Source organism: Camelus bactrianus, chromosome 11, assembly GCF_048773025.1.
Source record: "Camelus bactrianus isolate YW-2024 breed Bactrian camel chromosome 11, ASM4877302v1, whole genome shotgun sequence".
Lineage (NCBI taxonomy): Eukaryota > Metazoa > Chordata > Mammalia > Artiodactyla > Camelidae > Camelus > Camelus bactrianus.
In genome coordinates, this window is record NC_133549.1 from 27,860,103 (window position 1) to 27,932,191 (window position 72,089).

Genomic DNA, 72,089 nt, shown 5'->3' on the forward strand with positions numbered 1-72,089 from the left:
GTCAGACATCTCCCTGGCTGTTGTCTGGTTCCAGTTACCCATGAAACACCTTCTCTCTTCCCTCCTTCCCGAAATTTATCATTTTAAATGCTGCTCCGTATAGTTAAAAGATAAGCGTCTGATGAGATAAAGTTTCGAGCAGCTGAAAAGGAGGTTCAGTGAATGAGAGCTGTTCACAAGACTGTGCAAATTGTCTAAGTGACACTTTAGAGTTTAGCGGAATCTGTGAGAGTTTTATCTTGAATTTCTATCAGGCCACATTCAGCAGGAGCTGGTTCCCTGGAAACAGGAATTTAAAAAAAAAGAAAAAAAAAAAAAAAGAAAAAAAAATCTGGGCTGTGTCTCTATCCTTCCTGGATATACAATGGCAGTTTCGACCCATTTGAGCTGCCTTCCTGAACAGCGGCACTGATTGTCTTCGAGTGTGGGTTAATGGATGTAGGTCTAGAGATAAAGGAAATAAACCCTCTAAGATTTTGTCTGATTTTTTAAAAGGCATCTCACCTTCCTAAGTGGTGTGTCTTCTTTGTCCTGGATTTCTGCGAGGGAGAGGACCGCCCTGTGGTGGTGACTGTGGCTTGGACCCAGGGCCAGGGCCAGGCTCAGGTCACTTTCAGAGTGAAATCAGTTGTTGCTTTAGTAACAGAAGGGACACACACACACACACACACACACAGACACTCTCTCCAGGGAAGAATTTGCTGTCCTTGTTCTCTGTCCCATTAGATCCTGTCTCCCATCCATCCCAGCTGCCCCTGTGCGTGTCTCCAGCACTTGTGTCTTGCCTCGTGGCAGAGAGCACTGCTCTGAAAGCTGACAAATTGTTTATTGCAGGATCTTGTTTCCCCAGCACCATCCAGTGACACTGCGCATCCCTAAAACCTAAAGCCAGAGGTATAAGCTATTGATCCCACACTACCTCCTGCCTTGTTAGAACTCTCAGAGTCATCTCAGCTGCGAGACAAGGTCTCTGTGTTCAGGAGTTGAGGGAGTGGGACTCCTTTGCAAATCATCTGCCCCCTGTACTGGGAAGGTTGGGGTTCCATGAAGGGCTTAGCTACACCAGTGGCCTGTTTTGAGAACAGTGACACCCCCTCCCCTCTCTGACCACTGTAAGACCTCACTCTTTTCTCTTTGATTTTTCAAGTTCTGTTGAATGTGTCCCAGAGGAAGCCTCATTCAGTCCTTCGAAAGGAAATGACCATAAACGTAGAAATTTAACATTTATGTGCTAAAACAGACAAACAATGTGAACTGCCATTCTACTTTTAAAGATGCACTCTTTGGAAATCTGACAGTGTTCCCATTTCTCTATGAGAAAACAACATTCTTGAAGAGGTTAACATTGTCCATCTCAAGCAGTTCCTGGCTAGAGGGGAGGGTGGGGGCCCAGAGGCTGGGGTGGAGATGGGGAAATCAGACAGCAGCCCAAAAAGCAAAGCTGATCAGGGCTTGGTGAGGACAGAAGACAGAGCTGACTGATGGGGGACAGGTGTGGGGAGAGCTATGCTCCCACAGGGGACGGGAAGGAGCCGAAGATCCTTGAAAGTCACTTCTTCTGTCTATACGTATGTGGCCCTGCCCACATCTTCCTGGTCCTTCCAGGGTTCTACAGGAGCCAGGGGATGAGTGCAACTCTGCAGCTGGACAGGAAGAGCCCACATCCTGATCTGAGGCTCTGGCTCTGTCTCCATCACGCGCACCCACGTGACGACCTTATGGTATGTCCTCTAAAAACTCAGGTGAGTGGCGTCATCATCTTTGTCCTCCTCCTCCCCTTTATCACCATGGTAGCAGTAGAAGCCGACACATGGAGGGCTTACTACCTTCAAGGAGCTCTTGTAAGCACTGCACACGCATCATGCCATGCAAAAGTCCCAGCCACCCTATGAAGGGAGTGCCCTGTTCATGCCAAGTCCTGCTCAGACTAGTACTTGGCCCACAGTAACAGCTCCAGGAGGAACAGTCACAGCCAGCATTGTGGATGAGGCACTTGCACGGGAACGGCCCTGTGAAAGAAGACAGGGGTATCAAAGAGTGAGTCATCAACAGGAGTTCATGGACACCTTCTCCGTGTCCTTGTGGAAGATGCCAGGCTGCTGACCCTGCAGGTCTCACGGCCCCTAGGCTGTCACATTTGGCATATAAAGGTCAGCTGGCTCGGTCTATAGGGAATTTAGAGATGTGGATGGGCTACCCCTGGTCCTGGAGACCTCACCTTGAGGACAAAGAGGAGTGGTGAGATGCAGCCTGAAGAGCAGCACCACGCACAGGCTGGTGGCATATGCCTCCCACAGCCTCAGCTCTAAGCCGTATTTCGGGGCCCTGAGGAGGTGGTTAAAGATGCAGGCACCTGGGCCCATCCCCAGAGATGCTAATTTGCTGAGTCTGGATGGGGCCAGGGAATTTGCATTAGAATCAAATTTCCAGGTGCTCCTGATACTGGGGATCCAAAGACCTAGAAGAGACAGATCAGAGAGGATGGATGAGGGACTGGAAGAGGGGGAGGCTTCGAGTGGTCCTGACCTTTATCACAACCAGGATCATGTATCTCAAGTTGTCACCTGATTAAAAATAGGACTGCAGTAGATTGAAATGGCAGGGGCAGGGGTTGGGGGAGGGAGAGGGGGCACACTTTCCAGAAACAAACCGCAATTCTTCAGGACTGGGTGCCTGGGAGAGGAAACAGAGACAAGAGCAAGTCACGCATCCTGCCTTGGGAGTTGATGCTTGGAAGATGAAACAAGGCTCTGATGAGCTCTGGGGTCCCCAGAGTGCAGTTCAGGGCTCTGACCAGCCGGGAGGAGGCTGGAGGGCGCCTCGCTCAGCCTGTCGTCCAGCTGCCTGGATGGAAACAGCTGAACTTCAAAAGAAACCTGGGGTTTTTACCCAAGGGCAGCTGTGCTTGTGTGGGTGGGTGGGGCGCCCAGGGGAGCTGAAAAAAAAGAGCCGAGGAACAGGAAGAGAGAGATTCAGGGAGGAATGAAGAGCCTCAGGATTGGGCTGTGTTTATGGAGGAGGTGGGCACACGTGGAAATGTCTTCCACATTTCTGTTTTAATCAACACTGAGTTATAAAATCACCCTGATAATCTCCTGAATATCCATGCAGACAAATTGTTTCACGGCAATTACACCTGAAACCCTTCCCTGCGCTCATACGTTAAGGACTGCCATGAAAACGTCCTGGGAGCCAAAAGGCAGAGAACTTGGGGCATCCATGTCACCCCCCCCCAGCACAGGATTTTTTGTGAGTTCTCTTTTTCCTTAAGATGCGGTGATTCTAGAAAGTTTGGCCAAGGGGTGGAGAAACCCCCTAACAAACAAAAGGAAGTCACTCAGGATTTGGAAGACAGCACAGCTAAGAGCCTGAACTGTGTTCTGTCTTAGGAAGACAACAGAAGACAGGGTCCCTAGCAGTTTCACAAAGGTGAGATGATGTTATCGAAGGAATCGCTTTCAATGGCTTAAGTTACAGGAGGGAAAACATGGGCCCAGAGCTTGAAGAAGTCAAAAAAAAGAAAGAAAAACCAAATCAGGGATTGTGCAGAACAAGAGAACAAGCAAAACAAGGGAATGAACTGCCAAAGAAAGTGGAATTTCCATCCCCGGAGCTATTCTGAGCGAGTGGAGGGACCTCTTTATTACAGGTTGTTTAGAGTAATGAACTCGATCCCAGCGCGATGCATGGGAATGGACTCAGTGACCCCGCGAAGCTCCTTCCAGTCCAAACAACTCCGTAATTATTGACCCAGGTGGCCAAGGGTTGGTCTCAGAGGGGGAAGAGTCCGTTTTCAACTGACTTGCAAGGGATCCGTTGCCAGCAGCGCTTTGTCATTGACTGGATCGTTTTCAAGTCATTTTGTTCAGCAAAAACCCCAACGGGGAGACCCACTCAGCAACTGGTTTTGAGCCTTTGCTGAGGGTCTCCAGGGCTCAAGCCTTTGTGGCCACATTTAATTCCCAGTTGCATCGTGCAGGCTCTGGAAAGGTCCCAGAGGTCTGCTGCAGGGTTGCACGGCTCCCTGGAGAAAGGGAGGTGCCAAATGCCCCCCATGTTTTCTCTTGCTAGAAAGTTCCACGGCCTGGCCGCTACAGCTGGTCGAAGGAGCTTCTCCCTGAGGATGTCATCCAGAGTCTGCCTCCATCCTGTTTTCAGTCGCTTGGAGTGAGTTTGATATTACTCTGGCCTCCTGATCTGCATTTTTGCTCTTTTGTCACCTCAGTAGCTTGACATGAGGATGTCCCCACCGTCGGGAAAAAAGTCAAAAGAGACTCCCAGTTGGTTCTAACTCTCCACTTCTCTCTCCATCTTGCAGTCTCCGGGAGACCTTTTTTTTTTTGCATTCTTTTTTATTGAAGTTTACATATAGTCAGTTTACAATGTTGTGTCAGTTTCTGGTGTACAGCATAATGTTTCAGACATACATATACATATATATATTCATTTTCATATTCTTTTTCATTATAGGTTATTATAAGATATTGAATATGGTTCCCTATATATATAGTAGAAAATTCCTGTTTATCTATTTTATATGCAGTAGTTAGTATCTGCAACTTTTGAGCTCTCTGGGAGACCATTTTAAACAGAATTTTAGGAAACCTGTTTCAACCTTTTATGTACTTATACAATAAATATTTCATAACAATAAGTTAAAAAAAGAAAAGCATCAGCCCTGATTTTTTCAGGCTTCCCCAGCTTGTGGGGGTAAATTACCCCACCTTGATGAACAAATCACCCCTCCCTGACTCTTGTCCCACCTACATGACACGTAACACGTAGGGCCTCTCGAAGCAGAGCTCTCTCGGGTAGTCCGCAGAAGGTTCTTGAATGAGCTTACCCAACAGCCACAGCTAAGTCAGTTCCTCCCTGGCTCTCCTCCCCAGGAAGCCACACAGAGAGGGTAATTTGCCACCATCCCTGCTGCCAGGACCCAAAGTGACAAAATGGATTTCCTGACATACACGCTGGTTCCACGTAGTTCCAAAGTGTCAAAGCCAGGGGCCCCCGCAGTGCTGGTTTCCTCATCGTCCTCTAAATGCTAAAGACACAGTTCAAATCCTGCTGAGATGTGGAAGGGCCTCTCTTCCTTAGCCCTTACCCACCCCATGCTGGCTCTATGTCTGTAAGACTCAGACACCAGTCACTCAGCTTCACCAAGGTCTTAATACCTGGGACAGATAAAATTCTGCCCGTTGTCCTCCCCATCGAAGGAGCAGGAACAAAACTCCCTACTGCACTGGGCTCTCAGGGGCCCCACACAGTCAAGTCAGAATTCAGCTGTGGTTCTTGGTAGCATTTTCCAACTCCAAAAACCATCATACTTTTTCTTGAGTTATACCCTATGACCCAGTAATTCCTTCTGAGTCACTTTTTCTGGGGAGATAATTCTGAGTATAGGAAAGCCAGTGTGCACAAAGAGTTTACTAAAATATCATTTAGAAGAGTAAGAAATTAGAAATCATTGAAATATTTGACCATTAAGAAATGGGTGGGTGAATTATGGAATGTCCCCCTCAAAAGAAGAGTGCACAGCCATTAAAAATTATGTTTACAGAGGCTTTGTGGTAACAAGGAAAATGTTTGTCAAATAAGATTAGATGAAAAGACAATCAGAATGCAGAATTTTATATTCAAATGATTATAATGATATAAGATAAATCCAAAAACATGCATTAAAAAGTCAGAAAAAATACATAAATAAGCATTACTAATATATATCTTTAGGTAGAAGTAGTGGAAAGCTGGGTGATTTAACAAATACATTCCTTTCTAATTTTCTGAATATATCGAGTGAGAGTAGCTCTTAAATAATGAAAAAATAAGCATTAAAAGAAGAAATTAAAAAAAAAAACCATTTCCATCTCGATACAGGTGAAAATGGAGCTGTATCAGCTGGTGGAGGACACACCACACACGTTCAGCATCCCCACTGGGCAGTCTGGCAGCTAATGGGCTCTCTCTCCTAAGTAAGCTTGTCTGGGTCCAAATGCCACGCCAGAAGATTTGTGTTCAGAAATGTGGTCTCTCTGTCAGTTCCATAAGTATTTATTGAGCACCTGTTATGTGTCCAGTATTCTCTCAGTGAAAAAGACAGAAGGTGCATACAAATTAAGGAACGCTTTATAATTTAGGAACTCTTTATAATTCCAGAAGGGATTACTATCTCTCAGCCCTGCCTCTACTCTCCCCTACTCAACTTGAGATGCTGGAGAGGGGACTCTGCACACCCCATTATTGCTTTGCCAGCTGCTCCTTGTGAGGCTGCGCCAGCGAGGGGAGCTAGAAGGAGATGAAGGAAGAAGGAGAGACTTGCTTCCTGTTTCTGCGCATCTCTCCAAACCTCGCTGCTTCACCCTGGCTGAATCCAGTTTGCAATTTTCCCAACACTTGCAGACCTAATCTCTTGGTGGCCCTTAGAGACACATTATTCTGATCAGTGCTTCCTCCTCAGAAGTTTGGGTCCCACTCTACTGGTTCGTCTTCTAAGCTTCTAAATTTTAATACCCCAAATTTCCTTTTGCTTCTCCAGCCCTAGGGGTGGTCGTTGCTTTCTGCAGTCTGTAATGCCTTAAGGTTGTCTTTGTAAGCCTTTCATTTTTTAAATAATTTTTTTACCTTATTAACTATTCTTTACATTAAATAATATCTATTCAGAGAGCTGGGGTGGCTTCTGTGTCCTGACTGGACCTTGAATGATACGAAACATATTTCTTGAAGGGGAGAGTCACCTGGGTGGGATGGCAAATCCCCAACAGCAAATACCCTTAAACCCTCAGCATGATACTTCCTCCTACTTTACAGAAAAATATGGATACTTGTAGCTGAGAATTCTCACCCTCCAAACACACACATGTCCCCACACCTGTTCTCTGCTCTCACCTCTTCTCCTGTTTTGCAATAATTGAAGTCATATCTGTGGTTAAGACCAAATCCAACATGAGTGTTTTCAATTCCATCCCCCTCCTGTCCCCTCAGGATACCTAGACTATCAGTTAGTTATTTATTTCCTCTCATATATATTCAAAATTCCCTCAAATGAATGCTTCCTATTGGCTTTAAAATCTGCTCCAATCTCACAGAATAAAAAAATCATCCTTTCTTGATTCCCAGTCCCCCACCAGCAGCCACCCTCACTCTTTCTCATCCTCTCGGTAACCAAACTCCTTGAGGAATTCTTTAATTCATCATCTCCATTTTCTCCGTTTCTACTCATTTCTTGATTTACTTCAGTCTGGTTTCTGTCCCACCAGTCAGTCTGCTTTGTGAAAATCACCAATGAGTGTTTTCTTTATCATCAAGTAGACACTTTTTTTTTCCAGTCCTTATTTCATAGGATTACTCAGCAGCATGTCAGACTTCTTGTCCAATTTCTCTGTTTTGAAAATAGATGCCAAGGCTGATATACTCCTGCCCACAGCCCCTTTGTCATCTAGGGGGCCACCTCCCCTAGTTCCCTTTTCAAGGAGGGAAAAACGGGACCTCAGACCTACTACCAATGAGATGAAATGCTGAGACGGAACCCACTGGCTGAGATGAGCTGGGAACAAGTTCTGTTAATAAACAATAAGTGTATTTATCTTTTGTGAGTATTTATTGAGCACCTGTCATGTGTTATATTATCTATGTATATTTTATATAATTTGTACTAAAACAATAGCTATGTCTTGAGAAATAATATGCACTGCTTGATTTAATCCTCACAAAATCCTATGGGGCTGGTGGTTCAATTACCATTTCTGTTTTGTAGATGAAAGAACTAAGCCTTGGAGAGTTAAATAAACCTGCTCAGCATTATACAGCTGGTATTAATGTGGAGACTAGTCTCAAACCCTTGTCAGCTTGACTCCTAAGTTTAGCATATTCATCACCATGAGAAAATTTCAGTTAACACTTGCTACATGGATGTATCTGTGTCCAGTTAGCTACTGCTGCATAACAAACCAATCCAAAGTCGGTCGTTTAAACAACAACTATTTTATTATGCTTATGATTTTTGTGCCCGGAATTCAGGTAATTCAGGCACAGTAGAAATGGCTCATCTCTGTTTAGAATGACTCAAATGGCTCAAGATGACTGGCATGGCTTACTAGGGGTTACATGAGGGGCCATGGTTCTGGCTCTTGGCTGGGTCCCTTGATTCTCCTCCATATCATAACTTTTGGCCTGGGGTGACCAAAATGGCTTTTTCACTCACCTGTCAGACATTGGGCTGGAGTGTTTGGACGAGCTGGGGCTAGCAGGGCATTTCCCTGTCTCTAAGCACTCTTTCTATGCAACTGACTTGGGCTTCCTCACAGCAAGGTGGTCTCCAAGGAGTCTGTCTTGGATGGCAGCTGGCTTCCTTCAGAATGACCATTGCAAGAGATGCACTGGAAACCGGCACAAAATCACTTCTTTACTGATTAAAGCAGTCACAGAGTCCATCTCGATTCAAAGCAAGGGGAAACACACTCCACCTCTGGATGGGGAGGAGTGTCAAAAAATGTTGCCACCTCAATTCATCATATCAGATACATCACAATTACTCTTTCAATGCTTTGGAATACTATATATACTTTAGTTTTATTCCTTTTTTCAGGTAAACATTGCTTATAAATTTCACATTATCATTATTGTATGAGTCTTCAAGTCCTTACAATGATAGTTATACATTAAACAACTCTGAACTGTCTACAGCCATCACAGCAGGTCATCAAAGTGGAGGGTAAGTGGAACAGAAAGGGTAGCAATATTCTGTCGTTTACGAACCCTCAGAGGTAAAACATAGTAACTCCCAGGAAAGCAGGGGACAGATGAGGAAGCCCTGAAATAGGATATTATTACAAATATTTCAATCTTCTCTGTTTTAATGGTTTCTTCTCTCATGCTTGCCTTTATTTTTTTTAGGTGTTGGTTTCCCACTGATTTCATTTGTCTTTTAACATTTTATTCCTGTAAATATCATTGTGCTGTTACACTGCTGCATAAGCTCTTACTGGACTTTTAAAAATTAAACTTTTTGTTGTGAAATGACTATAGATTCAAATGGAGTTGCAAAATATAACACAGATCTCTTGTACCCTTTGCCTAGTTTTTCCCAATGACATCTTGTGAAACTGTAGGACATATCACAAACAGGATATTGACATTGATAAAGTCAAGATGAGAACATGTCTATCACCACAGGGATCCTTCATGTTACCCTTTTATAGCCACATCCACTTCCTTCCCAACCCAATCCCTCTTTAACCCACGGCAAGCACTAATCTATTCTCCATTTCTATGATTTTGTCTTGAAGAATGTAACATAAATGGAAAGATGTATGTGTGTAAGCATTTGGGACTGGCTTTTTCACTCAACATAATTCTCTGGAGATTCATACAGATTGGTGTGTATCTCAAGAATGGATCCCTTTTTATTTCTGGGTAATATTGCTTGGTATGGATGGACCGTAGTTGAATCATTCACCTGTTGAGGAACATCTGGGTTGTTTTTGGGTTTTGGGTATTACAAATAAAACTGCTATAAACATTCACTTACAGGTTTTGCGTGAACATGTTTTCACCTCTCTAGGATAAATTTCCAGGAGTACAATTGCTGGGTGGTAAGATAATTGCATGTGTAGTTTTTAGAAAACTGCCGAACAATTTTTCAGGGGGACTACACCATTTTACATTCTCATCAGCAATAAACAAGCGGTCAAGTTTCTCTACATCATCTCCAGCACTTGGTGTCATTGATATTTTAACTTTAGTCACTTTGATAGGTGTGTGGTGATGATGTATGATTTTAGTTTGCATTTCCCTAATGGTTAATGATGTGAACCATTTCATGTACTTACTTGCCATCTGTATATTCTCTTCAGTGAAATGTCTGTTTATGTCTTTTGTTCCTTTTCCAATTGGATTGTTTGCTTTCCCACTGCTGAGTGTGGGGAGTATTTTTAGATAATTGTCCTTGGTTGGGTATGTGGTTTGCAAATATTTTCTCCTATTCTGAAGCTTGTCTTTTCATCCTCTTCACAGGATCTTTTACAGGGCAAAAGTTTAAAAATCTTATGAAGTATAAATTGTCACATTTTCCTTTCGTGGTGTGTGATTTTGGTGTCAAATCTAACTCTTTGCCTATTTCTAGAGTCTAAAGATTTTCTCTATTCTTTTGTAAAACTTTTAGGACCTTTTACACTTAAGTTAGTGATCTGTTTTGAGTTAACTTTTGGGTAAAGTGTGAGGCTTAGGTCAAGATTAATCCTCCCGTGCCCTGGCCACCATGGATATCCAATCGCTCCAGCAACATTTGTTGAAAAGGCTATCTTTCATCCACTGAACTGCTTTTGCACCTTTGGAAAAAATCAGTTGGATGTATTTGTGTGGATCTATTTTGTCTGTTCTGCTTCATTGATCTATATGAGCCTGTTCCTCTGCCAGTGCCACACAGTCTTGATTACTATAGTTATATGATAAATCTTGAAATCAAGTCGATTGATTCTTCCCACTTATTTTTTCTTTTCAAAAACTTGTTATAGCTATTTTAGTCCCTTTGCCTTTCCACATAAATTTTAGAATAATCTTGCCTTTATCTACAAAGATGTTGTTGAGATTTTAATGTGAATTATGTTAAATCTATTGCTACACATGTGTAGAACTGGTATCTTTGCTACTGTGAGTCTTCCAATCCATGAATTACATATATTCAGTATAAAGTTTCTCTGTTTATTTAGATCTTTGATTTCTTTTATTAGTGTTGTATAATTTCAGCATACAAGTCCTGTACATATTTTGTTAGATTTATATTTAAGTATTTTATTTTTTTGAAATGATAAGAGATAAATAAGTGGTATTATATTTAAAGCTTTCATTTTATGCTCATGGCTGTTATATAGAAATATAATAGATTTTTGCATATTTATCTTGTATCCTGTAACCTTGCTAAATTCATTTATTAGTTCCATGAGAGTTTTTTTTTGTTTGTTTGTTTTTTGTTTTGGAAGATTTCTTGGAATTTTCTAAATAGATAATAATGTCATCTGTAAGTAGGGGCAGTTTTCTTTCTTTCTTTCCTATCTGTATGCCTTTTGTTTCCTTTTCTTGTCTCATTACACTGGTTAGAAATTCCAGCACTATGTTGAATAAGGGCAGCGAGAGTGCTTTGTTCCTGATCTTAGGCGGAAAGCACTCAGTCTTTTGCCATTAAATGTAATGTCTGCTGTATGTTTTCGGTAGATGCTCTTTATCAAATTGATTGTATTTATTTCTGATTTCCATCCTTTTATTCCCAACTTGCTTTTTGTGTTCTATATGAAGTGAGTTTCTTGTATACAGAACACACTTGGGTCGTGTTTTTTTAATCCACCCTGCTAATCCCTGTCTTTCATTTGGTATATTTAGACCATTTATATTTAAAGTTATTGTTGATATATTAGGTCTTAAGTCTGCCATTTTTGCCTGCTTGTGCTCTCTGTTTTTAATTTCTTTGTTTTCTTTTTCCTGACCTCCTGTGATTCACTTAAACATTTTTTTAGAATTCAATTCTGATTTATCTATGGCATTGTAAATGCATCTCTTTCCAGAGCTTTTTAAGTGGTTTGCTCCAGGTATATTATATATACATAATTTATCAGTTTGTTGGTATCATCATTTTACCAGTTTGAATGAAGTGTAGAAAAGTTGTCTATCTCCCTTTATGTCAACTTATCCTTCTTTGTATAATAAGAATATGCTAAGTTTTTCCATTAATACACTTGAAGCCATGTCAGGCAGTGCTATAATTTTTGCTTCAACTATCAAATGTAATTTAAAAGACTCAAGAGAAGAAAGAAAATCTATCATATTTACCCATATTTTTGCTTGTCATATTCTTTCTTTCTTCCTGCTGTCCCAAGATTGCCTCTTTTATCATTTCATTTCTGTTTGGAGAATTTCTGTTAGCCATTCTTTTGGGGTGGGTCTCCATTCTTTTGGGGTGGGTCTCCTGGCAACAAATTCTCTTCGTTTTTCTTTATTTGAAAATGTCTTGATTTCCTCTTCACCCCTTGCTATATGATCCTGGGTGGGCAGTTCTTTTTTTCTAGCACCTGAACAATGTTTTGCCACTTCCTCTGGCCTCCGTGGTATCCGATGAGAAATTTACCATCATTAGAATTGTCTATCTTCTGTAGGTAAGGTGTTGTTTCTCACTGATTTCAAGATTTTTTTTCTTTGTCTTTAGTTTTCAGATGTTTGACTATGATGTGTCTTGATGTCTGTTTCTTTGGGCTTATTCTGTTTGGGGTTCACTCAGTTTCTTGAATCTAAAAATGTATGTGTTTTGCCAAATTTGGGATGCTTTCTGTTTTTATCTCTTCCAGTACTTTTCCAGCCCCACTCTCTTTTTTTCTATCCTTCTGGGATTCCAACGGCACAAATATTAAAACTTTTAGTAAAATTCCACAGGCCCCTGAGGCTCTGAACACTTATTTTCAGTCTAATTTTTCCCAATTTTTCTGTCTTCAAATTCAATGATCCTTCCCTCTGTTCCTCTCATAGTGTTGTTGAGCCCATATACCGAATTTTTAAAGTTACTATATTTTCAATTATAAAACTTCCATTTGGTTCTTCATTATATTTCCTATGGTTTTGCTGCGATTCTCTACTTTTAAAATTTGTTTCAAGTTGTTCATAATTGCTTATCAAAATCTTTTCAGGATGGTTGTTGTAAAATGTCAGTCAGATAATTCTAATATCTCTGTCAACTCAGTGTGGGCATCTATTAATTGTCTTTTTTCATTCAGTTTTATATCATCCTGGTTCTTGGTATGATGCAAGATTTTGATTGAAATCTGAATACTTCTAGTATAATGTTATAAGACATGAGATCTTATTTTAATCTTTTATTTGGCTGCTTTTGACACTGCTCTAGTAGGAGAAAGAGGGGAGCACCACCTCATTATGGCCAGGTTTCTTCTTGACCTCTGTTGATCCCTGTTTGAAAGTAGCTTGGTGGTGGGGGAGTTGTGTGGGTGAGGTCGGGGTGGGGGAGTTCTGGTTCCCCATTAGGTCTCCCATGACACCTAGGAGTGGGGTGTCCTCTTAGTGTTGGAAGGTTGTAAAATCCTGACTCTTTAAGTTCATTACTTCCAACATCCCCAGAGGGGTGGGGGCACCTTGTTACATCAGATGGAGGCTGAGGTTTAAGCTTACCATGTGATCTTCACTGGTACTGCAGGAGCATGGGCATTTGGGTGGTGTGCTCCTTACTTCTTATAAGGAATGAAAGTCCTGTCTACACGGCCACCTCTGACACCACCTCGGTGAAGGTGGGGGTGGGGTTTGGGACGCCTCTTACAGCCTGGTGAGGATTGACATCTAGGTTCTCATTTGGCCTTGATTGTCATGGGTGGGGGTGGGGCTACAGTATTTTCTGTGATGTTTAGTTTTATCACAACAGTTTTTCACAAGTTTTCTTTCTTTCAAGGTCATCCTTTTCTTGTCCTTTGACTGGGGAGGGCCAGCTTTTTGTGGTGGCTTTTTTTGTCTGCACCTGTTGGCATTTGCAGGGTGCCTGCTACTCCAGCACCCAGTCTGGGCTATGTGAGGCGACAAGAAAATTCAGGGAACTCATCACGGTGTTGTTCTTCAGGCCCTGAGGCCCCTGGCCCATCTGCCTTCTTCTCTCTGACTTTCAGAGTCTTCTTATGCTTGTTTTACATATAATGGCCAGGGTTTTCAGATGTATTTTGAAGGAGATAGAGAGAAAAGCACAGTGACTTCATCTTTGCCAGAGCTGAAGTTCTTTTTATTTTTAAAGAATTTTGTTTAAAAAATAATTCTAAAGATGTAATTTGCACAGTAGGAAAACAAATACAGCAACTATGAAACAAACTTAGATGTGAAACTTAGAAATAAATGCTCAACATGGTCTTTTAAAGAAATCTGCAATCATTAAGACTATCCAAAACCCTCACTGAATAAAAACAATGCTCCCTTATATTTAGAGTTCTTTATACTTTCTTAAGTACTTTCTTAACTTTTATCCTATTTCATCCTGCTGAGAACTCTGTGAAGGAGGTAAGGCAAATATTATCATCCCAGTCTTACAGAAGGGGAAATGGGACTGTAAATATCAGAACAGAACATAGGACCCATCGAAGATTTATACTAAACAATTGATATGTTTGTGTCCCTACTTGGAAATAATTCTCTTTTATAGAAAATCATAGAATTAATTTTTCCTGAAGGCTTTCTTCCCTATCACCTAAAAAGAGAAGATTTTACCTACTCTGATGCTTCCAGGTTCCAACCATGAGAAGACTCATTTGGAATCAGTGAGAGGATGGAAATTTACTACTCCTCCACCCTCTTCAAAAATTCCGCACCATAACTTCTCCAGCTCATGAATCATCTTTTGAAAGTCTTGAGTTATACTCTGAATCCTCATCTGGACCCAAGCTGGAGAAACGGCATCTTCTTTGAATTTCAGATCCCTCTGTGTGACGGGGGCCAAGGCTGCGGGCTTCCTCTACCTGCTGCGGCAACTGCGGCTCGCCAAGACCCGGGAACCATTGTGAGGAACGTGTAATGATGGAATGAAAGGGTATCCACTCTGACCCTAAGTTCCAGGCAACGTTCACTGGAGCTGAATTTTTCTTGGGCACCAAAGAATCTCACATGACAGAAAAATCCCTCGCGTGTGAGTTTCCACCGTCTGCCTCCAGAGTTTTGCAACAGGCAGGGAACACAGAGATAGTGTCCACGGGGTCTTCTGCCTGAGACCCAGCATGGAGAATTTCTCTTTTCAGTTTGATTGCTACGTGCAGATTTAAGATTCAAATGTAGAATCTATGGAAGAGGAGATGGAAATAAAACAACACGTGAAAACATGAGAAATTGTTTATAAAGTCAGGATAAGAAAGGAAGTGTTGCAGAGGAAGGACTTGCGAACTCGCGGAGCGTCATGCTGAGTTTGTTTAGAATTTCAGTAATGGCTCACCAGCACATCCAAGGCAAGATGACTTGGAGAAACCATTTTCCCAGGTAGGCCAGGGTCTGGCTCTTTGTTTATTGTTGAACATAATCTGTCGCCCATTACTTGCCAATTACCAAGGCAATTGCTGGCGGCAAGAAGACTCAGTCTCTGTCCTCAGGGAGCTTCCAACCCAGCCGAGGAGGCCAGGCAGAAAGAGAGGAAGATGAGGAGTTGCTGATTGAATGGCACAGCGGTGTCACTGCTTCTGTTATTTCTGGACTGGGTGGCCCTAGATGGAGCAGGGGGAAGAGATTTCAGCCAGAGAAGGGAGGAAAGGCACCAGGGTGGGTCTCCACTTTTCCTTCAGGGGCAGTGAATGGACATGCCCCTAGGACCTCTGCCAAGGAGATAATTCACAGAGAGACAGAGTGGAAAAAGTGGCCTGAGAGGTAGGACAGGTGAGACTGGGACTTTCTTTGGTGGGGAAGGAGAGCCCTTCAAGGTCAGTGGGGAAAAGAGAGACACGCAGAAAGAAACGCATCAGGAAGATGAATCCAGCAGTGGAGTATAAGATGGACTGCAGAAAAGGGACCTGCATGAAGTGGTGACAGGTCATTTATTTAGAAAGAAATGTTCCCTTTTTGCTTAAACAACAAACCTCTGCAAAGGAATAATTAGTTTGCATCCTCTTGATCTGTTTACCATGAATATGGTCAAATAAATGTCTGAAATCCAAACTCAGCCAAGTTCAAGTTTTGTCAGCCCTGGGGATTCCTTAATCTAACCACAAAGCAATTACTCAGCCATCTCTGAGCATCTTCTGAGTGCTGCACTGCTTGATGCTCCTACATTCAATTTGGGATGCAGAACTGAAACTATTATTTTTTTTTTTGTCTCACAAAAAAGGAATAGCTCACAATTTTGATGCTACATTTTCTCAAAACTATAAAATTGTGTTTGTGTTTGGTGCTTCTGCTGCCTATCCTTCCAGGGGAAAAATTAAATAATTCAAATGGTTAAAAAAAAAAAAAAAGCCCAGCTGCCAAGTTTACACAAGACTAGAAGGAGGCTGGCTGTGTTTGTCCCAGCACCGAGAAGCAGGAATGCCCTTTGAGACCAGATGTTCCAAACCTTCCACTTTGGAGGCAAGGCTGTCAAGACTAGAGGGGTTGCGGGCCTGCCACCTGTCCAGCTGGTGGCCAGGCAGGCCTGTGCTGGACCCACCCCGTAACTCCACCTTCTGATGTTCACTGGGGGGCACGCTCACCCCTCTGGCTGTGCTGGTTCTCGCCAGGCCCAGTAGACAATAGGTTTGAAGCATCATTTCCTTGGTCTGGGGTTTAAGGTCCCTTCCAGAGTAAAGCCCCATGACAAGTTTATTTCTAAACTTTATCACAAGTTTATTTGACCTTCCTGGTTCTCAGCTGCTTCTTCTTTAAAAGTGACTCATATCTGCTCCATGCACTTTATAGAGCTCTGCTTAAGATCAGAGGAGATTGTGAATGCAAACTGTCTTGGAAAATACTAATTCATGATATGATTATTTCCATATGAACTAATTTATCCTCCAATCAACTGTGGATTGGCTTGATGTAAGTAGCTTGGTAATAGTTTTTAAGGTCCTTGGTTAAGTGTTATTCATACTGAAAGCTTTGGTCAGTCTTACACTGGCTTGCAGGGTGTCAGAAGAATATGGTAATTATTCTAAATACCTTCCATCTCACATGTATAAAGTTGTTCCCAGGACAGAGAGGAATGTCTTCCTTTCTTGCTCCCAGAATTTTGATTCAGTGCAGTTTACCGAGAGACCATGTTGTAGGAAGAAACGTGCTAAGTGCTGAAGAGATCAGTAAGAAAGGCCCAGCTGCCCAGAGAAAGCTCACAACCGAGAATGGGGAGCAGAGTTACTACCACCCAAGGCTGAGAACCAAATGTGAACCAACTGCCCAGCTGGGCTGATACACACATGAGAGCGCCAGGTAGGGCGGCCTTTCTGAGAAGCAGCTGATCGACAAATCAGCCGGAACTCAGGGCATTGATGCCTGAAATTCTCAGGTTGGGGCTACTTGAAACCGCTGTTTGCCCTTAAAATGCATGTCATCCCTCTCTTCATCAGAAGTCGTGCCGGCCTCTTGTGACGCCCAGCTCTGACTACTCTGACGGACAACCGTCCATCCATTTGCCACGTCCCACCCCAGCCCCCTCTACAGTGATGCTTTCACATCAGCTCACATGATTCATATTTTAAGTCAGCCCTTTCTAAGAGGACGGAAAGGTCTCTTTAGCCACTTTCTTCTAATGTTTTTGCAGAAATTTAATTTATACACATTTTTATCCAATTACTTCGAGAAAAAAACCCCAAAGATTAAGACACCTAACCATGACCCAGTGAGATAATAAAGTTATGTATATTAGCTTCCTAGGGTTGCCATAACAAGATGCCACACACCACAGAAATTTATTCTTTCATGGTTATGGAGGCCAGAAGTCAGAGGTCAAGGTTTTGGCAGAGCTGAGCTCCCTCTGAAGGCTCCAGAAAGAATCCTTCCTTATCCCTTCGTCTGGTGGCCCCTGGCAAACCATGGCACTCCTTGTTTTTCTTTTAGTGGAGGTACTAGGGTTTGAACCCAGGACCCTGTGCATGCTAGGCATGCACTCTACCGCGGAGCTCTTTCCCTCCTCCCTTTGGCATTCTTTGGACTGTAGCAGCATCATTGTAATCTCGGCCTCCACTGTCACGTGACATTGCCCCCGTGTCTCCCTAGGTCTTCTCTTCCTATAAAGACACCAGTCATTGGACTCAGTGCCCACCATGTTCTAGTATGACCTCATCTTAATCTGTCACCTTATTTCTAAATAAGGTCATGTTCTCAGTTTCCATGTGGGCATGAACTTGGGGGAGGCACTTCAGCCTCTTACAGTGAGTGAGAGGGACCATGAACAGTGGGACGGTGGAAGGGGCTGGCCAGATGAAACAGAGAGTAAGCTTGACATCCGGAGTCTGCTGTGCGCTCTTCCACACTTTGTTAGAAGGCAGGCTGCAGCTTTGTCGTTACAAATCATTACACGGTCAAGTTGCTATGATTAAGAGCTTGGACTCGAGGGTCTGACCACCAGGGTTTGAATCCTGGCTGCTTTCACCAGAGTGATTTGGGGCAAATGACTTAATCTCCCTGTGCCTCAATTTGTTCATCTGTAAACTGAGACGAGTGGCTGTTGGGGGAATAATTAAACAAGGCGTGTAGAGCACTTGGCATGCGGTAAGTTCTCAGTGAAAGCTAGCCATGAAAATGTTGGCTCTGCAAGGTCCAGAAGGCAAAAAGTAAAGGGAGTCGCAAAGTTCTGCGGTGGGAGGAGATTTTAAAAGACAGATAAAGTCTGGCTGAGGAGCTTAGGAAGGGCTCTGTGAAGAGACGGTCATTAGAAGGACTCAGGCATTTGGAGATGGCAGGGCACATGCCCTGTCCAGCCAGTCAGGGGAGCATCGGGTCTGGGGGGAGCAGGGACAAGTCTGGTTTGGCTGGAACAGAGAATAAGAGAGGATGGGTGTAGGATCGATTGGAAAGAGATGCTGGGCCCATCCTGGACATCGGGGTGAAGACTCTGACCCAAGTGATCACTGTACCATCTGCCCAAGTTCTGACACCCACGGAAAGCCAGGATGGGGAGCGTTCCTTGATCTCTGCAGGAGCCTAAATCATCCCACACCAAGTGTCTCCATATTTCCACTGCTGTTCCTTCTCATATCTGTTGGTTTTCAACCCTGTTGTAAATTTTGTGGCTCTGCTTTGATGTACCTCAAACTGTCCCTCATCTATCTCCTCCTTGGTAGAACCAGAGCTGCCCACCATCAGGGTTTTACCCTGCCTCAGATGTTTTATTCCTAACTCCTAGTTTTACAACCCCATGTCTGATGTCTCTCCACCCCCTCGCTTCTTTATCTATAAACAGGGTTATATATGTGACTCTGAGTCTGGTCCACTGTGACCCCTGGCTCATCTCCAGCCTGTCTCCGTGATCTGTAGGCATTCTAAATCTTATCCTGGCCTCATTTGCTTCTTCCCTCTCTGTAGGGCACTGTGATGTGCTCACATGGTACTGCACTGTATCAGGGCTGTGGCAAGCGGCTCTCTCCCCCAGCCACAAACCATAAAATTAAGACCGGCAAGACTCTCTTGATTAATTTCATTTGCCTGTCTTTAAATCCATTAAAGAAAATGCCTGTTTAAATCATTCTTCTGCAAGCCTATTTGTAAATAATACTTAAAAAACACTTCATCTAATTATTCTTACCACAGCAGAATGTTAACAGATTGAAGATGAGATTTATGTTTAGACAGCATTAAGGTACAAATTTTTTCTCAACAATAGGCGCTGCCATTGACAAAATTAAAACAGAAGATGTAGACCAACAAGAATTAATTTGCACCAGGCTTAATAGTTTCTCTAAGCAAAGCCAGTCTCTCCTCAGCTGCCTAAGAAAGGCCATAAAAATTTCCGAGAAGAATCTGGAGTTTAGGATTCCACACTAATTGCTTCCCCTCCCCTTTTACCTCATCTCCCTTCCTTGTTCATCTTGACCGCAAAGGGACACGCAGTTTCTATTTCCAAAATGCCTTCAGCTCTGCTGGGGTAAGGAAGTCGGGGGAGGAAGGGGGCAGGCCAGGGAACCACATAAATAAATGGGAATTTCTACATGGACATGAGGATTTTCATTTTCATTTTTTAAAACTGAGAATAAGGCATGAGTATAAATTCCAAAAAGAGCAATTTATTTAAGTCTATCCTTTCTGGCAACACAATAGAACGCACGTTGGGATGAACAGCCACAAATCACTTCCCTTCCCACTGTCTGTTGGCTCCACCATATGTTGCGGAGAATACAATTCACATGCTGAAGTTTTGCCTCCTTTCAGCGTGAGAAAGCACATTGCTCCATCAGCAGCCTGCTCACCGGGCCAGCGTTTCTTGGAGCGGTGGGGGTGGGATGAGAGAAGGAAGCCGGCTCACCCTCCAGTCAGAGCACTGTTTAAAGCCTGGGGGACCTTAAAAATGGTGGTATCCAAACCACGGCACAAATGAGCTTACTTACAACACAGCAGCAGACTCACAGACATAGGAAACAAACATGGTTACCAAAAGGGGAAAGCAGCGGGAAAGGGATGAATTTGGAATTTGGGATTAACAGATACACCACTACTGTATATAAATAGATAAACAACAAGGTCATACTGTATAGCACAGGGAACTATATTCAATAGCGTGTAATAACCTATAATGAAAAAGAATATATATATATATATATAAACACTATGCTGTACACCAGAAAATAACACAACAGTGTAAATCAACTATACTTCAATTAAAACAAATAGTTGACTCCTTAATATGGACTGAGCTGGACTGGATGCTTCCAATAGTGACTTTCACTGACTCCCAGAACTTCTGGGTGTGAACTTGATGGATCACCAGCATGAACACGTGGCATTGATGTCCCATCGAATTTTTTTTGTTCAGTTTGCCATTTCACACACAAGGGTGACTTCCCATCCCCATAGCCAGTGAGATATATAAGTCAAAAGTATTTACTTAGAAAGCTTAGCCCCCATGGATTCACTGGGTCCTCCATGATGGATTGAAAATGCGACGGCAGTGATTGGTGAAACAGGCAAGAGGCAGCTCCGTCCCCTGCTCGTAGTTCCAGCCTCACTAGTGCTTTGCTGTAACCCAACGAGCTGATATACCCACAATGCACTGCACATCCACAGACAGACTAAAGCTATGAGGGGCCTTCGATGCCACCTCTGCTCATCGCAAACATGATTGCAGGATATTCTTTGTATCATAACTTTCATAATCTCCCGTCCTTCCACTAGGGCACAGATGGCCCTGAGGAAATGAGGCTTTCTGGAGACGTCCTGAGCCAACTCAGTAAGAGGTCAAACATCTTCCTAAGCCCTGCTCTTTCAGTTGTTTACGGAAAAAAGAAAAATAAGACCAACATCCCTCTCGCCCTAAAACCCTTATGTTTTCATTTACAGCATGACAATGCTTGAGACAATATTTTAAATATGTTTAAATACTTAATCAATTGCCAAATGCAAGTCAACCTATAGGAAACTTTGCGAGAAACAAGAAAAACCTTTTATTTGTGACTCTTGGGAGTTGTAAGGACCACAGGTAAAAAGTGAATTTGATTTCTGCAATTGTGCATCAAACTCCTTGTCTGAATTAAACTGAACAGATGTGGAGAAAAATGAGTCAGGGGCTCCCCATGTAATTCGAAATGAGCTTTCAGGTTCCGCTTCCTACGGCCGATTTCAGCCTAAGCCACCTTATTGCCTAAAATCTGCAACTTGATACTAAAAGCTTGTCAGAATTAAGTGCACGCTTTATAAGTTTACATTTTACAGTCTAACTGTTTTTCTTTGATATTTGACAGGGACACAGGTTCCCATGTCATCTGGCCTTGAAGTACTTCTAGAACTTTCTCCTGGACCAATTTGAGGAAGCTCAAGATTGCAGTGAGTTATGGGCCTTCAAGCTGCCTGCCCAGCAGCCAGCCGTTGGGCCCACACTTGAGGGCTCACACCTGTTGGCTGGACAGAGCAATTAATTTTTTTATTTTTAATGCAGTAAGCCGCTAAAAATCAAAGCTAAAGAATAAAAATATAATTTTACCTCTTGAGCTTCCAGGGGTGACCTTTGATCTCGTCCAATGTCTGTGTGGCAGGAGTTACTGATCTTAAATTTTCTTCCCAAAGAAGCACCTTTCAAAGACACAAACCCTGAGAACTGGCTGAACATTTCTGTCCTCCATCATTTCACTCATGCGTGATTATTCACACAGAGACCTGACTGAGATAGTTACAACAAAAAGAGAGATCTACCAAGTGCCCCCTCTTTAAGAAAATCGTAATTGGAAGCTCTTAAGTTGTACCGCAGTCCCTCCCTTGTAAGATCAAATGCTATTTCCCTAAGAGGCGACAGTTAGGTTTTCCGGTTGATGATTATAATGTGGCATTTGTTTCAGAATATGTCTGTACATTAAATAGATAACTGTGAACTTCAAAGAGCTAAATACCAATCGCAGGCTGGGGCATGGCCACACGTACAGCCTCCCTCCTTCTCCAAAGCCTTTGGTAGCCAAGACAAGGTCACTGATCAGGGTAATTTGCAGGAAAAGTCAATTTCTCAAGTACCGAAGCAGGTGTTGTGGCACTCTATGACAATTTACTGAATCTAAATTGAGGAAGTTGAAAAAACCAAAGGTCATGATCTGCAGGAAGAAAGGAGGAAAGGAAATCTCTTTGACTGTATTTTTAACTCCTTTTCAACCAAGACCCACGCACCAACAAGACGATTAATGCTATAAAAAAAAAAAAAAAAAAAAGAAAGAAAGAAAGAAAGAAAGAAAGAAAGAAAGAAAGAAAATCAGAATATCTCACTCCAATCAGCAACTTATCTGATTTCCTTAACTAAGAGGAGAGGAATTCAACTGTGTCTGCATTCACAAGGAAATAAGCCCAATTTATAGAGGCACAGGGGCAGGCCTTTCAGCTCGTATGTGTTTGGAAACAAAAATCAAACCAAGATGTCAGAACTTTCTGTCCTTAGAAAAATTAAATATGTAATATACATTATATGGTATACACATTTAGCATAAAGTACAGTGCGGAGTGTAGTATGATAAACATGTAATAATCTATAACCTGGATTTTTTTTCTTTTAAATTAGCACATTCCCCCCTCCCCCAGTCCTTGGAAAAGAGAACACAGCTGAAATGGAAACTGCTCGTAAGAAGGGAAATGGAACATGAGCCTTGGAATCTGTAATGTTGTTGGTGTAGCAAGGAGGACGTGGGATGTGGAATTAGAAGATCTGACCTTGAATTTTAGTTCATTACTGACTAGCTGTGTAATTACAGCAAATCACTTAACCTCTTGAAGCCTCCGTTTTTTCACCTGAAAAATTGGGGGGTTGTTGTAAGGATTAAATGAGCTAATATATGGGCAGGGGGAACATTTGGCAGACTATAAATATTAATTATCATTACTAGCCTTCAGGGCATTATTATCCTGAAGGATGATATGCACACCACTGGTGTGCATGAGGTTGTTGTAAGCCTTCGAGATTTAAAAAAAAAAGAATCAATTAGAAGAAAAATGTTAAGTAAATAATAATACAGGTGGAAAAATACTGAAGGTGGCAGGTGAAACACTAGCATTCGGGTGACTTTTCAACCTTTAGTTAAATCTTCTTGGGAGGTAGGGAAAAGAGAGGGCGCTCCCAAACTTCCTAATGATGATTCCAACCCAAGAAAAAAGGTTTTTTAGATGTAGGTAAAAAAGTTTAAAAATGAGTTATTTTTAGTTAGTTCCAACATTTCAACCTAAGAAGAAAATACATTTGCTTGCTTGTCAGTTTCTCTTATTAAAAAGAAAATTCTCATTAAAATAATATTATTCACATAACCTGAAGACTTCTGAGTTCTAGCTTGTAGCTCAATGCTTTCAGGCAATATTAAATGCAATAAAATTCCCTTCCAGCATAATCTGAATGCTTCCCTTGGAACTCATGTCCTTTGTCTAATGAGGTAAGATCATAAGGTGTTGCATGCAGGTCAGACTGTGACAGCCACAAGTTATCATAAATGCCATGTGCACCAACCTCCTCATCTTATGGATGGGGAAATTGAGGACCAGAGAATGGCAGCAGTTTGGTGACTCCACACGTGTCCCAGATCCGGGATTAGAAGGCGTTTCAGGTCCACTGACTAAGTCCAGGGCTTTTCCTAGTTCCTGAATGTCAAGTGCTACACATTTCAGCAAAGTCAGGAGGGATGCTGCAGGATGCCTGTGTTACCTGCAGCACTTCGACATTTAAATCTCCTCCGTTTATTTTTAATTTATTGGTGCTAGTGAAAATCTTATATAGAACACAGAGGGCAACCTTAAAAAGCATTAGGTAATTGTACATTAAGAATTGAAACATAGGTTGAATATTGCTTCTTCCTGACTCATGTTTATTACCAAGCCCACGCTTGTTCTGCTCACTGCACAACAGGCCAATGAATCGAGAGAAGAGTCGTTGGGGCTAAGAAAAAGGACTTTATTTGGAAAGCCGGCAGACTGAGAAGATGGTGGACTAGTGTCCCAAAGAACCATCTCCCCTGAATTAGAATTCAGGCCTCTTTTATACTAAAAGGGGAAGGGTAAAGTCCTGGTTCTGGCCAGACTCTAGAGATGATGTGTTAATTTCTGCCTGTCTGCAGTCATTCACAGGTGGCCCTGGTCAGGATGTTTCCTGTGAGCTAAACCGGGTATTTTAGCTTAATGCTCATTACCTGGGAGGCAGGGTTCCCAGAGATGGGCCATTATGTATAATTTAAGCTTATAGGCAACACCCCTTCAGTGATTAACTTATAATAGAATACAAAATTTCTTCTGTATTACATATTCTCACCCCCTCTTAAATTTTATGACTCTTTTATATTCCTAATTTAGTTCTGAAGTTACTTTCTGTGTTTATGTTACCTCCCCTTGGGTATAAAATATGCTTTTGCAGAAGTGCTTCTTAATCTTAACCATGGTGTTTGTGCACTCCCAACGTTTATTGGAATATGTTTATCTTTGGTATTGATCATTAAAAATTCAGCATACAGAAACATTGGTCTTTAAGGAAGACAATAATTTAATTGTAGATACATATTTTTACACTTGAGCATTTAATCTGAAAATAGTTTGCTTTTTTATGTTGGTACTTGTTGTTTGATGAAACAGATATGTTCCAGTGGCCCTTCAAATAAGCTGATGGAAAATGAATTCTATTTTAGCTATCAGGATTCTATGGTCATTTTGGCTTTCAGAAACCAAGTTCCAAACATGTGGAGAGAAACGTTTTCTACAGTGGTCAGTTTCAGAACGTTCCAACATTTTACTCACATCCCTGGTAGTGTGCCCTCCAGAGCTGGACATCTAGTTTAAAGAGTCATTTATTTTAAAGTTTTAAAAAATTACATTTTAAATTTTGAAATAATTTTATATATGAAAAAGTTACAATAGTAGGACAAAGACTTCCCATATACCCTTCATCCAGAATGCCCATGTGTACATTTACCACAGTTACACGTCATCATTTTCGATCGACATATAGGTAAATAGGTGGAGATATATTTATCTTTTTCTGAACCATTTGAGAATAAAATGTAGGCATGATATCACTTTATTCCTAAATATTTCAATGTTTATTTTCCCTGTGTAAGAACATTCTCTTACCTTGTCACAGTAAAATAATCAAAGGCAGGAACTTAGCATGGATACAATGCTATTACTAATCTAGACCTATATATAGGCTACAGACCTATACTTATGCAAATTTCTCCAATTGTCCCACTAATTTTGTTTACAGTATTCTCAATATTTCATGCCATCTTCTAAATGCCTTGCTCTACCTTAGTTAGTGGCATCTGGTAAACCCAAGGCTCTTTTTCCCAAAGGAAGAATTAATTGATCTATTCTAGACATATTAGCTATGATACATTGTTCACACTGAAAGACTCCTCATATTTAAATTTGTAGGCTGAGCCAACTAGAGCGCCTTCTAGTGACTCAATGGGAGTTATGTGACCTCGTCTCAAAAGCAGGTTTCATGGGAAGATTGTGAACTTGCCTGAGTGCTTGTGCTTTGCAGGGATGGGTTCCCCTTTGCAGGGGTAGAAAGCTAACCACAGGAAGTGCCTTGGAGAAGTAGCTCCCATCTTGAAGGCAACTTCCCCACCGAGGCTGCGTGTACTTGGGCAGCTTATTCTAGGAGCCTCGATGTCCTCCCCAGGTCAGTGGGACATGTGAGCTCTTCCTCACATCCTCATTATGTGAATTACATGAAGTAAATAAAGCATTAGGGCTGGGGCTGGCTCACTGGGGACCCCATCACTGACAGACCTGATTGAATCCATCATTCGAATGAACGAATTGGCAAATGTACTTTGTTTTGCACGAAAGAGGGAAGAAAATTATTCCAATTCAATGTAAAGCAATTAGCACATTCATCTTCCACAGCTTTTCTAATCAAGCTAAAGAATCCTACCCGTCTTCATGAAAGAAAAAATAATCACAACCTTGTCTTGAAACTTTTCAAATTAAGAGAATATATTAAACTAAGAGCACGGAACTGGGGCAGGGGTTATTTTATTTGTCTACTGGAATGCATACTTTGCCATTAAACAGTACATCTACAAATTTTCTAAATCATGTTTCTATTCCTTGCCTAAAAGTTCTTAAAATAAGACAACTTACCACAGAAACTAAAGAAAATCAGAAAGCACCTTTCTTTCTTTCTTTCTCTCTCTCTCTCTCTCTCTCTCTCTCTCTCTTTCTCTTTGTTTTCTTTTGTTTCTTTCTTTCATGAAGGGACAAAGAGGGAACACCTCCAGCTTAGGAATGTAACCCTGAGCTGATTAGCCAAGCAAATAAATAAACACAGTAAAATACACAAACAGAGGTCACCACACCTGCAGGCATGCAGGTTGGGCGAAGGGGCTCGGTGCTGGGAGAACCATACTGGCCCCCTTTCCACCGCCACTGACTGTCCGGCAAGTCCAGCTGTGACACCAATTCGCCTCTAGCAAGGTCAGAGCACAGCGGACCAGGAACAGAGGCAGCATTGTCTGCATGTTCACACGGAACACCATCCGGTGTGCTCTGATCTGCAGCTGCAACATGGCCTCCCCAGAAAGCCATCTGCCATCACCCATCAGCCAATCATCTGTCAGCCACCTTTCTTCCATGAACTCACCATCCATGAAATGCCATCTCTTGGCTTTTTAAACACTCTTCAATCCTTTGGTGAATGTGAAACTTCTAAACTTTCCTCTTTGTACAAATTGCCTTTAAATGAGAAGTTATTTGGCCTGTGGTGAACACTGTCACTGGGAGTTCAGTGAAAGCTGTGATTAATGAATGATAAAGTCAATTCATTGAGCCATGACATTGGTCCAGCACTGTCATAAGCAGGAATTAAATTAATGTGAAAATAATCATTCAACCTGAGAAAGGCATTTCCTATCCACTAGGAAATACTACGAAGAGATAATACTTTTAAAAAAAGGTTTTCTATACTATTGGCCAAAGAAAGGGTTATTCCAGTCTTTATAATGAATTTGTCAGGAAACCTCAAATTTGAATTTTGGCTTGGTTATAGGTTTTGTTTTTGGTGAGAAAAAAAGTGCTACTTGATTACTTGATTATAAATAATTTAGTACATGACTAGTTCTTGAAGAAAAATTGTTGAAAGTCCTCAATTTGTGTTTCATTCGCTGAGAAACTCAGTAGGAAAAAAAAAATGTTTTCCAGACTATAATACAACCTTAGGGGAAAATTTTGGTCATTATTGTTCACTTCTTTTCCTTACTGAGTTAATTTAATTATCATAGAGACACAAACATTAGCTCCAGTACTGGGCTTCTCACATCTGTTAGTAAAGATTTGATTAGGGCTACACAAATGTGCCAGATTAAACTATCTAGTTGGCGAAATTCAAGCCACCTGGATATTTTAGCAACATCAATAAGAATAATTCTCTTTTTCAAAATCAGTAAATCCAAGCTATATTAAAAAGAATTAATTAATGAGTGCCAGATAGGCAAAACAAACATTTGACAATGAATCATATTATCAAAGGTTTTGAGGGAGATCCTTCTCAGCTTATGTTTAGATGTCAAATTATATTACCAAAACTAAACAATCTGTTAAAATGATGTCTTAATGCAATAAGTCTCTCGTGCCATACTTTTTTTTTTAAACATCTTAAATATTTTTAGTAGAAAAAAAGATATGCTCTATTTAACAATGATAATCAAATCATAAGACATTTGCCCCAAAATATTGCCTTGGATATTTCCAAGAGCTGTTAACATAATTTAAATCCTATAAGAAAAAGAAACTATTATGAAGTTTGGTTAATGTATGATACGTATCTTTTGAGGCAGCACTGGGCATACTTCATAGGAGAAGCTCAGTAAGTATATGAATAGTAGAAGGATTAATACATAAATATTAGATGTTTTATGGAATATAAAAAGAATTCTTTATAGAATTGGAATTCTATGAGGACCCCAAACTGGAATTGGAAAGGACTCCAAAATGGACTTGTCCAGGGCTGGCAAACTGGTTCCGTTCACGGGCCGATATTCACCACTGTAGGTTTTGTGGGCCAAAGGGTGTCTGTCACGTTTCAACTCTGCTCTTGCAGCTACAGACAATAGTAAACTCAGGGGCATGGTCGTGTTTCAATAAAACTTTATTTACAAAAGCAGGCAGCAGATTGGATCTAGCCCACTGGTAGGGTTCTGCTGACTCCTTGTTGAGCCTACATTCCATATTTTGAGGATCAGGCACCTTAGGCCCTGTGTGGGAGAGTAACTTATGCAAAGTCAAACAACAAGTAGCAGGGCCGGACCTGAATTCGGCCCTTCTAGCCTTTAGGCAGGGGCCTACGCTGGGCTGAATTAATTGTAATGACACGTGGACGGGGGGCCACATCCAAATGTAAGGTCTGCCTCTGGATTAAGCACATCCACAGGCTTCATGCGCTGATGTCTCAAGGACTGTAATGTGTAGATGATTATCGTAAAGTCACCAGAGAATAAGTTGTTTTCAGAGACCTAGGCAGAGTCACAAAGAATATTTTTTGGGAAAAGAACACAAACAGCCTGACAGTTAGTGAAGCATGAAAATGTTTGACTGAAAAGCCACACATGGCTTGCTTCCTTAAAGACCATTTCAGTCCTGGAAAACTGCATTTCTATTGAATATTTATAACAAATTTGATTGAATAAGAAGAATTTAAAGTGGAAAAAAACCCTGTGTGTTGTGATTCCAAATTAAATCTTATTTTCATGGTTGACAGTGTTTTGTATTCCCCACGTTTATCGTACAAAACCCCATCTTATTACAATGCCCTTTTCCAGCACCAAATAATAAGAGTTTCTAGATTAACACTTGAGTCACCAACATCCATCTTCCAGTGAGGTTTTCTCTTTTCATGTAACTCCTTTTCATTTGGAAGGAAGTGGAAGAAATGGGGCCTTCAGAAATCCTAAATGGAAAAGTGGAACTGGGGCTTTCTTCGAGAGTGTCTGTGGATGTCTGCGTGGAAAGGCTTGGTAATCACTGCTCTGAAACTGACAGTCCAGAAAGACATGATTGATGAAAGGGAGTTGGATGTTTGAGCCAAATGGACCGTCATTAACTAACTGAACCAAGTAAACGAAGTGGAGTTTCCAAGGGGCAGTGGGGCACATTCTTCTGGAAAACATGGGCCCAATGTTCAGGATGTGTTTCACCGAAGGGGGTGGGGGGAGTGGAGGGAGCCATTACTTAATGGCTCCCAGCTTGCGAAGGTGAAATAACCCACATTATATCGGTTTTTTTCTTCAACAGTTCTGTGTTGGTGTTGATTCTCACATTTCTCGCCACATGAATGAAGGTGCATCTTCTCATGGGTCATGCGCTTGCTGGTCCTGAAATCACAAAAAGAGTTTCCATACTAATAAATGCAAATAAAATTCTGCTACTGTAATTGTTTTCTGGTTTTGGTGTTTTAAACCAAGTTAGTAAATTAAGCTGTATTATTTGTTACCTTAGCTTCTGTAAGCCAATGAAATTGTATATATACTTAAAATAACATTCTGAATTTGTGTAAAGTCATATTTTCATATGTGGATCTCTTTTTTGATCAAAGTAACAGTAGGCTTTTCATAAATCTTATTTATTTTACAGTACCTCTTTATAGCTTAAATTTTAAATAATAAAAAGCAGTTTTATAATATAATAAAAAGCAAATCCATAAAACTATTGAGATATTGGAGCACATACATTTTTTTTTAATTTTCTAATAAAAAGTTTGTCCTCCATCCCCCAACCCCAAAAAAACCCCACCAGATTGCTTTAGGTCAAGGATAACAAAAGCATGAATGATTCAGATGAACACCTTTTGAACTTTCCTCGGGAAGACTTGAGCAGTAGGATAACTTAAAATCTCAAGCAGAATGCATGCAGGTGGCCACTTCTGGGTTTGAAACATCTTGAAACAGTTTCCGTGCCTAGCAAGGAGGCTCCTGGTGTCAGAGTGTGACTTGCTCTAGCGGGAAGGAGTGTATGCAGATGAGCACATATGTATTAGTTCAAGAGCAAGACTGAGCACCTTGAAGGTTAGGAGCCCAGAATCTCATTACCCTCCTCTCAGAAGCTCGCCAGAGTACACCAAGTGCCCCCAAAATGTGTTTTCGTTATGTTTTCTTAACTGAAGGGATTTCTGTTTTGGTTTCTGCAGTCGACTCTTAGGGAATACAGGTCAGTCTGTAATATATTATTCTGCAAAAATAACAAAGACAAACAATTAGCAGACTACCGAATTTGAGTGGATTCACTGTGGTGGATGTTTAACTAAACAAAAGTCTGTGCATTGATTTTAAGTGTTAACAAATGAGAATCTTGGCTGAGCTGGCTCAGCTATTCCTGCTTATAGACCAGAACCTGAGACAAGTGCCTAAGACCCTGGAGTATACGTTTTTGTATTCGCTTCATTCCTTGCTTCATGTTATAGCCTTCCTTTTGTTTCTCTCTTAATTTATGTTATCTTGAAGTATTTAATGTATCTTTTGAAACACTTTGGGCCTATTTTGGAAACAGAGAGTTCTGCGTGTAGTGTGAATTTCACATAATCATGGAAATTTAAAGACATTATGATTCACTGATAGGCACAAATTATTATAAGGAGAGCTGAAGTCATTAGCCCAAATAAAGGATTAGCATTAACAATGGAATTAAACCTAGAGTATAATTAATGAATTCACTAATTGTTCTTCCTGTGTTAGTTCATTAAGCCTGACTATCAAGTGGATATTCGGGCATCTGCCTCTAACATCTGTCATCTTATTGATTCCCCGTGTTGACTCCCTCTATGCCTGGGAAGAATGGTATGATTTCCCACCAAAACCTAAAATGCTGAAAAAAAAAACAAACCCCAAAAAACCCAACCAATAGCCATTCTCTAATATGACTGTATGATAAAGAAACACCTTGAAGGGAGTTTGACTAACCTAAGACTTACATGAAAAGACTGAAGATTATGTTAAATGAGTTCAAGAAGTGAAAAATACATGATAGAGTCTTCCCAAGGAACTTCTTTCGTGTTCATGTTAGCTGAATTCATTTGCCATCAAAAACAGGCATCAAGCACCTACCTTGCACAAGACGTTCTTGGATAATGATGGTTCTCATCCATTGAGCACTTATCTTGTGTCAGACTTTTTACATACTTTATCAAGTGTAATTTACTCCTGCCCTGAGGGCCAGTGTTGGTATTCCCATTTGCAAATAAGTAGACTGAGGCCCAGAGAAATCATTTGACTTGCCCAGTTTCAACACGTAAGTGATGATGTGAGGCCTCCCCACCTGCATAGGCACGTTTCCAGCACTGAGCTTTTATTCCAATACTCTGGACATAAACTCTTCACCTCCGGAAAGCTGTTTACTGCACATCTTAGTCTGTTCAGGCTGCTGTAATAAAAATAGCATAGACTGGGTTGCTTAACCCATAAACATTAACTTCTCACAGTTCTGGAGGCTGGGAAGTTCAAGATCAAGGTGTTGGCAGACTCAGTGTCTGGTGGGGCCGGCTTCCTGGTTCATAGGCTTCACTGTGTCCTCACATTAGTGTTTTGTAAGGGCACTAATCCCATTCCTGAGGGCTCCACCCTCATGACCTAATCACCTCCCCAGGGGCGCCAGCTCCAAATATCATCTCACCAGGGGTTAAATTTCAACCTATGCATTTTGAGAGGCTACAGACATTCAGTCCATAACACGGAAGGCCTGCAAAGTTTTTTCTTCTCTTCTGTAATGGTCCAGGAATAAAAATGAGAATGAGGAGTTGGAATGTCAAAGCTCAGACACAAAAAATCTATCCCTTGCTATGGATGGGAGGGGAAAAGACCTTTTTAAAGATGTGTCTTGTTGCTCAGGCTCATTTTAATCTTTGCTTATGTAGGTCATACATGGTCCACAGTGTGGCAGCCTCTGGCATGTGTCATCTTTAGGTTCAGAGCTCTACTGGTGATGAGATAGTAGACAGGCAGACGCCTTCTCAGAGAGATGGCCTCACAGCACCAAGGACTCCTTTCTCAGAAACAAGATGTTCACAGCCAGTGTGTGGGCCTCAGCACATAACCTCTCCCCAGAAGGAAAGCTCTGAAGAGTCTCACTGTGCTCAGAGACTAACAGTGTAGAGAAGAAGCAAGTTTATCTTTCTTGTTTTATGATGACCTTTATTGGACTGGTGTTCTAAATAACATGCTCATTAAGAATTGGAGGAGCAGAAAGACCTAAAAGAAGTCAGAAGCACAGAGAGAAGCCAAAGATGTCTTTATCATGTAATCAGCTCATTAAGTTCCAGGACTTTACATTAAAAAAAAAAAAAAGAATAGTTGCTTAGGCTATTTTTAAAAGGGAACAATAAAACTTTAGTTGAAGAATAGTTGGCTAGAAAAAGCATTCCCAGGATAAATTAAAACTTGGAGGCAGTATGCTGGGTTAAAAGGCTTTCCCTGCAGATATATATATATATTTACACACACATACACACACACACACACATACACACACACACACATACAGTAAACTCACTGCTACTTTTAAAATAGTTTGGCTTCAGCTTGCACCTGCAGATGGTTGTATATATAAATATTTGCTCATGGTCATTATTATTATTAATGTATAACATTTGGGAAGTTTCAGAGTTCCAGTTGCATAGATTTATTAGGAAATGTTCTCCTGACTGGATGTTGTGCATTGCTACAGTTTTCTTCTTTTGCAGAAAAGCAAGTCCAGAAAATCAGTGGCACCATTACAGCTAGAAGTGATTTATGGTGCTTTATTTCCCCAGGCTATATTTCAAATTGATGTCGGGATGGGAGTCAGTATGGAGATTGGAGGTTGGGAAGAGCATGGGATAGAGAATCAGGAGGTTTAGTTTCTAGTCCAGGTTCTGCTACCAAATAAATAGCCCAGTGACCCCAGTAAGTCTAGTCCTTGCTCCATCTTAGTCTGTAGAAAAAAAAGGGGTATAGTCATTGATTTCTAAAGTTCCCTCCCAGGTCTGACTTAGGACATTGTATCCTTTCCCCCTCTGGAGAAACATGGCTTATTCCTTGTGGGTGGTGGGCTCAGGAAATCACTTTCAATGAATCAGTTGCTCTCTACTCCCCGCTGTGGGAATCACAACCTCCTTTCAATTTAGGTTGATAATGTTTTTGCCTTATAAAACTACCGAGACAAAAAAAATCATGCACCAAAAGCGATCTGAGTGACCAATCAATCCAGAAGATCCCATATTATCATCTTATAAGTGAATGATTTATTCATTCATTGATTCACTCATTGATTCATTCATTAAACAAATATTTACTAAGTACTCACTATGGGCTTGCCACTACGAGGGGATAAAGCAAAGAACAGGACTTACAATTGAATGGAGGATACAGATCTTAAGAAATAAGTAATTTCAATTAAGTGGAAGGAATAAACAAGATAAGGAGGTACAGGAAACTGTGGGTTTATCAAGGGAGCTCCACTCCAGTCTAAGGGTTGGGGAAAGTCTTCCCTGGGAAGCTGGCATTTAAGTAGAGCCTTGAAGGATGGGGAATAGGCAGCTGAAGGGAGGTGTGGTGGGAAGGCAGAGGGTGAGAGTCATTTGTCTGAATCCGTAAGTCACCTGAAAAAGGGAGGCATCTGTCACAAGTAACAGGATCTTAATGGGAGCCCAAAGGAGAGAAGGGGAGTCTTTGAAGCAGGATAAGATGGAAAGTCTGATTCTGCCCTTTGGACGGACTGAGGGATGCAAACAGGATGCTCAGATATGTTCTTAGTTGCAAGCAATAGACCTTGACTCCAGAGGATATATGCACAAAAGATATTTATTTAAAAGGACATTGGATAGGGACTGTCTCTTGCAGTCAAGATGGAATAAGAGGGACTGAATTCAAAAGAAAATTTTTTTGTCTTAATTTAATACAGGTTTAGGCTGATTATTTCATAGCTCTTAAGTCATCTTTTAAAATCACTTGAGTGTTTTCACACCTTATTTGTCACCATTGCAAAACTGATATAGTTTTTTTTCCAAATAAGGGACTAGATCAAACTGCAATGTTAATAAAATAAGACCAACAAGACTAAAATATGTTGTTAAATCTCTAAAATAAAGTTGTAAATGATATGAAAAAATGATCAGGGAGTGGAGGTAGGGGGTTTACTTTAATCCCCTGAAGTAACCAAAAGGCCAACAAGATATATTAAGCACCAGTTTTCAAGACACTGAATATCAGGCAATGAAGAGAGGGGGGGTTTGATGGTAGGAGTCCCAGCTCACTTCCTGGAGACTTTCCAGGCTGTGGTACAGGGTGAGGCAAACAAGAGCCTAGGGGACTCCTGAGTTGAAGAGAAGGAGAAGAAGAACTGGGGAGACCAAAGGAACTAGAGTTCATAGGACAGAGTGCCAGAAGAGAGAAAGCAGAACACAAAAAGAATTCCAGAACTTTGTAGAAGGTCCCTTGTAAGTATTTAGCTGATTAGTGATCATTGTATGTGTGTGAAGAAACTATCCAAATCCAGAAAGAAAAAGACAGATGAAAGGATTAAAGGTGAAAATGCCCAGCATACATTCAGGGTTGGGAAAGGTGCCCATTCCCACCAGTCAGATTAGAAAATCTCTTGATTTACAGGCACAGAATAGTGTACAATAAATGGTCTTACCTCAGTGGTAGAAAATAAATATCTCTAGATTGTGTATATCTCTGGTCCCACCTAGCAAATCTTACAGGAAAGATTCAAAAAGGGCCAGACTATTTTCAATTAACTGTGTTGCAGAACAAAGCTCAAGAATATTTACAGAAATATAAATATGTCAGGCACCTATTAAAGTGAAATGCAGAGTGTCTGGCATTTAAACAAAAATAATCAGGCACACAAAGAAGTTGAAAAATATGACCACAAGTAAAAAAAAATTATCAAAGCCAACTCAGGGTTGACACAAATGTTAGGATTCGCAGACAAGAATATCAAAAGTTATTATGTTATTCCACATGTTTAAAAAATTGGGATGTGCATGGAAGTTATTTTTAAAAAGACTCTAATTGAACTTCTAAAGAGGAAAACTACCACGTGTGAGATGAAAATGCTTTGGATGAGATTAGCAGTAGATTAAAGCTTGCAGGAGAAAGGATCAGTGAACTTGAATATATATCAATAGAAAAATTTTAAAGGAAGCACATATTTTTTCTTAAATGAAGAAATCATTTGTGAATTTTGGGACAACGTTATAGGCCTAAAATAACTGAAACTGGAATCCCCTAAGGAGAGGAGGAATGGCGAACAGAAAAATATTCAAAGAAATAATGTCTGAAAATTTACCCAATTTCATGAAAACTGTAAATCCAGAGATCCAAGAAACTCAACAAAACCCAGGCACATGAAACAAAGAACACTACAGCAAGGCCAAAATTACTCAAAAGTTAAATAAGCAAACAAAACCAAAAAACAAACAAACCAAAACCTTGAAAAATGTAAAAAATCTTAGAAGTAGCTAGAGGAAAAAAAATCACATTCTATACAGTGGAACAAAGATATGATGAATTACCACAGATTTCTTGTCAGAAACAATGTACGTGAGAAGACAGAAGAACATCTTTATAGAACTGAAAGAAAAAAAAATCTGTCAACTTAGTATTCCATGGCATAAAAAATATCTTTCACAAACAAAGGTGAAATACTTTTGTCAGATAAACAAATGTGGAAAGAATTCATCAGCAGCAGACACTGACTACAAAAAATCCTTCAAGTTCTTTAGGCAGAAGGAAAATGATACCAGATGGACACGCGGATCTTCACAAAGGAATGAAGAGCACAGGAAATGGTAACTTGACGGTTAAATGTATTTTTTTTCCTGGTATTTAAATGTCTTTAAACAATAATTGACTATTTAAACAAAATAATAACAATATAGTGTGGGGTTTGAGATATATGTCAAAATAAAATGTATGACAATAGTCAAAGCCTGGGAAAGAGGAAATGGAAGCAAACTATTGAAAAATTTAATACATGAAGTAGCATAATGTCATTTTAAGGAAAATTGCAATAAATTAAGATGAATACTCTAAAGCCTAAATAATCCACAAAAATAACAACATAGCGTTATGGCTAACAAGCCAACAAAAGAGATAAAATGAATAGCAAATATATTTAATTAATCTAAACATGAAGGCAGAAAAATAGAGGGAAAAGGGGAGGAAGGAACAGAGGGGATAAATGAAAAAAATGATAAGATGATGGACCTCAACCAAACTATGTCATTAAGCACATTATATGATGTGAACACCCCAACTGAAAGCAGAGATTGTCAGATTGGCTATCCTTGCCTTCAAGAGATACACTTTATGTATAAATACACAAAGAGGTTAAAAAGAAAAGAATAGAAAAGGTAGATGCTGCTAACACTGATCAAAAGAAAGTTGGAGTGGCTGTGTCAATATCAGACAAAGCAGATTTCAGAGTAAGAAAATTACAAAAAATAAAGATGGATATTTCAAAATGGAAAAGAAATCACTTCATTAACGGACATAATGATTCCAAATATTTACGTACCTAAGAACAGAACTTCAAATTACATGAGCAAAACAGACCGCATTGCAAGGAGAAATTGAAAAATCCACACTGACAGTCAGAGCTTTGAATACTCTGTTAATAATTGGTCAAATAAGCAGACAGAAAATCACTAAGGCTGTAGGAGATCTAAATAACGCTATCAACCAGATTGATCTTGTTGACCCTTATGGAAGACCTCACCAAATAACAGCTGAATACACGCTATTTTTAAGGACACATATTAGATTGACCAAGAACCATATTCTGAGAATAAAAAGAGGTTCAATAAATTTAAAAGGATTTAAGTCACAAAAAAACATGTTCTCTGACCAAAATGGAATTAAATTTGAAAAAAAAAAAATGATTGGAAGATATTCCAGAGAATCACCAAATATTTAGAAAAACTAAATAACATACTTCTCCATAAATGAATACTTACAAAGAAACCAAGAGGAAAATTAGAAAATAGTTTTCAACTGAATGAAAATGCAAATATAACACATCAAACTTTGAGATGCCATTAAACAGTACTTAGGGGGAAATTGATGGCTTTAAACACCAATATTAGAAAAGAAAGACATTCTCAAATCAATGACTTCATTGATTCAGGAAACCAACAAAAATGAGCACATAAAACCCACTATTAGAAGAAGAAAGGAGGGGTATGAGAAGGCAGAATAGGAGGATCCCGCCCTCATTCCCCAACAGAAACACCAATTTTGGCAACCACCACCTAATGAGAAGACTTTTATGGGAGTTCTGGAGTCCAGCTGAGAGATTTTAGCACTCCAGTGGAGAAAAAAATCTGAGAGTGGACACATTGAAGAGGGTAAGAAGAGCAGTTTTATTTTGCCCCCATCACTCCTTCCCAAAGGCAGCACAGCTTGGTGCCAAAAAAGGACCCTAAGCCTGTGATTTTTCCCACAGCAGGAAAATGAGAGCAAGGTGAGCTCCTGGCTTCTGCATCCATGTAGGACGATGCTCAGGAAGCCCACTTCAGTCCTGCTCCATGAACAACACTGAGGGGATCAGCATGGCTCCGTCATCTGGAGGCAGTCAGGAACAGCTAGGAGCAGAGAGAGAGGGAGGGAATTCACAAAAACCAGCACATGGAGCTCAAGATCTGGCCGCAATCCTAATTGGCTGGCAGATTCCAACAAGAGGCCCAACCATGAACCCTACAGGACAACTTGCCTGCGGACCCCCCACAACTAGCCAATGCCCCCTACCTGCCCCTGCGAATGATGCGGGTGAGGCCCCACTGACTGCGCACAAGCTACAAGAAAACACAGACAACTGAATTAAATCAGGACAGCAATGCAGGACTAAAACGAGAAACTTAATAGAGTTAGAAACTATCAAAAAAGAACCAAACTGAGATGTCTGAACTGAAAATTTCAACAGACTTTCAACAACAGAGATTTGAAAAGACACTTCGTCAACAAAGAAACACGACAGCAAATGAGCACATTTAAAGATACTGAACATTGTTAGACATCAGGGGAGTGCAAATTAAAGCTATGATGAGATACCATTACATACCTTTTAGAATGACTACAATTAAAATGGTGACTATACCAGGCGTTGGTGAGGAGGTAAGAAACTGAATCTCCAGTATACTGGTGGGAGTGTAAAATTGAACAACCAGTGTAAAGCAGTTTGGCAACTTCTGAAAACGTTAACTACTCACCTGCCATATGATCCAGCTAGTAGGTATTAACTAGGTATTTACATACCAGTAGGTATTTACCCAAGAGAAATGAAAGCTTATGTCCATAGGAAGACTTGTACATGTTCACAGCGGATTTAGTTTTAATAGCCAAGATCTAGAGACAACCAAAATGTTCATCAACAGATGAATGAATAAGCAAATTGTGGTATATCCATAGAATGAAATATTACTTAATAATAAAAAAGGAATGAACTCCTGATGGACACAATGACACAGATGAATTGCAAAATAATAATGTTGAATGAAAGAAGACAGACAGGAGTCTATACTGTATGATCTCATGAATATAAAATTCTAAGAAATGCAAACTAATCTACAGTGTCAGAGAACAGGTCAGTAGTCACCTGGAGATGGAAATGGAGGGATCAGAGAAAAGGGATTATGGAGATGTTCATTGTCTTGACTGTATTGAAGGTATAGTTAAAAATTTATCAAATTGTGTACTTTGAATATGTGCAGCTTATGGTATGTCAATGAAGCGTTTTAAAAAAACAAACAAAACTAGGAAAGTATATTTACAGCAAATATGATAATTATATCTGCAATAGATAAAAAGCTTGTATACATTGATTTGAAAAATACTGATAGTCTAAAAGAAAAATTAGCAAAGTTCATATATAAATTTTAAAAAATAATAAAAATATGACTAGTGCTTTAAATAAGAAAATGTTCAATTTCACTAAGAATTGTGGAAATGGGAATTAAAACAACTTAAAGATATCAATTTTTACTTTAGGAAATACATTTAAATTGATAAAAAAAAAAACCCATTCACCAAAGTATGATGAATAGTCCCTCATATATTGCTAGTGACCATGGAAATTTATATTTTTCTTTTGGACAATTTGGCGATGTCTGTTCCATATACAAAATAACATAAAACCTGAACCTCGAAAATGAACTTGATATTGATCCAGTAATTCTACTGCTGGAAACCTATCTTAAGAGAAAAAAATTCCAAAAATGAACATCTTCCTTTTCCCAAAAGATATTCATGACAACAATACTTATGATAAGGAAGTCTTGGAAACAATCTAAAATTGAATCACAGGGGTTTTTGTTGTTGTACCAATTATTTGAAAAATTATGCATCCTGTAAATTCTATTTACAACACTTTATAAAAGTGGGGGGAAGATAAAAAACCAAAAACCAATAAAAGTATGCAAAAATCACATTATTATTACAATTGTGTTTTTAGAAGTATTTTTTATAAAGAAAAGACATACTAAAGATTAGGTTTGAATACATCAAGGTGCTGACAATGGATTTCTTTGAGATTCAAAATTTATAGTTAATTTTCTTCCCTTCTTTCTGATCTTTGGATGCTTCCAATGTTTTTACCTGACTGTATTATATTTTTGTATTAAGAGAAAAAACACTCTTTAAAAAAATACAGAAGCAAGATGTTGACCAGTTACTTACAGATTTTACAGCATAAGGGTAAAGTTTGCATTCTGTTTTTTTTAAAGTTATTTGGAGGCAATTAAATATGGGGTGTTTCCACTTACAAAATGATATTTGAAAGAACACTACCCAGTTCCCATCTTTGCCACCAACTATCTGTGTGGCAAGATTTTATTTTTTGCTTGCATCTCAGTTTCTTTGTCTTCTCACTGAGAGAACTGAACTCATTTTGAACACTCTTTCGTCACGCATTTCTGGAGCACCTGCTCTGGGCAAGGCCCTCAACGTGGAAGTGGGGCTATTGGAAAACCTACGTGGTTCTCAAGAGTCCAAGATTTCCCCTGGGAGTGCGTGTGAATAGCAGGCTTCTCAGAGCTGCTGGTTTCCCACAAGCCCCAGCCTCGGGGGCCCCCGGCTGGTGTTTGAGAGAACCACACACAGTGGTCTCTCTCATTGAAGAGTGGAAATGCCCTCAGATCAACAGGTAAATGCACATTTATCCCAGAGGCATATTCAGATCTAAGCCAAAAGGACAATTAAGTTCAGAGGAAAAATAAAAATGATCAGGCAAAAATAAAACCTCGTATTTCTTACAGCCCCCATAGTAGATCCACCATCAGCTCAGAGAGAAGCAAGAGAAAGAAAGATCAGCACGTGGGAATAGTTTAGGAGGAAGACAAGGCCAAATGGCAGGGCTGTCTGTGTGGAGGGGTCGACTCCGGACACTGTGAACTAAGGATGTATTTATAACCAAATTTCATTGGCTCCGAAGACTGAGGGTTTTATAATAACGCTTGAGGCCAGTTCTGAATGGGTCACAAGTTCTGCTATCACGGGAAGACGATGTTGCTCAAACAAGCACCTTGACCCCAGAACATGTCCTCCCTACCTCCAGACATCCTGCCTGCCTTTTCTATCCTGACTTTTTAATGTTGATGACTCCAGGGGAAGCTGGCTGCTGCAGACACCCATCGGGAAAAATGTGCTAGCTGCCTTTAGCCCAGATCAGCATTATGCTTCTGATTTAAGCCTGAAAAGAGAATCTGTTTTGACTTTCTTCTATATGTAAAACATGATCACTTGGTGATGGTTCCTTGTGCAATTCAAAAAGAAAATGATTAGATGTATGTAGGCAAGTACCAGCTTGCAATGACAGTTTCAGCGAAGATGTAGAGGGTATCAAAAAAGATATTGCTAGGAATTTTCTGTTTGTTTTCATTATCTAATGTTCACTGGGCTTGCGGGAGGTGAGTGTGTGTATATGTGTGTTTCCATGTAGGGAGAAAGTGCAAAGTTATTAACATTTTCATCTGCAGAAACTGATTGAAATGTGTTCATTGACTTACAAGTAGGATCCGGGACAGGGTGCTGGTTGGCACTGCCTTCTGAAAAGCACATCGTGAATAAGAGATTGTCGTGTGAGTATGGCGGATCGGGGCGCAGTAGTGGCCACTTCTGAGACAAGGGTTTGGAGGGGTGGTTTTAGAGGGGTTTGGCTCGAGTTGGAGGGCCCTCCAGGCTCCGGCGAAGGGTTTGACAACAGTTAATGGGTCACATTCTGGCTTGCCATATCCTCGGGAAAAGCTGATCCGTTTTCTAAGTCCATGAGTGACAGGATTATTGTGTTAGTGCTTCCGAAATGCTCTCATCTTGACCATTCTCCTCTGAAGCTGTTGGAAGGGGCTTTGCCAAGAAAAACAAAGAATAAAATCAAAACGCGCCCGGTGCTCACATCCTCCGTTTCACAAGCGCAGCGCCAGGGACTTGAATTCTAAATGGGATGCCCCCCGAGCGGTCCTGGCCCTGGGATGGGAGCCCCTCAGAGGACTGTTCACACAGGAGGCAACGTCTGCATTTCTTCGCCCCGGGCAGAGCCGTCAAGCACGGAGATTTTCCACTCCAGCCAAGAGTGTCAGAACCTCTGCGGTGACAAACCCATCCAAAGAGTGCATTCCGGGCCAGGCCAGAGACCCGGTTTTGTGCATGCTCCATGGGGTAAGTGCGCTTTGTCCCCCAGTTCCTGTTTCCAGGGGTCCGACGCTTTCTCAGCGTTCCTCTCAACTCTCACGCTAAGTGTTTCCTACGTGTGGGATGCAGTCCCTCGGCACCAGCTGTGTCAGGAGCAAGTGTTAAAAATGCAGATTCCTGCCCACGCCCAGCTCTGAGCCTGCTGAGTCAGAATTCGAGGGGTTCACACCCAGAGTGTGTGTGGGTAAACGCATCGAAGTGCGAGGAGCCCCGAGGCGTGCGGAAGGGTGTGGTTTGTCTGTTTTCCCTTTGGTCCTGCCCCAGCAGCCATCCTGCGCTTTGTGCCCCTCCTCTGGCCCCCACACTGGAAACTGGGACCCTGTGGGGCCATGTGCATAAGGACCCCTTCACATTCAACTGTCTCCTGGGACTCGTTTTATCAATGTCTGGTAATCAGGTGTGGCCTCCTCATCACACCTGCCCACCTCAGCCTCTGTCCTGTCCACTCTGCTCTGTCTCTCCCCACCTCGGGTCCTCCTTACAGCCCTTTTCCACTCACCCCTGGGCACCCTACAGCCTGGGACCAGGGTATCCTTTTTTCTTTTGCTGTGAAGACTGACTTTTGTCACTGGCATTTTCTTCGGAAATTCATCTTTCTATCTTATTATAATTTCCATTCCAGTCAGGAGTGTCAGAATCTTTGCAATGGCAAATCCATGCACATTCTTGAAGGACCCACTGATGGCAAATGTGTGAAGCGGGGCATTTGTCTGCAGCATCTCTCTACCTCTCCTCGGACAAATGTCCTGTAGGCTCACAATAGTTGCCTGAAGCTAAGCAGGGCCCTCTGGACACTTCCCTCTCCCCTTCCTCTTTCCTCATCAAACCTTAGACATCCTGGGTACCAACCCCTCAGGCCCTCCTAGGAGCTAAATTTAAAGTATAATGGTTTATAAATCACTTCGTGTATTATCTTCTTTCTGGACACTTTAGAACTTCAACAGGAATCTCAATGATTTGAACTAAATGGAGCAATGTTGGTGTTTTAGCTTCTGAGGAGCCCAGAAGGGGGAAGAGTTTTGAAATCTTGGAAGGAGTGTAAGGGATGCGGGTTAGAGTCTTTTGCATCCTGCTTAGAGGTGGCTGTCCAGGAAACTACTGCCTTTGGAAAACTGTGCTGAGTCGAGTACACTTGGCACAATTGCTACCGTGCTAAGAAAAACTTTTAGATGCCTCAGAGGACCCTGCTCAGTGGAATGACACTGGCCTCCTCTGATCTTGTAAACAGCTGAAAGCATGATGACTGTGTTAGTGAGGGCTGTCCCAGGAGACAGAGCCCGTAAGGTAGGTAGGTAGGTAGATAGATAGGTAGATAGACAGATAGATAGACAGATAGATGGACAGACAGACAGGAAGACATTTATCATGAGAGATTAATTAGACCACATGATTATGGAGGCTGAGAGTCCCATGATCTACTGCCTGCAAGCTAGAGGCCCTGAAAAGCCAAGGGTGTAGATCCAGTCTAAATCCCAAATCCAGAGAACCTGACGAGCCAATGGTGCATGTCCTGGCCCAAGCCCAAAAGCTGGAGAACCAGGAGTACCAATATCTGAGGCAGGAGAAGACGGATGTCTCAGTTCAGGCAGAGAGCAAATTCCTTCTTCCTCTGCATTTTTGTTCAAGTCAGGCCCCAACAGATGGAAAGATACCTACTCACATCAGGGAGGGCGATCTTCTTTGCTCAGTCTGTTGATTCAAATGCTAATCTCTTCCAGAAACACCTTCACAGACACACCCAGTAAAGACTTTTATCAGCTATGTGGGCATACTTCAGCCGAGTTAAGTTGACATAAAATTAATCACCATCATGATTATAGGGGATGAAAATAAACTGTTGGCATCGAAATCTTATGCGACTCACTGCATCCTTAAACAGAGGGCATCTTGGATGAATCTGAGTTCTTGTTAGGGATGCCACACCAGTAGTGGCCCTCTTATTTCAGGATGACACACAGGAGAAAACTCAGAGTCACACAGCTCCCTCCTCCTGTGTCTCTCTGTGACACTGAGCAGGATAAAACAGTACAAACACAGCACTGCACTTTCTGGAGCTGAAGAAAGAGAAAAGGAATCAAGGAAGTAGATTGGAGACAAAGACAGAATGTTCAGATTGAGATGATATATTGAGGCAAATGGAACCAGCCAAAAATTGTATCTTTTTCCAGACTCTCTAAATTCTTACAGGAATATTATGAGAGACATGGAAAATTCAAAGCACGCCATATGATAACATGGAATTATGCTATCCGACTTAAGGGCTGCAAGATTATTGATACTTTTATTTCTACAAGCTCATGAAATTAGTTGACATGGGAATAAATCTTTGTTACACTGAAGCAGATGCTTGAGTTACCTGGGAAAGGCCAGAAAATCACCACGGCTTTGGAACACACTGCTTATACCATCTCATCTCACCTTGGCTGGTGCCTCCATTGTCACAGAATGTTCTTCGTAGAAGGAAACTTAAAAACTCTCGTAGCGTCAATTACTATTACAGTAGACAAATGGCTTTTTAAAAATGACAAACCTCGTTTCCTTTCAAGGACATTTCAGCTTGGAGTTAGCACTGCCCGTTCATGTGTGTAGCCCCGAGAACACCTTGGGTGTGGTAGAAAATAAATGCAAAGTACAATCACCCAACCTCCCTGACATATTAGAGAAGGCTGAAGCAGCACCAAGATGTTTAGATAAACTCGATCTCGGGTCCTAGATGATTGCTGGGAACACTATCTCAGGGTCTCTATAAAAGCTTCAAGAACAGATCATCTTCAAGATTATCTACCTTATATGGTCTGTTTTGAGCACTAGACTGACTGATTAATGAGAGTTCAGATCATTGATGACTTGGTTAGAAACTCAGATTGGGACGTTAGAATGCCTGGTGATCTTTCCTCACTTCTTGTCTTTTTCACTCTCAAATCTGCTCTTTTTCCAGTGTCTCCAGCTTGGCAAATGACTTGCCTTCATCCCGTTGCACCCATCTCTCCCCTCGACCTTCATCTAACCAAACACCAAGTCTAACTATATCCTGTATCCATTGCTCCCTTTTCACTGTCATTCTCATGGTCCAAGCACCACCATCTTTATCCTTGACCATGGCTGCAGCCTCCCAGTTACTCTTCACATGGACCAAGATCCTGTTGATTCAAGACCTTCATTCATGCTGTCCTTCCTTTCTGTCCCAACTTCGCCTCAGCCCCACAAACCTGCCTGGCTAGTTCATTTTCAGTCTTCAGTCTCACCTTAAATCTCAGTTCTTCAGAAAGACCTCTCTGATCCCTGAGTTTTAGATTCCTTCTGTTAGTTGTGCTTAGAGCTGGGGTAGCAAACTTTGCCAGTAAAGGGTCAGAGAGTAAGTGTTTTTGGCTTTGCTGGTCATTTGGTCTCTGCAGCAATTACTCAACTCTGCAATTGTAGTGGAAAGCAGCTGCAGATGAATAATTGAGTATGGCTGTGTTGCAATAAAACTTTATTTAAAAAACAGGCAGTGGACAAGATTGAGTCCACAGGCCGTAATTTGCCAACCTTTGCCTTAGAGCACTCTATCCTCTTGCTTCACAGTATTTACAATAACATGTAAGGAAGTCATTATATCTGAATGACTTTGGGTTAATGTCTGTCTTTGCTCCCTGGATTGCTCTTTCAGGAAGACAGCAGCACCCAGAGGGGACAATAGGCACCCAAATAGGATAGTATGTGCCTCAAGCCAAGCTGGTTTGTCCAATCAGAAGTTATCCCAATTCTTTAGCTTGAGTAATGAAGAGGAGACTTGTGGAGGACAATAACCTGAGCATATATACAAGTTGGAGCTGCTGCAACCTTCTTGGCATCATGCAGAGCCTGAGAACGGAGCCAGAACTGGGAAAGTAGGTCTGAGAAATGGAAAGAATAAATTGGATTGTTCCTACATCATTCAGGCCCTGGATCAAGCCCTACCTGACTTATATTCTCTAGGTTTTGACTATAAACTTACATGAACCAATATATTCTCCTTTTTTTTTTTTAAATTAAACTCATTGTAATTAAATTTTTTTTATCACATATGATGAAACAACATTTATATAAGGCCTGGTATTTTCTCACTTGCACAATGAGAATAATAAAACATACCATGAAGGGCTATCATAAGCATTAAAATATATATATTAAAATGACTGAGGATTGCATACAGAAACAACTCATATTTATTAAATAAATGAGTAATTATTCTCACTAACAAATATATATGATTTTATGAAGAGCTATTTATAGTAATATATCTTTACCCCCTCCTCCCATGTAAAATTTTGATTATGGAAAATCTTGTGTCAGTTGGCAAATGATCAAAATGGAGCTTTCATCCTCACATACAGGACAAGTCACCATGAAAAGGGAATGCAAATTATAATAATTTGTTTTATCCACAATTTTAATGATAAATATCTTATAAAAAAAAAAAAAAGACTTGCAGATACCTCACCAAAGAAGATATACAGATGGCAAATAAGCATATGAAAAGATGTTTGACATCATATGTCATTAGGGAAATGTGAATTAAAACAACAACGAGATACCATTACCTCCTATTAGAGTCGTTAAAATCCAAAACAATAACACCACCAAATGCTGGCAAGGATGTAGAGCAACAGGAAATTTCATGAGTTGCTGGTGGGAATGCAAAATGGTACAGCCACTTTGGAAGACAGCTTGGCAGTTTAAAACTAAGCATACTTTTACCATACGATCCAGCCTTCAAACCTTAGTATGAATTGAAAACTTACGTCCACACAAAAACCCACACATGGATGTTTATAGCAGCTTTATTCATAATTGTCAAAACTTGGAAGCAACCAAGATGTCCTTCAGCAGGTGAATGGGCGAACAATGGAATATTATTTAGTGCTAAAAAGAAATGAGCTATCAAGCCGTGAGAAAACATGGAAGATGCACAAACGCATATTACCAAGTGAAAGAAGACAGTCTGAAAAGGCTACAGACTGTATGATTTCACCTATATGTCATTCTAGAAAAGGCAAAACTATGGGGACAGTAAAAAGATTGGAAGTTTTGGGGGAGGGAGGGATGAAAAGGCAGAGCCCAGATGATCTTCAGGCAGTGAAAGTAATCTGTATGAGACTACAGTAGGGACAACTTATTATACATTTGTTGAAACCTGTAGAGTGTGTAGAGGGAATCCTAGTGTAAACGGTTGACTTTGGGTGATAACGATTTCTCAGTGTACAATCATCAATTGTAACAAACACACCACCGTGGTGCAAGGATGTCCACACCCGGGGAGGTTGTGCCTGTGTGAGGACAGGGGTTTTATGGGAACTCTCCGCACGTTCTGCTCAGTTTTGTTGTGAATCTAAAACTGCTCTAAAGAATGGTTTGTTAATTAAAAAAATACCTTTAAAAAAGAGGCTTCCTCATAAATAATTCACATAAAATTTATTCAAAATCAAAAATTTTCTTGACATTTCCCCCCAAATTCTTTCCCCAAGGCAGTATTGCCGAAGAATCAGAAAACAAACAGTAAGAAAAAGGAGGCTACTGAGCAAATCTCCAAACAAACCTAAGGACTGAGTACGCGGTGTCTTTGGCATCAGCTTTTCAGTCTTCATCGTGAATATGAGAAGAATAGGATTCATTTTCTTTTGTCTTATAACCCAGTAACTGTTGACAGATGCTTGGCTAGACATGAAAATAGTGGGAATGCATCTGACTCAAGGAGCAAATGATACAAGACTGAAAATAGAACAAAGATGACAAGACCTAAAATAGAAATTGGAGCCAATTTCTCCCTATGCTGAGCCATTCTCTGGCTCCTCGCCATTTAGAATCAAACCCCCAGTCCTTCCCAATCCCCAGAAGGCCCTGCATTAGCTGGCTCCAGAGCCCTTCTCCAACCTCATTTCCTACCACTCGCTCCCTGCCATTCTGGCTTCCTTGTGGTTTCTGCCTCAGGGCCTTTGCACTTGCTGTTCTTTTTGCCTGGAAAGTTCTCCACCCACATGACTTCCTGTCACTTCATTCTATTCTCTGATCAAATGTCATTTCTGCAGAGAGGCTACCCTTGACCACAAGACTTAAAATATCAACCTTCCTCCAACCTCTCTATTTCTCTTTCCTGCTTGATGTCTTTTCATACCATTAATCATATAAATTACATATTGCTCTGATCACCTGTTCTACACCTGTCTTCCTGACCTGAATGGGAGCTCTGGAGGACAGAGTTCTGTGTCGTTGGGCTCCCTTAATGTCTATAACAGTGCACGACACACAGTAGCAACTCAATACATATTTATTGATTGCATTTGTAGCAACCAATTTCTATATGTCAACTTGGCAATTGCATTAAATACACTGTTTGATTTTCTAACAATAAAAAGGAATCTCCGTAACTCCAAACCTCCCTGGGACAGCCCACCTGTCTCCAAAGACTGAGCATAGGTGACTGAGAGAGCTAGTGGCTTCATTTATTCCAGATCAAACTCAAACACTCGTAATGTAAAGAATATCACATGCTTCCTCATGGAACTGAAACATACTTTTCAAGAGGATTAGCTTATAAGAGTCAGATAATCCCCCTGGGTTGAATAAATAGACCTTATAGAAATTCCTGGGGCATGTTCTACATAAGGCCTTTCACTAAAATTAAATTAGCAACAAAATGAGCTTTTCTTGGGGTAAATTCAAGTGGGTTTTCTTTTCCAAGCTGTTTTAAACTATCATAATCTGATAGGCAGTGTCCTCCCCCAGACACACACGGTATCTCAAATGCCTCGTTTTGGAAATCTGTGTCCCCAAGTCCAGGAAAGAAGAAAGGGAAGACTGGAAATCCCAAAAGGCACTAGCCAAATTTGCAAAGAGAAGCAGATTTGGGAACATGTAAAAAAAGAACCTAAGAATTTCAGTCATTTAGGAAAATTACTTGCTTAAGTTGGTGCCTGTGACAATGCGAAACACGCCAAGGAACTGTGCTGAATAAAATAGCCTGTCAGTTGGCTCCCGACCCCTCCAGAAACCAAAACTGAGATTGTGATTATGTCTCAACCCAGCAGTGTTTGTCAATACCTGTCACTGGGGCAGTGACCTGACCAAGGGCACATCCACAGAGCACACGCAACATTGAGGTTTGCTGGCCTCCTACAAAAATGTTGGTCCTGGCCAGGTCATCAGAGCATCCTTCTCCCACGTGGGTGCAGTGCCATCGGCTCCCGACTGAATCACACCCTGTGCAAATATTTTACTTTCATACATCATCTGTAGCAAGTGTAATACTGAGATTTAAAGGTAAACAGCTAGAGAAATTGCAGTTGCGTTATCGGGCTGACATTCGTACCACTGCAAATCAAATTCCGCCATGCGCAGCCAAAAGCAAATAGTGATTTTAGTCAAAAATCCTTTCTTGTGGGCTTCTTCAGACCTTATATACAAGGCTGTGATTTTTGGTCAACAAGTAATCAAATAAAAACATATTTTGTACGGGTTATTCTCAGTTAAAGGGTTGACTTCTTTATTTTAAAATCGTACATTTTCTTCTTACTAGAAGGAGTCAGAACTAAACGGGAGAGAATTGGTTAACTGGGTGTGATTTAGAACAAGGAGAAGAGAGGAAATTGGAACTGGAATATTAAAGCAGGCTTGGCCCTGAAGGGATCTGTTTTAGCTTGTGAGGCCACTGCCGACGTCTCAACTGAAGGGCTCAGGCTGGCTCTCTTCTGTGACAATGAGCAGAAGGTGAGGGATGGCACATAGAAGTGAAGGCAGAATTCAAGATGGAGAGCCGTTCGTTCATTCATCCAATCCTAATGAGGCCAACCTCGTGCCAGGTTCCGTGCTGGGACCTGGGGATATAAAGCAGCCCCCTTGCCCAGTTATATAAATATCAGGACCAATGATGCACAGGTACCTATGAATAGGAAATAAAATTTATTACTTACACAGGAAACAGCGATTCCCTAGGGATCCCCTAAGGAGAAAGGCTCTGGAGTGAAATGAGAGCGAAACTGAGTGGGGACTTCGAGGCTGTATCTGGGGTGGGGCAGCACGGGCTAGAGGTTGCGCTATTTGAAATTTCCACCAGCATCAGGGTGAGAATCTCTCACTCACATGGGGTCACACAGCGGCTAGGCAGGAGGGGCTGTAATACACTCTCCAAACAGCGTCTTCCCGACTCTGCTGAACGGCAGAAGCTATGTCTTAATCATCTTTGCAGCCTCCATTCTGCTAGGAATCCATTTACTCAGTTACCACTTCTGGCCTTCTGGTTCTGTTTATCTGGAGACTCCTGACTGACTCAGTCTTCCACCAGTAAGTGTAATATTCACGGATTTATCCAGATTTTAGTGTACAATGTGAGATGAAATTCTAAATTATTATCCATGTGTCTTCCTCCCCCACCCAAATAGCCAACTGATTGTTCCAACATCATTTGTTATAATGTTTACCTCGTCCATTAATTTGGGATAAACTCCTATCATTCTATTTTTGTAAAGGATATAATTCATTTCTGGGATATTCCTTATGTTACTCTGATCTTTCTTTCCCTCTCTCTCTTTCTATCTTTTTTCTTTCTCTTCCTTTGTAAAATAATAGTACCCTTTAAAAATGATTGTTTTACAGTATTATAAATATTGTTTACAATATTGTTCTATGCACTTCCATCAGTGATGTGCTCGAGTGAGTTTTACCAGCTCACAAGGGCCAATTCTGCACATGTCTTCCCTAAGCCATGTTCCTTCATGTCATGTTGGTAGCTTGAAACTGACCCATGATGGAAGGACTTACACCACAGAAATGGGCAAACATTGCACACCAGGGTTTTTTGTTTTTGTTTTTGTTCTTGAAAGCCAGTTTTACCAGCACACCTCCAGGGAGAGTGTTTCCTCATAAATCTTTTCCTCAATTATTTGCTATTCGCACCTATTGTACCACATAAACTTTAGAGCACTTTTAAGATTTTTGTTGGCATCATATTCAAGCTTATTTAATCTGGAAAGAATTGACGTCTTCCAACTTACGGCATCCAATCTTCTGATTGTAAAATGTGAGCCATAACTTCATTTAAGTTTTTTCAAGCAAGTCTCTTCAAAAAATGGTTAATAGTTTTCTTTCTTTGGGTCGTATATATTTTATGAGCCACATTGCAAACAGTATTCTAGACTGAAATTGTGATAAAGTTGCAGAAGTACTGACCCCAAAGGAATGAGAATGAGAAGAAATGTACCGTGACGTCCCTTAGGGAGCTGGGTTCTACACTCATCTAGTGCTGACAACGCTCTTCCTCATCTAACCCTAAAGAGGCGAAAGACAATGTCTGGGATGCTCATTCTCAAAAAGCAAACCAAGGGACAGAAAACACTCGTAGCAGGCAAAGCCAAAGGGTCTAGAAGCTTTATTCTAGGGAAGAGAACTCAAATGTATAATTTGATAAATAATATAAGCATTCTTCTGAAAAATATGCTAAGGAGTTCACTCAAGAATGAGCACCAGAAACATTGGGGAGGAAATGTATACAATGGTCAGAGTAGGATGAATGGACATTTCAGTTTCTTTTGATTTTACAGGCTAAGATTTAAATCCTCTCTGATTATGGTGCACAAACAAGTAGGAGCAGATGTTTCAGTTCAACGAAGGGAGAATTCCAACTCTATTAATGCAGACAAACAGCAAAAGCAACAGGATAAACACTAGAAAGGGATTCAAAGAAGAGTGGGTGTTCTCCAACTGAGTATTGAGCAGCAATCCCGGATGGCGTAGATCTGTGGCAGCAAACTGGGAGAGGATGGTCTCAATAGAGCAACGGAGGTGTTTTATTTATCCAGCAAGGGAGCACTAAAACACAAAATCACACCTGTATGTCTCAGGTGATGGAAGATGCATTCTTCCATTTGCCACAACCACCTACTCGCTATTTATTGCCTTATATCTTCCTCCTGGAAGTCTGCTGCTGTCATTTATATAATCTGAATGGCTCTCAAGCCAGACGCATTTGCAACCCCTGGTTTAAGCGTTCAGTGCTTTGAAGTTGAGGTATTAAAAACTGACTCCAGTCTTAGAAGTATAAAAATCTTAGCATGGAATTTTAAGTTGAATATTATTATTCACATCTTAGACTTTAAATCCTTTTTTTTTGGTACTTGCTAACATAATTCATGTTTATTAACAATGATTCAAAAGTAGCATTTAGGCATAGGTAATGGTTTCTGCTCCCAATTGAAAGTAGCATTTCTACTTTTAGAGATGAGTTTGCTGAACCATTTTCTTAGTGATTATGCCATGAAGTAATGAAGGATGAGGCCAAAAGATCATTGCTAAATAAAGAAATCTTAGTTAATATATTCTTAAAATACATTTCTAGAGGCTAAGACGATCTTTGTTTGTCTTCTGCGTATAGAGATGTACCGGAGCCATTGTGACCATCACATAGACAAATGGATAAATAACAGTCATAAAGTTCAAATGCTACGAAGCAGAAAGTGACCTTATAGAAATAAATCCTAATCATGTAGGCAAATCACAGTGATTGAACTTCTAGCCATGGTTCTTGACCTTTTGTACTAAAGGGTAATGCAAATGTGAAAAATTATTATAGAACTAAGTATGTGGACTCCTCAGAGTTCTGTGTCAGGGACTCAATCTGCTTAGCGGGTTTGTTTTTCCTCTTGCCCTTAACTTCTTGGCTTCAACTTGGAATGAGAAAATAGGGAGAGAAACGGCTCAATGGAGAGAAATGTCACACTCTCAACATGGCTTTAATATTTAATATATTAGAAACAATATAAATTTGGGTTGGAGAAACTGGTTTTTTCTTTTCCTTTGTATGGAGCAGCAGAATTCCAAACACAGTGTTTTGAAAACCAGAGCCTTCTAAATAAGAGTTTAAAGCTATTTCTTAGTGGTTGTTTCAGGAGTTTTGGACAGGGTCATATTTTGAACATATGTATAAAACAACATTCCATAATTGATTTATTAACATATGAGGTCATGTTTATGATTTCTTTCTGAAATATTTAAAAGCAAACTATAACTGCATAATCCTATAAAATCTATTCATCACAAACCTGCTTCAAAAGTTCATAAAAAGCGCAAAAAGAGCCAGCATATTGTATTTAGTTACGGTTGAAGTTTGTACTCCAAAGGATAAATGAATACGATTTGTATTTGCTATGGATCGGGCTGGGTTTTATTCACATTGTATTACATCTCAGGAGAGAGTTTGCTAAATAAGTCCAAATGGCAAAGATTCAGAAATCCAGAAGAATGCAAACATCACATTTTTTTTTTCATGCTGGACAAGACAGGAATGATTAAGAAATCCTTCAGAAAATACTACGTTTTCAAATGTTTTCAAAAGGCCACAAAATTCCTAAAAGCTAAATCCCTTCCCATCCCATTCATCTTTCACTTTCCTGTCATTGGATGTGATCTTTAAAAATATAATGTGCATACTCTGCTCCGCTAAGCCCTTTTAATTTAGGTTTTAGGCATCTTTTATATTCAGATACATTGCTTGTCACTGTCCCCTGCTGATCTCAATGGTTACCAGAGAAACCTGAGGCCATACTTTGGCTCAAAGAAAAGATTGGGGATTTTTTTTTTTTTTTTTGCGGTGTAATATCTGGGTTATCAGAAAACCCCTTCTTCCTACAAAATGACTCCCCCCAAATGTGTGTTAATACCTCACTTCTTTTACCAAGGCTGCCTGGAAGAGGTGACATACTGAATTAAATTTACTCTAAACTGTAAATGATTGCTATTAAATTTCTGACTGAGAATCATTTTGACTAAAGGGGAGGGAGGAGATCTGGCACTTATAGGAATCTTTAGAAGGGGAAAAAGAAATTTATGGGGAAGGGCAAAGGGCAAGAAAAAAAGTCTTGGTGTATTAAAGACAAAAAGCCTGTTTCACAGTTTTCTTGAGAAAGGAAGTAGAGAAAGTGACCATGCCTGAGCCCAGCTAATAGCAACCATGACGCGATGGTTATTATCACATACGTGGACCTGTTTAATCCACTTGTAATCTGGAGAGTTTTTTTCTTCCTTTTGTAGATAGAAGTAAAGCATATATATCTATATATATGTGTGTATATATAGTGGATAAAATTATGACTCTCATGCAAATATACACATGTCAGAGGTTTTATTTAATTAGTTAATGAGAGCACCAGTAAGGTGTTGACAGGTATAAGAAAAAGCCTGTGAATAAAATGGATCAAGAGTGCTGAAATGAATTTGCTAAATGTTACAAACTGGTTAGTGTCTACTTGGAAATAAGCACTTGCACTTCTACTCGGCTAAAATTCATTTGCATCAGTATGGACAAGAATCATTTGCATCACTGTAAGTTTCCTGCAATTTATAATAGTGTTGCAAAATAGCTCAAAAATAATGAAAGGTTTGACCCCTAAGCATCAGATAACCCCCTGGAGGATCTGTCTAGACCAGGTTTTCTTAATTTCATTTTGGACTTAACAATTTTTCACAGTGGAGGGCTGTCTTGTGCATTACAGGATGCGTCACAGCATTCCTGCTTTCTGTCCACTAGATTCTAGCAGCCACCCCCAAGCTGTGACAACCAAAATTGTCCGCAGAAGTTATCAAATATCCCTGGGGGACAAAGTCACCCCAGGTTAAATTCTCCCTTAATCATTATAATCCAAATAATTCTAAGCCTCTTGCCCTTGCTTAAGAACCATTCTTACTTGATGTCACCGTTAAGAGAAACCCAAATCTGATGCAAGGTCTAGAAAAGTAATGCTTCTTCACTGAAGTCTCATGATGAGGTAGAAAATGAGAATTTCATCACATGAGAAACAGCCAAACTTCTTAAAAACCTTTGTAGGCATCTGCCTTCTGAAAGCACCCTCATGTATCCTTGTGAGGGTGCTTCCCTAACAGTGCTTCTGTCTCTGAAGCTCCAACTTTCTTCTCTCACATCTCCTGGTCCCTGCACTAGTAAGCAGCAGCACTATGTCTGTACATAAATTAATTTAGTCTCCCTACATCTGTTTTTCAGTTTATCTCTTCACCTTTTACTCTGATCAGCACAACAAAGAGACTAAACGCGAGAATAAAGAGCAAAGCTGTAAATCCTTACATTTTTGTATCTTTCATCCTATACAAAAATAAAAAATCATTTTAAAATGAGAAGGTAGACGATAACACTTTTGAGGGTCTGTCCAAGGAAAGAACCTAGAAGCATGACACTCCAGGAGCAATGAGCACTGCCAGTGCCCAGATCTTGGCTTCTACAGACCAAAGTTTCGGTTAACAGGAGCCAGGGCTCTTTAGAAAAATGTGCTGGGGGAGGAAAAAGCACAGGGTGAGTCAGGAACATCTTGAGCCTGAAAGTGAGGAAATGCTCAAAGAATGGATAATGGGGACATGTCAAAAAAATATAGGAGCCTGCTAATGGAGTTCCATTACCAAATGAGCAGGAGAAAGATTAATGGCAGTTGTGGATCACAGCACAAAAGAATCTGTGACTCCATAGTGATACTCAAAACAAAAAGAAAAACAAAAACCTTTGGAGGCTGGGGAGAAAAGTGGAAGGGAAAGATTTTCTTTACCAAAGAGTGACAACTAATAAATGCAGAGGGGATGGTAGAATGATGGAGACAGTGTCTATGGTTTGTCTGTAATTGACTTAATTATCCTAATTACCAAGGTCATTGTATATTTTTTTAACAAAAGATAAATTTATCTATCTATCTGTCCCTCCATCCATGCATATATATATTTGGGTTTTATAGCCCAGGAATCTTTAGTTTCCCCTGCCAAAATAAGTTTGAAAACTCTTGTTATACAGCGCCTTTTGTATATTTTATTTATATGTCTGTCTAGATTTCATTACCTAGGTTTAAGAAATTTAACTTAACTATATTTTAATTGCCATCAATTTTAAAAGTATTTCTTTATTGTGTTAAAATGGACATCCTCATCGGTAACTCTCTTTGTGTATCTCAATTGTTTCCTCCAGGTAAATGCAGAGAAGTGAAATGGCTGATTCAAAGGATAGAGACATTTCTAGAACTTTTGGTATAGATTTTTCTAGAAAAATTACGTACCGATACCTCCCTCCAGCAGCGGGCCTGTGTGGCTTTGCAATTTATGAACAGTAACAGCCATGCTGGTTTCCATTTTCCAAGCACGTGCACTATGCCCCGCACTTCACAGACATCTCTACAGTCCTCCCAGCCGCCTTGCAAGGATGGTCATCTGTTCCCCCACCAGTGAGGGCCTGAAGCTCGAAGAGACCCAGTTGTCCACTTACAAAGCAAGGAAAAGCGTGCTGGAATTGGGAAGTCTTCTCTGGGTCTCTCTTGCTGATATGCCAGGATGCTTCCCACTCTCAAACTCCAGCCCGCTTCTCACTCAAGAGAAGTAAGAAGCTCTCTGCTCTCTCACTCTGATACCTAGTTTGAGTCCCATTTCCAGAGTGCTCCCTGAGCCTAAGAGGGGCTCCTTGTTCCATTCCCTTATGTTTAAAGTGGGATTTTTGAACCTGCCTTTTACAAGGCTCTGCTGGCTTTGATGGACAGGTAATGTCATTTTCAGGCGAGAAGTATTGCGTTGGGCCTTTCTTTAGATTATGAAGATGAGATCAGGGCTCCCCATCCTGGTTGGACCACAAGCCGGCACAGGACCTCAGGACTTTCACAGACTCCCTGGAGCCTGGCTCCTTCCACTTGGCTGAGCTACCTCGCACAATGTGCTGAAAACAGGGTCCCACTTCCTATGTCTCGGTGTCTCTCCATGTCTAATTTTCACAAACCGTAACTTGCTCTTTATTCAGGAGAGGGATCTGCTTTCTCATCCTGTTTTCTCCAATGCCTGGTTTGGATCTCATTCCCCAGAAGGCTGACTGAACCTCACACTACCCCTCTCCCCCGACGCTTCATACAGTGGTGTGTGAACAAGACCCTCACACACGCTCATTTGATACCTCCAAGTCTAATCCAAAATCATGAGTCTTTGTCCCCATTCCATATTCTTTATTTCTCTTTATCCACAGGGAGGACCCTGGTTCCCAACAATATCTGATTTACTGGATCCTACGATACAGTATTTCAGAATCACTCCATCAATACGACTACAAAACAACAAATCTACTGAGTCAAGTTGAATTCCTTGAAATGCCTTTACATCCTTCGCCTACGTCCCACGGAGGGTGTACAGTCAGAGGAATATGCTCAACACTCATTCAGATTCTTTGTATTTATTCTGTGAGGTTACATTATCAATTTCATACACAGATCAATTTGTTTCCATTCCTATTTAAATTGAGGCTCTTCCCCATGTTTTCTGATTTAACTCTGTATTTGGATACTAACATGATTCAAAAGTCAAAACCATATACTCATAGAAATCTTATTTTCTCTCTATCTTTTGAGCTATGTTTCCATCTACCTCTTTTAAATAGCCAATTTGATTCATTTCTGGCTTGTGCCAGAAATCTTACTTTTCCTTCTGGCTCATGTACAAGAAACACATTATAGAGATTCTTTTTCACCTTGCTTTTTTTTCTCACTTAATATATTTTGAAAGTTATTATCTATCATTCATAGAAATTGTCTTCTTTTTTTTTTTTTTTAAATCTGCATACTGCTCCCCTGTGTTTCTGTATTGCTGTTTATTCAACCAGTCTCCTAAGTATTGGCAATTAGACAACTCCCAATAATTTGCTATTATAAATCACGACTTCAATGCATAATTTTCTGCAAAATGTTTTTGTATTCCTAGAGGTGTATCTTCGGAGTAATTTCCTAGAAGTTGGATTCTGGGCCAACAGGTCAGTGAGTACGTAATTAGAAGTTGCCTGCTAGAAGTTTATGAGAGTCTGTTTCCTCAAAGTCTCATCAAGAGGATGCTAACAAATTTTTGACATTTTTGCCTGTCAGATTCAGGAGAAATTATATCTCTGCGCTGTTTAATTTGCATTTCTCCTATCATAGGTAAAGTTAAACATCTCTTAGTATGTAAAAGTCATTTGTATACATTGTGTGTATATATATACATCTATATATTTTTTCTGAATTTTCTGTTTATCTCTTTTGCCCATTTTACTGTCAGATTTTTTTTTCTTTTTCTCCCATAATTTTAAGAGTTCTCTCTACATAAGGGGTATTCATCTTTTGTCTGCACTATATGATGCAACTATTGATTTCAGTTTCACATTTGTATTTTGACTTCGGATCTTTTTAAACATACACACAAAATTTTAACTCAATGTTTTCTTTGTTGCATCTGGATTTGGAGTCTTAGTTGGAAAACCTTTCTCCATGTCCAAGTTTTACAATGAAATTCACCTGGGTTTTATTCCAGTATGTATATGGTTTCATGTTTTACATGTAAATCTCTCACCCACTTGGAGTTTATTTTTGTGTATGGCTTGAGGGAAAAGAAGATTTAAAAATTAATTTTAGGTCATGGGGAGGATTTAGCTCAAGTGGTAGAGAGCATGCCTAGCATGCACAAGGTCCTGGGCTCAATCCCCAGCACCTCCTCTGAAAAAAATAATAAATAAATGAATGAACCTAATTACCACCCACCCCCCCAAAAATTAATTTTAAAGTCACCATTTGCCTGGCTTGTGATTTCTCTTAGGAACTTGCTAGAATGTACGACTTACAAAACGCAAGTGCTTAGAGGACAGGGGACACTGAAGTGGCAACACTAGGCTGAGATTCTAGTACATGGGAGACGTTCTGTTTCTGAAGGGGCTGGCTGGTCCCCAAGCATCCCTGTTCAGAAGCCTCAGTCTCTACCAGTATTGGCACTGAAGGGGCAAGTTGGGACCAGGTGGAAATGCTGGCGGACAAGAAACTTCTTTCTGGCAAGGGGGTAAAAAGGCGATGACAGAAGTCAGGGCAGAAGGGAGATCTGGGTTGATGAGTGATGACTTCAAAGGAAGGGGAGTTCTCTCACGCTGAGCTGTGGGAGCTGCAGTTTCTCAAAGGGCCAAGTCAGTCACGATCAGCGTCAAGGAGGACGATGCCCATCACGGGCTGACCGTGAGGCCAACCGGGAAGAAGCCAGGGCTGGCGGCCGTGGTGCCTCTGCCAAGATGGCTCTTGTTAGTCTGCGTTCTGTGCTCCGGATCTAAAGGGTTGGATTTAGCCCAGCATTTAAAGTGATCTGTAGCCTCCAAACTCGGGGGTGGGAAGAGCGAGAAACGTTAGCCGTCTGAGGGAGTTTTATGGATAAGCCCTGCGAGAATTCAAAAATGCATCGTACAGAACGAAACACAACTTACGAGGATTTAGAGAGATTTCTGACACAGACCATGAAATCTGGCTCGCGGAGACATCTATGAGTCAGGGGTATTCCTCTAAGTAAAAAAGAACTAATTCCGCTAAGTGAATTATTGCTGGATATGAGACCAAAAGAAAGTTAGTGTTTTATTTTAATTAATAGACTTGCTGCCGCATCTCCCACCCTCTCTTGCCCTGTCTGTGGCTGGGTCCTCCAATGCCAGGGTGCAAAGATGACTCAGAGGTCCTGTGCCGGCTTGTGGTCCAACCAGGATGGGGAGCCCTGATCTCATCTTCATAATCTAAAGAAAGGCCCAACGCAATACTTCTCGCCTGAAAATGACATTACCTGTCCATCAAAGCCAGCAGAGCCTTGTAAAAGGCAGGTTCAAAAATCCCACTTTAAACATAAGGGAATGGAACAAGGAGCCCCTCTTAGGCTCAGGGAGCACTCTGGAAATGGGACTCAAACTAGGTATCAGAGTGAGAGAGCAGAGAGCTTCTTACTTCTCTTGAGTGAGAAGCGGGCTGGAGTTTGAGAGTGGGAAGCATCCTGGCATATCAGCAAGAGAGACCCAGAGAAGACTTCCCAATTCCAGCACGCTTTTCCTTGCTTTGTAAGTGGACAACTGGGTCTCTTCGAGCTTCAGGCCCTCACTGGTGGGGGAACAGATGACCATCCTTGCAAGGCGGCTGGGAGGACTGTAGAGATGTCTGTGAAGTGCGGGGCATAGTGCACGTGCTTGGAAAATGGAAACCAGCATGGCTGTTACTGTTCATAAATTGCAAAGCCACACAGGCCCGCTGCTGGAGGGAGGTATTGGTACATAGTTCTTCTGGAAAATCTATACCAAAAGTTCTAGAAGTGTCTCCATCCTTTGAATCAGCCATTTTACTTCTTGGCATTTATCTGGAGGAAACAGTCAAGATGTACACAGGGAATTATGGATGAAGATGTTTGTGGTATCATGATAAATAAATAAATATTTTAATTAATTAATTAATTTTTAAATTGAAGTACAGTCAATTACAACGTGTCAGTCTCTGGTGTGCAGCACAATGTCCCAGTCATGCACATACATACATATATCCATTTTCATATTTTAATATTTTAAATTTAGCATAGTAAATTGTTTGGGAAACAATTCAAATAGAGTTATTAAAATTTTCAGACTTAGACTATAAAATGCAAGGCAGAAATAAAAATTATTTATGAAACAATAGTTTTCAAACTTCTTTAACAGGGACTCTCAAAAAAATCTTATTTGGAATCAAAATACATCCACACAGATATGTATATACACACGCATGTTCATACCCACATATATCCACACATAACACGTATGTTCACGTCTACATGTATACACACATATACATATATATGAAGACAGATATACAGAGGCCTAAATAGAAATACAGATTTATCATTAAATGTATATTTCTTCATGTTGGTAAGTAGGAAAATTATTTAAAGTCATAGAGACAAATTGTTGATGAATTCGTACTAATGTCTTGACAGCCATATACAATATTGAGATAGTCTCTTACTCTGTCTTTGCCCCACAGGAATTTATCACAAGTTTAGTTAAAATTGTCTTCTGCTGAGACAAAAATGCATGTTGGGCTTCTTAATAAACATAACAGAATCACTCCTGCTATCTAATCCCAACTTGGCAGTGACAAGACACAGATTCCGTTTCAATCAGCTCTCATCAGACGCTCATTTCTGAATGGACTCCTCTGTGTTGCCCATCAAAGGCATGCCTGAGCCTACAGATGCTTGACGAAGATGCCTAAGCCTTGGTCTTCCCAGTCCCCTGTGCTCTAACCTGATGCAGGTGAAGTACCAGACTGGAACATCAACACAACATCTACTGAAAAATACTCCAATTGAACACTGTGTCTACCTTTCTATCATAGGTTGGAATTAGAAGCACTAATGTAAATAACATGTCAGGATCTTGCATAAAACTATGTTTGATGAGATTCGTTACCCTATTTAGTGTTACTTGGCGAGGATGTACATAGTGAACTCTGTCTATGATTTAGTGCCAGGAAGTTCCCCTCCCGAAGTACAGAAGTGGTAAATAACTTTTTACCAAACAATAAAAGGTCTGTGTCTTGATGGATTTTCCTTTTCACCTTGGCTGTCAGGAAGCTCACCACTAGACTTAGTGTCAAACTGAAATATGTATTTCATTACTGTCTTGGGTATAATTATTTCCTATTTTATATAATTTCTGATCTTGCCCAACTTTGTTTTAGCTATCCTGATTGCAGATTGTTCTAATTCAAAAACACTGAGATAAACAAGTATTAGTAGACATGCTCAGGCAGAGACTTCCCAGGATAGTTCTACAATAAAACCTCAGACCAAGCCCTATCCTCAGCCTTGCTGTTCTCAAAACTGGATGCTTTCTAGAACAATAAACCAGAGATGATTATTCTCTCAAGGACTATATTAAGCTAACCAAACTCCTAAGAAACCAATTGTCCTAATAATCATGATGATAATAGCTAACATTTACTGAATGTCTATTTTGTTACATATACTTTCTCAAGCAATCAAATAAATCAAACAGTTTATTCTCAAACCATAAACCAGAGTTCATTTGTCTCTTGGAGACTGGCCCAAGTTAACCAGATTCACAAGAGACCAACCCTGAATGCTAGTAATCATAACAGTTGCTCCCTCTGTGAAATATTCTTACAAGCAGCCAAGACAGTCAGTGTGTATTGAATAGTGGTTAAAAGCAAAGTGTTTGGACTTGTGTTTGGGTTCAAGACCCAGCTCTGCTACTTAGTCAATGTGTGACTTTGGGCAAATTACTTCACATTTCTGTGCCATCTTCCTCGTTGGTAAAAGGGAGATGATTATAGTACCTACCACTAAGGACTGTGGGGAGTTGCTGCTTGTAGATATTCAGCACAAGGAACAGAGGAAAAGAATGAGGTCATGACGATGAGTGGGGGTGGAGGTGGTGATAGGGAGATCTCCCATGGGAAGCCAAGCCATAATCAAAAAGATAACCCATGAGCCAGGATGGATGGAGAACCAGGGGAGGTTAGATACCTTAATAAATTGTCCCCCAGCTCTTCTGGCTTCAACAGTCTCCCCATTCCTGGGCCTGAACCTTCAGGTCAGAACACGAAGCCCACGGAGCACCTGGCAGTACACAAATTCCGTCTGCTTGGTTCTGCCTGCGTCTCTTCTTGGCTGGAAGTTAAGCACAACCATAGACGACACAGCCCCCAGCGGCCTGCTCACCTGCGCCCCTAGCGTCAGCGTCCTCTCACTGCACAGATTTCTTCCCGGGAAAGAGGTTCAGGTCAGGCATGTGGACGCCATAGTTTTTTCCTGGTCATGTTCACGGAGGAGATTGTTGTCACATTTCCTCAAGTGTGTATGCCATTTTTTGAAAGAATATCATTTAAAAAATTGTGTTGATTTTGCCCATTGTATGATAATGAATACTTTTTTTTTTTTTTTGTCCTGCACTTGTGAACACTTTGGCCCTGCGTGCTGTCCAGGTATCCATGTGCTTTTTGGTTCTTTTTTTTTCCTTCTTTCAAACTGGAGTTTGCTTCATATTCTTCCTTTTCATCTTTGAATATAAACAGAGGGTTATTATTTTAAAAATCTTAATCAATGGTATTTGTAAAAACCTATTTCAAAAGCTTTGAAATAACTAATGCATTGGCCAAGGGAAAAACAATTTTATTAATTTAAAACCTACACACCTGCTCGATGGTGGGAAAAAAGCAGAGGAAACAGCAGCCAGTCTAAGAGTAATAATGACGCAGCCACCATCATAGCAACGCCATGTGGTTTTCTTTGCAAATCCAAGAGGAAGAGACAGACTCCAAGAAACTAGAGCTATTTGCCTTGGTACGGAAATAAGTCATAGATTATTTTCTTCTTCCAGTGAAATACTATTCAAATTATTTATATTCTTCCCTTCACTAAAATGCAATTGAAAATGAATATGAATCTTGTGGGGATTTAAACATTGCATATTGTCGAGTTGACAGAGTCATTTATAAAAGTCGGGATATTTTATACCCCATCAGGGCTTAATTAGGGCTTATAAAGATCACTGGCAGTTGCAACAGAAATATTGTATTCTTTCTTCCCCCAATGACTTTCCCTAGTTCTTTTACGGGGGCCTTTAAAACTCATTTAAGTCTTGCTGAAGTTCATCATAAAGATAGATACCAACCATTCTACAGGGAAATTTAATCCTCTGTCCCTTCCCTCCAAGCTCAGAATTTCTTGGAAAACCATAAGCAGGTCAGTTCCAAATTCTGTTCTTTCTCCTAATAGACTTTTGAAAGGAAATGCCCTCAAATAAGGAGGTGATTGAAAATACACACAAAACTCGACATCTGCACTCAGAGAATTTCAGCTGACTTAGACCAAAGAATGAAAAATGAACAGCTTGGTAACTCCAAATGAAGGAAAGTGCTGACAAATGGTATCTCTGCACAGGAGATATTAACACCCTGAGTACGAGTGTGAAAAATTGAACAGATGGCACCGGTAAATGCAAGGCTCATGTAATCTATTTTCACTCGTGTTTCTCGTAAACTTTTATTTTAAATTTGATACTAACAACAACAACAACAACAACAACAACAACAACAAAGTGTGTTAATGGCACCATCCAGGGACAAACTAGTACGTGATTCTCTTTAAGAGCTTGATGCATGCACTTCTAATTCAGCCTGTGGCTTTCATCCTCTTCCAGGTTTTAGTTTTTTGGGGGAACCAATTAAGGTGAGGTTTCAGGGGGACCAGTCTGTTCAGCCAGATCATGAATATATTTGGGTTTGTACTAGAGCGAGAACTCTGATGCACTTGACATCAAAACGGAAACCCCGAGTCGCTCTCCCTCTGACCTGTCTGCCCCGCCCCTTTGTGGATGTCATCGATGACAAGTTTATTGAGCTGCAACTATGAGTGAGGGGAGAGACAAAAATCTTGCCATGTGACTGCTTATTTGTGAAAGGTAGTGGGCTGACAATGACCTGTAACTAAATTGTCAAAGCAAATTGTTAAAATATGTCCATCGTAAGTTTAGCTGTTCAGTTTTGAGCTAGATTCTAGCAGGAGGATATTTTAGAATGTTTAGAATCTACAAATTCCATCCCTCTGGTTGTGTAGTATCATTCGTTGTCTTTGTTGTGTTGCTCACAGAACTGGTATTCAGAGAACTGAGTTTTTATCTTGACACGTGTATATGTCTTATCTTCACAACCAGATCTGAAGGGTCCTCAGAGCAGCGACTGGATCTTTTACCTCCATACGTAATATCCTCACTGTCCCAATCATGTGGATCACATGAAACACTCCCTAAATGTGTGTCAACCGGACTCTAGTCAAGTTTAAAACAAGACTGGAAAGATCACAGCAGATAATTTACAAATATAAAAACCTAGAAACTGAATGTTCAGGAAAAAGAGGGCTGAGCAAAAGGATTTATACAAAAAAGAACAAGCAACATTTTAAGTAAACTTCAGTTCTCTTCTTGTTGATATATGTTGGGTGTCAGCTATTAGAAGCATTATTATTTCTATGGAGTATCTAGGTAACCCCATGGGCTTTCAAGTAGATTTATCAACGTCACCACTCTGCTCTTTACTGGTCACAGAAAAATCCCTGCATCAGCCGGGTTTTTAGGTCCAAGCAAGGCCCAGAAAGTAACACTGAATAGTTTAAGTTGCAGAGGGTATCGCGCAAATTATAGTATTTCTGGTGACAGTCAGAAAACATGACTGGGAGCAGGCAGCCAGGCACAAGGCTCAGGTGATGCTGCAGAACCAGGCTGGTGGATGGCGCTGTGGCAGTCACAGGGCACAGATGCCAGAGTTTGTCCCACAGTGCCCTCCACCACCACTGTTAGACGTTTGATGCTGTCCCTTGAACCACTGCAATGGCCACCTTAGGAGATGAGACGTAACTGCTGCTGCCACCACCGCCAGGTCCTAGCCCCCTGGTAGAACCTGCCTCTTTGCTGCACCAGCTTCTGATTTGAGACTGAGGGCTCCCCATCACGTGATCGGCGCACATTAAGTTACGTGCTGTGCCCTAAATGCAAGGGACGCTGGCAATTAAGAACCTAGCACTTTGAGCTTCAATAGAAGGAAGGGGGCTGAGTCTCATACGAAGTGTGTCTATTTTGAGGAGCAGTATTTGCCAAGCCTAGGAGGAGGTTCAAATACGGGGCACACAAAAATAATGACAGATGTCCACTACATTCACCATTTCACCAAATCTCGAGTTCTTTGCGGGACTGGCTCTCCCCTCGTTCTCCCCACCCTGTCCCTCTAAACCACCGTTCATGTCTACTAAGCTGATGCCTTGTCGGGTCTGCTTACCTATTATCTCCTCACTAGCTCGTGAGCTCCTTGAGGGCGACAGTCATATGGCTTCTTTCTCTTCTCAATGCCCCGCCCAGGCCCAGGCACAGGGTCAATAAACATGTGCCCGATGGAGACACGTTTGTCTCCTTTGAAACTGGCCTCTAGGAAAGTTACAAACATGGCAAGTTGTAGCAGCGAGACAAACTCTCATCTCTGAACTTCTTAACCACACTCTTCAGAGCACCTGTGAGTTGGGGACGTCTACACAAATTTTCATGTGTGTGTGTGTGCATGCACATTTCTCCGGGGAGAGAATCCATTGTTTATACCATTTTCTCAGAGGAACTGAAGATCGCAGAAAGGACCCTTAATATGTCTATTTATGTTTGGTGCCTGCACAAAGGAAGACACGCTCACTAAGAATACTTTGAAAACACATCAAAATCCCACGAGAGGGTGTTTCTGTGCACCAGAGCACCATGCTCCTTTCTGTCTCTGTGTGTTTTTTTAGAAAGATAAAATCTCAGTACATATGCATTTATCAAACTGTAAAAAAAAAAAAAATGTAGAATCAGTTACAGGAAAACAGAGCTTGAAACACAAGTTTGAATCCAGGGTCTACCATCAGTGGTATGGCTTCTTTCAGCTTGTCTGAGCCCTGCCTTCTTCATGGAGAATGTACAGAAGATCCCTACTTCAGAAGGTTGCTGGAAAGATTAAATGAGGCGGTCTAAATCAGCATTTGGCAAACAGTTACAGCTCAACACACAAGATCTCCTTTCTCCCTGCACAAAATATCTAACCACCGTACAGGCAAGATTTCTGAGTTAAATTTGCTCCAGTCTTAGAAGACTGCATGTTCTTTGTCTCTGATTTCAGCACATGGGTGTCAGATGCTGGGATTTGTCACCTCACTTTCATTGAGGACTGAAGAACAGGGAGGCACGTGAGTTGACAGAGGAAGGGGTCTGATTTGCCTTATGGGGTCACTGAGATGTTGGCAAGTGAAGGTCCTTAGAAAGTGAGTGATCCTGGGGCTGTCTTCCACAAAAGCGATGACTGGGGCAGATCTGAAACACCAACTAGACGGACCAGTGGACTGGGCACCATCCTTCCCCCTTCAGTGCAGAGAACCCTCATTTCCAGAGATTCTCCCCATGGTCTCTTGTGCCCCCTCACCCTCACCCCCAACATTCTTTCCCTTGGGCCAAATGGCCAGTGGATCTGAGAACCAGCCATGGATTCGTGAGAAAAAAAAGATGAAAAATTATCCATACTTTTGCCTCCTCAAAGTCCTGACAAATTCAATACTTTGGAAAAGCATTTCATCCAAAGAGAGGCACAATAGTAATAAACTCACTAAAGGAGAATTCAAATGAATGGTTCGGGTGTGAGTGTGTTGTGTGCAGGTATCTTCTGCCTGGCAAATTGAGCTCCTTAAGCCAACATGAAGGGAAAGAGAACTCACCCCGACTTCCGGAGGCCTGCAAAAGAGACAGCCATTGCTTAGAAAATAGAAGTAATGGATTCACAGTTACACAACTTAGAAGTGATGGAAGCAGGTGTCAACCCCAGGCTGTGGCTTCCACGTCCTGCTTTTAATCACCAAGCCACACTGTCTTTGAAGGTCCAGAGTGAGTTTAGGATTCCCCTAAGGAAGCTTTCATTTGCTGCATGGCACTTACTGGAAGATCCAGTCCTGTCTATTGGTTCTCTCTTGATGGACCCTTATGTTCAAGAAAAGAGTGCTGACTACAGCCTGGGAACCTGAGTCTTCCTCTTGGCTCGGTCGGTCAGATCTCCCAAGTATGGACAGAATCCAAGGACTCTCATCTGTCAGAGGGCTACACCAGTATCCGGACTCTGTCTTGAGGACCAGTGTCCCCTCTCAGCCAAAAAGTTTGGAAAGCAAAATAGAAATGAGAGTTTTGTGCTATGTGTAAGCCATGAGAACAAACCTATGGTAACAACTCCTCTCATTTGTTAAAAAACTAGCGCAGAATAATTTATATTAACTAAAGAGACTAGGTTTTGAATTATTTGATTTATTCCTATAACAGTTCTTAGCAGTGATCCAAAACATATCACATATGTTGTGATATAAATGGGAATTTATTTTTATTTTTCATCTTCAAAGAAAAAGTTACCTTTCAAAATATCTTTGAAGAGGACTTATTTTGTGGTTAAAAGTACCTTAAAACCCTTTAGAGTTGAGTAGGCTTATCCAGTTCCCCATCCCCCCCAACCACACCGTACTCTCCTCACCTCTCGTAATGCCTGAGTCTCTCCTACACACTCGCTACTCAAACTGGTCCCTAAACCAGTAGCATCATCATCATCATTGGGGAGCTTTATAGATAGGCGGGGCCCCAGACCTACTGATGGAGAGTCTGCATTCAATCAGATCCCCAGGTGATTCGTACACACGTTAGAGTTTAAGAAACATCAGCCACAGCAGAAATTCTCAGTCTTAATCTTACATTTGAATCACAGGAGAAGCTTTTAAAACGATCAAAATCTGAACCCACCTCCAGTGATTCTGGCTTAATTGTTATAGGATGTTCCTGAGCGTGGGGAGTTCTAAATGCCTCCCAGATGACTCTAATGGGAGCCCAGTTTGAGAACCACTGCTCTTTTGCATGCTCTGCATGTGGTCACCCTGCCTCCTCTTGAATATATTCAGAGGCAGGCAACCTGGTCCATTCTGTGACAGCACAATGTGCCACATGAGGCTACATTGGAGAAATCTGCCTCTTGGGAACTGTTATCCTCTTGGACCAGCTTCTGTCCTTGGAGGGTTTACTGAAAATGTCAAATCCCTGCTAGGGTGACCAGGTCATCCCAATTTGCCCGGAACCTTCCCAAGATTAAGACGGAAAGTCCCTTGTCCTGGTTAACCGTCGCTGGCATTTCTTTAGGCTAAATATGAATGTCTCCTTAATGGTATTCATTAGATCTTACATTTCTAGAGACACATCTGCATCTGGTGTCCCGCCGCCATCCTGGATCTATCAGCGCAACTCCGAATGGCACGGGGCCCTCAGATTGCAAAGCAAACTGGCCTTTGAGGAACTTCTGTTTTTCAAAACAAAATTTAAGTTTAGAAGATGCTGCTTTGAACGTAAACAGTTGCCAATTATCCATTTCCAGAAATGTTTCTTATGTTATTGTCACAGATTTTAGGTGCAGGATGCTACCCGTTTCTTTTATTTGGCTGGTTTCTGTCACCCTCCAGTGCAATCACTGGTCATAATTAAAGTATGATGAAAGCTCTAAAAATTATAGAATTAATTTTGAAACAAACAAATAAATCAACCAGAGGTAAGTATTTTCGGGTAAATTCACTTTAAAAATCCTAACAAAATGCTACATGAAAAAATGTGTTTATTGCAGTGTAACTTAAAGAAAATTGGCAATCGTGTGAATATATAATAATAAAGGTAAATTGCAAATTAGTTACTTGATAAAACGTTATTCCACAATTTAAAAATATTGTTGTGATGACGACTTAGCAGCATAGAAATGCTTAGGATGGAATATTAACCGAGTAAAGCAAAGTACAAAATCAAATCCACGCTGTGATTACATGGTGTAATCCAATTACAGCTTTATATGAACAGAGATCGATAGGAAACAGACATTTTAAGTCATGATGGGAAGGAACAGACCAGTGCTCATGACCTTATCCTTTATTTTAATTAGGCTTCTGTTAATGTTATTAGGGTAAAAAGTATGTAATAAAACATATATTCTCTCAAGCCATAGTGATTACTTTTAACTTATCTGAACTTATTTAAAATAGCATTTCCACTCATGAGAGGTGGCAGAGGAGAGTGGGTGAGAGCATGTGCTTAGAGCTGACACTTAGCACCACTGCACCTCAACTTTCTCTTCTGGGAAATAGGCACAGCAAGGGCTACTTCACAGCATCGTGGTGAGGATTAAATCAATGGCTCAAATAATACTACAGAGCAGTGCCTGGCACACAGTAGCGTTGCAGTCGATAATATGTGTAACGCTAAGTTATTGGGCATCTACGTATATGTATTGATGTATTATTTTTTTAAAAGACTAAGAGAAAAGCAATACAAAATACTGCTTACCAGGGTTGGCCCTCCTCAAGGTGTGCGTGTGTGCACTTGACTCCTTGGTGTTTCTTTGGGTGTGAGTCTGTACAGGTAGATACGGACACACACCTGTCTGTAAAGTTACCTGTGTACCTGTGGATAGGACTTTAGGATCATCTACTCAAATCCTGTCATGTTACCGAGGAGATTGCGGTGGCCTAGAACTGGGGTGTGGTCCTCATCAGATCACAGCATTAGAGCAGAGCAGGCAGGAGTCTGGGTGGCCTCACTCATGAGCCTGAGCACCAGGCAGGCCCCTGCACTGGTCAGTGTGGCCTGGTGGCCAGTGGGGGAGCTCTGTGGGGAGATGGCTCAAGCTTGAGTCTTGGCTTTTCCACTCCAGGCAAGTGGCTAAACCTCACTATACCTCAGTTTCTTCACTCAAAGACCAAGCATAGTAATACCCATCTCAAGCTTGTCGTGAATATAAAAAATAAGAAGATGGACAGTGCCTCACAGAGTGTGATCTGATAAATGTCTGTTACAATTAAACAGAGTTTCCAGGGGGCTGCGATTCAACACTGTTTCACCAAATAGAGAAAAATAAAAAAGTGTAGGTCATCCTAATGTTTAATCCCAAGGAAATAAAGAATAGTGACCCTCATTATTATGTGTGTAGAACTTTATACCAACAATCTCAGTCAATTTCCAAAACTAGCCCCCTAGGCAGGGGCAGGATTATCACACCCATTTTACAGACAAGGAAAATGAGTCTAAGAAAGATTACGTAACTTATCCTATAAACTATGTTAGAAGAAATAAAAATAGTTAATGAACATGAAACGATAATCAAATCTATTAATAATTAAAGAGATGTAGACAAAATACCAATGAGATACCACTTTGAATACATCAGTTTTTTCCTTATAGTTTTTGAATAAGAGCATTCAAACTTCCACGGTTGGAGTGAAATGAGCACATATGTATTATTTACTAGTAGGAATGTAATTTGGTCCAACCCTTCTGGGGAGTAGTTTGGTGCTATGATTCATGAGTTTTAAATTTATAGTCATACCCTTTGGCACTTTATTTGCATTCTCTTGAAAGCTATGCTAACGAAATAATCCAAACTGCCAATAAAGGTTGACACACAAAGATGTTTATCAAGCGTTATCTATAAAAGCAAAAACAAAAAAATCATATAAGTGGCCAGCAATAGACCAATGGCTAAGTAAATTTCACACAATGTAATCTTATAAAACTGATGAATATGATGTTTATCAGAGAGTGGGGAAACGCTGGCGTCCTGACATTAAGTGAAAAACAAGGTACAAAAGGATAGATCCAGTATTATCTCAAGCATATCATAAAACAATGGGATAATATACCTACATATTATAGTTATTAAACTAGATGATTCCTTTTATATGTTTTATACTTTTCTTTACCCTCAGTCATTCTGAAATTAACATGCATTCATTTAGAACTTTCAGAAAAAGTAAAACGAATCTTGTCCAATGCATAACCCAGGGCACAGCAAAGATTTAAAACAGGCCCACCAGACACCGAAGCTGCATTTTTTCTGCCACATCAGGGGTCGCAAACTCAGAAGCCGCAGGAATTGTCAGGTTCAGTCAATGAGCTAAGGCGGAGGAAGGTGTGAGCTCTAGGAAACAGTGGGGCCCCTGTGGGCCTGGAGGCCATGTGCTCCCCCGAAATGGGGCAACCACCCCTGTCTTCCAGCCAGTTTCTGCCCTGGGGAGAAGTCAGGCCTAGTGTTGACAGATCTTTGGATTTTTTAAGAGAAGCCAGAAATCCAACTTTTGAATGGTTAATGTTGATAAGTAATTCAAAATATTTAAAAGCGCCAAGCAGGCCACAAGAAGGTAATATGGTATATCTGCTTGGTGTCATCCTCCCTCCCTACAGCCAGGATTCTGTCATCTGAGTGAATCAATCACCTTTCCTAGTCCTTAGGTCCGAGCCCTGCCAAGTAACTTCCTGCATCCAAATCTCCGGAAAGTTTCAATGAGCTTTGATCAGATCGCTTATATTGGACACATCATACAAGCGAAACTGACTTCAAACCATTTTTCATAATAATATTTCCCTGAGACATGGTTTAATACCAACTTTAAGTTTCATCAGAAGTCAAAAGGGATGACATGGCCCAGGCAATATTTAAATCACTCCCGCAGAAAGAGGTTATTTTTCCGGATAGAAAGGTGGGGTGTCAATATCTTTTCCCCGAGTGATACTTTACAGGTTAAATCATGTCATGTATGAACAAGGAGTCAAGTGAAATCTTGTGTCTCCAAAAACACAATGCATGGGTTAAATTTCAGGAGGAAAAAGATAAGCATTCTTGCAAAAATGTTTACAAGGTTGCAATTCAAGTGCCTGACCAAGCATAAAAATGTGACTCTTCTGGGAAAATCTCACCCTCTACTTAAGCACCTGCTTTCTCAATTTTTGTTTTGAGTTTTAATTCAGGAGTTAGAATGGGTCTTTTTTCCCCAACCTGTAACAAGGAGGATTTGATGGAGTGGGTAGCATTTTCTGTAACATAGGAGAGAGTCTTTGTCTAGTTTTACCCAGTAAATCTCAATTCACTGGCAGAGGAC